The sequence below is a fragment of the Bombyx mandarina genome, chromosome 06, assembly GCF_030267445.1.
Source record: "Bombyx mandarina strain Sakado chromosome 06, ASM3026744v2".
In the NCBI taxonomy this organism is placed as follows: Eukaryota; Metazoa; Arthropoda; class Insecta; order Lepidoptera; family Bombycidae; genus Bombyx; species Bombyx mandarina.
Genome location: NC_143213.1, coordinates 1,534,784 through 1,599,117, shown reverse-complemented (window position 1 = coordinate 1,599,117; position 64,334 = coordinate 1,534,784). Strand labels below are relative to the sequence as shown.

The 64,334-nt window shown below is 39.6% G+C and overlaps 2 protein-coding genes across 4 annotated transcripts; one reads left to right on the top strand and one right to left on the bottom strand.

Annotated features, from left to right (window-relative positions):
* Positions 1–10,756: 10,756 nt before the first annotated feature.
* Positions 10,757–36,686, top strand: LOC114239940 (synaptic vesicle glycoprotein 2B). Of its 2 annotated transcripts, none has more exons than XM_028170380.2 (11): positions 10,757–10,937; positions 14,373–14,450; positions 19,687–19,848; positions 26,761–26,928; positions 27,319–27,435; positions 29,688–29,923; positions 30,383–30,555; positions 31,469–31,712; positions 32,392–32,672; positions 33,643–33,770; positions 34,492–36,686. In XM_028170380.2, exons 1-11 carry the CDS (start codon positions 10,904–10,906, stop codon positions 34,596–34,598), a joined length of 1,728 nt encoding a protein of 575 aa, XP_028026181.2. In that variant the 5' UTR covers positions 10,757–10,903; the 3' UTR covers positions 34,599–36,686. The 2 variants fall into 2 exon arrangements, with proteins under 2 accessions (XP_028026181.2, XP_089584113.1); XM_089727987.1 differs by having other exon boundaries at positions 10,796–10,817.
* Positions 36,687–37,154: 468 nt separating this feature from the next.
* On the bottom strand, positions 37,155–51,359 carry LOC114239956 (synaptic vesicle glycoprotein 2B). 2 transcript variants are annotated; one of them, XM_028170401.2, is made up of 10 exons: positions 51,218–51,359; positions 50,213–50,371; positions 47,805–47,967; positions 44,639–44,760; positions 43,764–44,008; positions 41,925–42,073; positions 40,920–41,055; positions 40,050–40,333; positions 38,976–39,103; positions 37,155–38,177 (listed from the first exon to the last, which is right to left on the bottom strand). In XM_028170401.2, exons 1-10 carry the CDS (start codon positions 51,279–51,281, stop codon positions 38,113–38,115), a joined length of 1,515 nt encoding a protein of 504 aa, XP_028026202.2. In that variant the 5' UTR covers positions 51,282–51,359; the 3' UTR covers positions 37,155–38,112. The 2 variants fall into 2 exon arrangements, with proteins under 2 accessions (XP_028026202.2, XP_089584114.1); XM_089727988.1 differs by lacking the exon at positions 50,213–50,371.
* Positions 51,360–64,334: the final 12,975 nt, after the last annotated feature.

The following is a 64,334-nucleotide window of genomic DNA, read 5'->3' as shown; positions in this document are numbered from 1 at the left end:
TATTATTTCATCGTTGAAGTCGCTCGTTTAACATTTGTTAAATATGTCTTTCATTAGAAAAAGAAAACTGGCACAGTCATATTGGTCGATACGAATCTACCGGGTTTCTTGTCCTTTAGGCCACAAAGACTTCTTCGATCTGGATAAAGCCGTTTATCTACTTCGTCTGTCACTTACAGCACAGATTACGTAAAGACATGATTATCATAACAAAATAATTACAAAATTACACAACTACAAAAAAGTTTCGTTAGATAAAACTTGACTTCATGAAAATGTTCGTGTAATCTAATTTCAATATTATTTCTGGTATGGCGTATGGTTATAACGCGCGGGCAGGTACTATTGTGGGTAATCACTCTCATATGAACCTTCGATCCTAATTTAAGCAAAGAAATAGTCGTGGCCTAAAGGATATGAGGCCCGGTGCATTCGTATCGTATTCAACTGGACCGGCGTTCGAATCCCGCAATAAGGTATACATTTTTCTTTTTAATTACGAACTTAACTTAAAGTACACGAATGAGTTCCGTTCTTAAGGAATAGCATCGTAATGAATCTCAAAAATCCCAATAACTATTTACGTATTTTCTGCTGGTAGGACATCTTGTGAGCTGCTGCCTATTTCCGTGGTAACGTGGTCAGGCCTTTCAATTTGAAATATAAGATAGACTCTACATTTACAATTGATACCTCAAAGGTCGAGAAGACCCGCTGGATGCAGGATGCGCAAGACTCGTCATGGTGGCGAACTCTGGAGGGGTATATGTTCAGGAATGGACGAGAGTAGACTGAAAAATACCACACTACTACAAGCTACTGCTGTGGGATTTGTACCTATTAAAGAAAGTAAATTCACCGAGGCATATATCCTCTTTGAGGATAAAGTCTGATTAGATCATTGTGCTTGGTGCGATTGGTTGCGAACCTGATATTTGCATGTAGCTGGAACAGTGCCCCTGGCGGGAAACATAGGCGAACGTTCTAACTCCATACAAATTTGAGTTAACTTTTACGCTATCGATAACGTTAAAAAACTCGCACTAAGCACACGGGACGGCTAAAGTTTTACTTAAATGCAAATTACAAATCATAACACAACTCTGTTTGATGGAAGGATGGCGAGGTCTCCGTCGACGTAATAGCAATCAGCCTTCCACATCGTCAAATGGCTGACATCGACTCTTCTTAAATTAAGGGGCATTAGATTGACAAGATAAAAGACGAAATAATGAGAATACTTTTGGAACCGTGATGAAGATACCTCATACCTCATACATATACCACATATCTCATAGCAACAACAATACTTTTGGAACCGTGATGAAGATACCTCATACATATACCACATATCTCATAGCAACAACAATTTTTTTTTTATTGTTTTTTTTTATTGCTTAGATGACGATGGACGAGCTCACAACGCACTTGCTGTTAAGTGGTTACTGGAGCCCATAGCCATCTACAACGTAAACGCCACCCACCTTGAGATGATATAAGTTCTAAGGTCTCAGTATAGTTAAAATGGCTGCCCTACCCTTCAAACCGAAACGCATTACTGCTTTACGGCAGAAATAGGTGGGGCGGTGGATCGTGCGGATTCACACTAGGGCCTACCACCAGTAAAATTGGTAGCTTAATAACTGCTGAGAGTTATGTTGTAATGTTGTTGTTTTCTTTTACAGTCTCATAAACACAGAGATACAAATATGACGGCGTTAACGATATTTATGTTATATAGCACGTGCAATAGGAGTGACTCACACAAGCCAGGTGCGCCGGCCGTGTCGTTCCACTCGTAAACAACAGCTGCAACAGAAGTGACTCATAAGCCAGCTGCGCCGGCTAGTATAAAAAGGCGGAACGTGCCTTGAAATGAACATTCGTTGGACTGCGTTTGCCCGGTGCACTTACTATATCGTTGTTACGTTATGTGATTCAGTAACTGTTGTACGTACTGGTTAAAGTTGGACAAGTGTTAAAGTGAATTGTTAAGATAACATATTGTTGATTAAATCAGGAATCCAAAAGTGACATCGTTTTACTTGGTGTTCAACAAGATAATATCTACCCTCAAGCTTACATCAGAAGTGAGATCAGGACTCTACTCTCACTGGCGTGACGTGTTTGAACATGTTCGAAGTACAGCAAAAAAACATGATGCAGATCAGAATACTAGTAGTGGTACGCCACAAGAGCGTGAATGCAGCATACGTAAGTCGTGTAATAACGTCTCTGTTACCTCGATGGAAGATCTGAGCCACGAAGAAATCGTCACATCTTACGTTCTGGCTCATGTTGCCCAGTTTGACTGTCGACTTCATCACATGGCATTTACTAACGGAAATACAACACGTAACAAGCTATTGCAAGAAATTAAGGCAAGTGCAAATCTCAAGTGAAACTTCGATCGCAATAATGGATCTGTCATGACGAGTGGGTAGTTCCGACACGAATCGTTTTTAAGCCAATGACTACTGCTAGAGTTACATGGCACTAGTACAGTAAACCAGGACATGAGACTGTGAATTGTCCCTGAAATTTTAGAATCTACTCGATTCAATATCAATAACACTACACGTTCGATGACTTCGGGCTCCAGCAAGCAAGCAAACAAGAAAGCAAGCAAGTTTCCGTGGGGAAGAAAAATTGACACATCTGAAGTCGTCGTGACCTGTAAGATAAGACGTCCGGTGCGTTCGTGTCTGGCGATGCGGCGGTGTTCGGGTTCCGCTGGCGGATGCAGGTTTTTCCGGTGAAGTGCGTGCTTGTGCGTGCTTGACATGTGTTCGCGGTTGGCTTCCTCAGTGTGGGAGTAACATCGTGTAAGAGAGGTGGAACCCGTAAAATTGTAGTTTGCGTGGTGGCTGGTAAGATTTGTTGCGGTAAGAAGTTTGCATGGTGGTAAAATGTCTTGTGAGTCTGCACAGGTAGCCGGAGGTGAGACTTCCGCGGTCGCGGCCCACCCAGTCCGCGAGAACCGGGCAGATCGCCTCGACGGTACGGAGGCCGGCCGACGGGTCCGCCAAACGACGAGACCACGCCTCCAGCACGGACTGCCGATATTGGAGCCCCCGCGCTCCGGCTGCACTTGCGCTAGGGCGCGCCGCCTCGTAGGAGACTGTGAGGTATCATTGAATAACTCTGACTGCGATCGCGCGCTGCCGGCGTCGCAGCGCGGCGACGTTCTCGTGGGTAAGGACGTGGCACCAGACGGGTGCTCCGTATAGTGCCATCGACCGCACGGGTACCATCACCCTGCCTATTTCTGCCGTGAAGCAGTGGTGTATTTCGGTTTGAAGGGTGGAGCAGCGGTTGTAACTATACTGAGACCTTAGAACTTCTATCTCAAGGTGTGTGGTGCTTTTACGCTGTGGATGTCTATGGGTTCCAGTAACCACTTAACACAAGGTGGGCTGTGAGCTCGTCCACTCATCTAAGCAATTGAAGTATTGGATGGTGTCGATTTAATTTTGACTCTCACACATTCGTTTAAGGCTCGAGCTGCTACTTGCCTCGCAAAAATACAGCCTGGTAAGATATCCTGGCCTACTATTAAAGAGATGCTGACAAAATTATCTAATGATGCAAGACCACTTCGACCTGGTTATTAAATTTGAAATGGAAAGCAAAAAGGGACCAGCTGAAGCCGGTATCCGGCTATGGCAACTTATAAAGAAGATTCCCGACGCTAATGTGCCAGAACAAATAGCCACCGGATTTGTTATATCAATACTGTCGCAGTGTGATGAAAGAATCCATCGGGAATTGAACTCTGTCGTTATTACCACAAAAAATCGTCTATTTCACACATTACGTGGCTTTACCCTCAAAAGAAAAAACGAAGATCCTGATAAAGAACCAAAACGCTCTCGAAGTTTTTTTCCGTGGAAGCTGCCATTTCTGCGGAAAACCTGGGCATCGTGCCGAAGGGTGTTGCGACAGATACTGCTCTCAAACTTTTTTCGATATTCCAGCAAAACCTGAACAACCTCCTCATCCGGGGGCACCCGGCTCTCGCCTGCAAGTCAGCTGTTACGTGTGCGGTGATGCGAGTCATGTAGCTTCTGGGTGTTCCATGCGCTACAAGAAAAACGACACTGCTCCAGGTGCTGTGGCAGGTGCAACCAGAGACGTCAACGTGTGTTCCAGAGCTTCAGTGTGTTACAGATAAGTGGTTTTGGCTTCCCCTTTATGTTCCATTCAGGGTCAGAATGTAGTCTTATAAAACAAAGTCATAGTAATTTATTCAATGGTAAGCGGTTTCATGAACAAGTCACTCTTTGATCTGAAAGTAACTTAGACCAATCATGATGGTAAGACCACTTAGGGGATATTCAACTCGCCCTTAATAGTGCACGTTGTCGAGTAACAGGGTTTACTCCAATAGAATAGACGTTTGCCGTTCAGGGTAGTTCACTTGAAATATCTTAAAGTTTCAACAGAGTGATAATCCCTCTAGATCAGATCTTGATTTAGCACGGTCGAAGACTGGCGAAAACATAAAAAAAGGGCACAAACAGAAGCTTGGTTTAGTCGAGGCAAAGCTAAAGTCAACCTCTTTTCCGCTGGGGATTTTGTTTTCGTAAGTTGACCGAAAATGTAAAGGTCCCTTCAACATTACTGCAGTTTTGGAAAACGATAGGTATAAATTGAGACATGTAAATAGTTCTAATAGAGTGTACAAATTTCCCCATGAAAACTTACGTGAAATACCTCGAGGCCCGTCAGGCCTACTAGAAATTTCTGAAAATTAAGTGACGATGACGTGACGGCGTACACAGATGGGTTAATTAATCTTGTTCATGAAACTGATCTTAATGATGACGACTCTATCACTGACAATAGAAGCGACATTTTTGTCCGCAAATAGCGATACAGCAAACATAGTCTGTGGGTAGTGATACAATGTCTGTAAGCTCAGGCACCTCAGGTGCAGGTGTTGGAAATGTAGAAAACGATGGTCGGTCTCGCACTATTTCTGAAGAAATTCCGTATAAATGTTCTGGTTTAAGAAATGCTTTAACAAACGCTGCCGTACACGCAGATAAAAAAAAAAAAAGAGAGAATTGTATGTGGCTAGAGAGATGTTAATCCGGACAAGCAAAAAAAAAAAGAGAAAAAAAAAAGTGTGAAGTCATTGAAGGGTCTGTCCGGTCCAATGGCTTGGCTATAGGGATTTTCATCCAGATTAGCCACAACAATTAGCTACAGGGATTGCGATTCGGTCTAGCGTTATCCGGTCCAGTTCGAAAAACTGAAGGGATAACAATTCCGGTCTAAGTTAAAAGGGACATACTTACATACCTGAAGAGTTTTAAATGAACTGGCCCAGGTATGTAAGCAGTCTGAAGGTTATTTATAGCCAGTATAGGATTTTCTGAAGAATTATGCGAACCGAACCATACTAGATTGTTAATATCATAGACCACGTTTTAAGTTGCATCCGTTAATGTCAGGATGAACGAACACGTTTGTTGTTCACAGACATACCATAAGAATGCGCGCACGAGGACGAGCGCACGTCAGTATGGCCGTGACGGCGTTAACGATATTTATGTTATATAGCACGTGCAATAGGAGTGACTCACACAAGCCAGGTGCGCCGGCCGTGTCGTTCCACTCGTAAACAACAGCTGCAACAGAAGTGACTCATAAGCCAGCTGCGCCGGCTAGTATAAAAAGGCGGAACGTGCCTTGAAATGAACATTCGTTGGACTGCGTTTGCCCGGTGCACTTACTATATCGTTGTTACGTTATGTGATTCAGTAACTGTTGTACGTACTGGTTAAAGTTGGACAAGTGTTAAAGTGAATTGTTAAGATAACATATTGTTGATTAAATCAGGAATCCAAAAGTGACATCGTTTTACTTGGTGTTCAACAAGATAATATCTACCCTCAAGCTTACAAATACATATTTTGGTAAAATTATATTGTACACCAATACACATGATACACAACTTATATATGAGTCGTCTATTATCAAAGGTGGCAATCTGTGCATTTGGACAAAAAAATGTTATTGATATGGCAATACAGATTGATTTGAATATCAATCGTCTCCTTCAAAGAATACGGTTCAAAACCTGCATTAAATAAAGTATTAACTTAACCTGTTATTTATCTAAGATGTCGTTCAGAAGAGTTTTGTGACTGCCAATGGAATACAAAGTCAATAATTCGTTTTTCTGATTTACCAATAATTGTCCAAAAGTCACATTGCCGGCTTTGATAATAGTCGACTCATATTAGACCATGGATTTGTAAGTCTTAGCTGATTTATGAACGAAATCAAAATCGGCTACAGTATTATTAAAATAAATGTTCCGAATTAATCCCCGTAATCTACACGTTTCTTTGTCCAAATTTAGCCATACAATTCAAGTATGCAATATTAATCCAATTTTTCTGTCACAATTCATTACACGTAGCTGAATTCGCTTCTCGTGTTTTGTTTTCGTAAATTGTAGACTTATCAATGATTTAGAAGTCACGTTTAACACATTTTATTGTCTAAACTTTCTTACTACTCAGATTAACCAAAGACTTTATTTGTTTATTTTATCTACTATTCATTTTATGATCAATAATAGTTGTTTTTCGTATTAGGGAGAATTTGTGAGCTAATAAGAATAGGTTTAAGAAAAAGAAAAAAAAAAGGGTGCGTGTACTTACGTACGCGCGTAAGAAGTTATACTTTATTTTTATTACTTTTTTTTTTTAATATTAAATAATTAATAATTAATATTTAACGTTAATAGTTTAATAATATTTACTATGAATTATATTAAATAATAGTTTTGTCATTTATATTACTAAAAAATTATTACTAATAACACTTTTTTTTACGAGTGTACATGCGCGAAAGTTCACCTGCGGCTATATTCAGACTCGCCAAGTTACGTCGGTCGTATTGTAATGAGCGACTTAGTGGGCAACTTCATTCTGTTAATAATGTGTCACGGTGCGCGCGCATCGTAAAATTTCACTCTCATCCATTTTTCATAACGCGCCTAAAGAAGTATAACTTCAAAAATTTCCAAAAAATAGAGCTATGTACTCGTACCTACTATTTTTTTACAAGCACAGACTAAAAACTATTCTATGTTAAATTAAGAGAAAAACATGATGTCGTCGAGTCCATGGGTGTCAATGGTACTAAAGGTTAGACTGAGTGCTGACCACAGATAGTTATGTTGATGCGATACCTACAATTAGGGCTCTGTCATAATCTAGTATTCTATTCATTTCGACGGAGGAAATACTCTTTATTAAGTGTGTGCTTATATTACTCGTATATAGACCGTGTGTGGTGATAATGTGCTGTTTAAGTTGATGATGACAAAGACTAAACTAAACCAAGCCCGCTACACTCTTTATTAGTATTGTTTGTGAAGTATTTCATATCCAGTATCCACCGGGAAGATGAACCCCGAATTATTAGCACGTTGATTTATGGACCATTTTTGAGAGACTTTTAGCCAGTGCGTATGAGATCCTTTAGAGGCAAAATTTGTCTTTTTCAGAGTGCGTATGAGACCTGATAGGCCTTACAAAAGTCCGTTTTCAATATACCCATATGATTGACATGTGGACATTGTCGCCTCCCACACCGAACGTAAGAATGCGGTTTTGACTCCCGCATCATAGTATAGGGCTTTTAAAACCGCATAAAGCAGTCAACGTGTAAACAAATTGCCAACGTTTAAGTCATTTTTAATTCAATTTTGGAGAGCAATGAAATTAAAACGTGTCCGATATCTATAAATGTAAATTTTAAACTAAATGATATAGTTAGCCCAATTCTACAGGGCCGAAAATGATATCTTAGCCATATGCGACCGCGAAAACAGCTAAGTAGTCAAATCTTTGAAAATATTAAGCGTAAGATTGTACCGTAAAATTGAATGCCTTGCGATGAGAGAAGTGGACGAAGCTGCTCTCTATCTTGAGACATGTGGTTCAAGTCATAATTTTAGTTCTACAACAGTTATCTCATTAATTCTTTACGTATCCAGAATTTATTAATTGTCATTCATTGCTATCCTACACAAACAGGCTTGGTTTTTATTTACCCTGAAATGTCAAAATTTTTTACATGACATACCCTTTGTAGTTTATTGTACAATATTAAAAAAAAAAAATCATATTTAATTTTCAAAATGCAACCACGCAACTAAACCTACACATTAAAAAATGACACAATAATTAAAGAAAACCGTACAGTTTCCAAGTACCGCGCTAACCTGAAGTGAATGCCCCAAGCCATACCTTTGTGCAACTATTTTCTCTATTTTACAGTGGTACTAAAAATAACTCTAAACATCTTCAAGTTAGGAACTAAAAGACTGGTTCAGGAGATAGATTGCGTCGGTTATTGCAGACTGGCGCCTCGAGTTACCCTTACTATTTGTTGTCACAATGTTTTCGAATCGACATGATTGCTTTAAAGATTTTGAATTCATGTCTCAAGTAGATTTCATTTAAAATAAAGGAAGCTGACTATACGCATACTTCAGAACTACTATAAAACTTGTATTCACTTCATGGGAGCTCAAATAATTTATTAAGGAACGAAGCCTTCGTCATATTCTACTCCGCTAACTATGAATTCTTGAATGAGCAGATCATTTACTCCAAGAAAAAGAGGTTAATTAATTTGAATTTATTTGAATTAAGTAAGTGAAATAAAATAGTTTCAAATGAACGAAATAAAGTTTTTAAAATATTTCGCCAAAGACTGTTTTTTTTTAAGTTAAAAACTTGACAAGCTGTCAATGTGACAAGTAACTGACAGGTGTCAAATTCAGTGATAAGCCAACGATGTGTCGGTAAAAGCTTTGTTATGATCTTCGTATAGTGGGTCAGCGTTCCAGTTTTAGAACTATCACTTTTACTGAGGATCCAGACTGCTTATTATATGGTAATTTAAGTTGTTATTTTTTTGTGGGTCTCCATTGATTGTAATTCGTATGATTGTTGTCTTAGGATTTGGTTTCTCCGTCGGTTATTGATGAGCGTTTTGAACTGAGCTTTCATTGAAATTTCAATTAGGTTAGCCTAAAAATACTTTCTTATGAATGCCAATGTATCGTTAGATTGCCTTTGCTACAAATGCTGATACTATAATTGTTTTTTTGCGAATCCAGAAAGCTTCCGTAGACTAAATCTATAATGCGTCCTATGTACTTATTGTATTTGATGCCCGTGACGCGATTGTGCTAGTATTTAATTCGTAAAAGCCTCCTCTAAATCTTCTAAGTATTCAATGATATTTACGTGCGGCACATTATAGCTTATATTTTTTTTCCCTGAGGATGCATTTAGATCGAGGATGCATTTAGATCTTAGGCCCGATTTGCTCCTGTTATTATTGTGTCAATGAAAATATATTTTTTTCTATGAAATAGTAAGGGCAAAGTTACAGGTAAAATACACTTGTTTAATTATAAGCAGCAATGATAGATGCTGTTTGAAGTGAAAAGCTACGTTAATTATCTGATCGGCGGCTTAGTGAAAGGCTGGTGATCACGCGGATAATTCTATAAAATTCTACAGAGTCGAAGTGCGTAATGCAAATTTGATCTTATGTTAGGTGTTTTTAATCACAATATTTAATACTACGGTGAGAAGTTTGGTGCAACAGTACTGAGGGGAATAAAGAAAGAAAATACGATTTAAAATTTATATTACAATCATTTTTAGAAACGAAAACTGTTAGTACTTCATAGAATGCGTTAGGAAAAAAAAATCTGTACTGTTTTTGCACACGCAATGCAATACAAATAATATTGCTCCACAAAAGAAAATATAATGTTAAGGTATATGTAGTATCTGCAGTTTAGTATATTGTTTTGGGCTATACTAGAGTGGTGGATAATTGGGGTTTTGCTTAGTAACTTTTACTGGTGGTGGTTTTGTTTAGTAACTTTTACTGGTGGTAGGACCTCTTGTGAGTCTGCACGGGTAAGTACCACCACCCTGCTTATTTCTGCCGTGAAGCAGTAATGCGTTTCGGTTTGAAGGGTGGGGCGGCCGTTGTAACTATAATTCAGACCTTAGAACTGATATCTCAAGGTGCGTGGCACATTTACGTTGTAGATGTCTATGGGCTCCAGTAAGCACTTAATACCAGGTGGGCTGTGAGTTCGTCCACCCATTTAAGCAGTAAAAAAATAGAAAAAAAAAGTAAAACACTTTTTTTATGTGTTCTTCGTGATTCAATGTTATTGCTATTATAGTTAGATCTGATATCAGACAGACATCATTGTGAAACATATCTGTGATCACGACGAAAAAATTACTGGTCAATTCTCTCTGTCCTATTTGTGTTACAACTGATAGACAGATAGATAGATAGATAGATAGTGAACATTCGTGAGCATCTGTGAGCACTCTTTAATACTCTACTTTTTAAGGTGCTATCAAACTAGCGGACCTGGTGAACAAACTAAAAAAATGTGGCTTTTAGTGTTGTACTACATGCTTTGACTAAATTTTGTTACCGTTATTTTAAATATAAGTTACTTAGGATGTAATTATATACATATAACTGTGCTCTTTTCATTTAGAAACACTATTGTCTGTGCCGCCATCGATGATACGTGACGTCACACAATAAATCCGTACCCAAGCATAAAGACTGTTCTGTTAAGCAAAACCTTCAATTTTTTTTCCACTTAAGGCAACTCCTTTTTCATTCCAAGAATACCCCACTCTTTTAATGGTTTTATTAAGCTGCCGTGTCTGAGCGTGCTGTGCTCTGTGAATTCGTACGTTGTCCGCGCAGTGCTGTAAGGTTCTCTGCTATGAGCGGTCAGTCGCGATATATTTTTGTTAGTGTAAATGTGCCTTAAGTTAATAGTAAAAAAATATTTTTTTTTTTTCGCTAACCCAAAATAATGGTTCAGAAAATCGCCCCGAAAATCGGAAGCCGTGAGTATTGAAAATAAAAAAAATATGTTATTAAGAATTAATTTTTAAAAAATTCGCTCGCACTTATTAGGCCCTTTTCGAAGTCAACAGAGAACTGAACCTATAAGATAATAATAAATTTAATATTGATATCTTTTCTAAAAAAAACAATCCCATTAAACTGGGTATAATAATTTATATAACACCCTTGATTTTGAAGGGACAGCAATGCACTTAATAAATTTGAAACATCATCTGAAGCGAAATAGAAAAAAATTAACGCTTTTCAAGTCAAAACTTCTTAGAAGCTGATTTAAAACTAGATGAAAACGTAAATGACACTATAAAAGCGACACTAAAAAGATAGTGTCAGTAAAGGATCTATTGATAGTACATAATTGTTTTTTTTTGTCTTGTGTCGATGTTTGTCTGTCTGTCAGGCAACCGAACTAACCTGTATTATGTAAACAAACTGAAAACATTGTTCGCGTGTTGTTATCAATCGATTACACGCTACACATTGTACTTAGGTGGAAAATTGTGGGCTGCTTAATACTAGGAACAATTTCTCTGATGATTTCTTTTGTTTTATGTAGCGAGAAAACACATGGCATTGTAAATAAGAATGATAATAACCGGGAACAAATCACGCATAGTCCTCCAACCCCAAGCTAGAATTCCAGAGACTGACATAAATTTGACTCTTACTGGTGGTAGGACCTCTTGTGAGTCCGCGCGGATAGGTACCACCACCCTGCTTATTTCTGCCGTGAAGCAGTAATGCGTTTCGGTTTGAAGAGTGGGGCAGCCGTTGTAATTGTACTGAGACCCTTAGAACTTATATCTCAAGGTGGGTGGCGCATTTACGTTGTAGATGTCTATGGGCTCCAGTAACCACTTAACACCAGGTGGGCTGTGAGCTCGTCCAACCATCTAAGCAATAAATAAAAAAACTATAAAAAGACAAAGAGCAAACAAACCTGTTCATCACAGGAATGTTGCCCGATGTGAGAATCGAACCCACGACCCTTGGCGCAAGAGTCAGATGCGATAACCACTGCATCACCGAGCCAGTCAATTGTAATTAAGTTTATTGTAAAAGAATAATATGTACACGGCGTGAAAAAAGCTTTGGACATTAAAATGAATTTTTCGAATTTCATATACGTCCTAATGTGATTTCACCAGTCTCGTCGAGACACGAAGTCGAAATTTCGATCCCGAATTTCAATTCACCGTTGATTTGTAATTATAAAAAAGGAACTAATTATCATATCACCTATGTCCATTAGGCATTTGCAATACAATGCGCCACGCTTGTAGGGATCGACTTGCATTCAAAAATATATTTTAATAACCTCAGCTGGTCAAGGAATTCGTTGGTCATAATATTAAATACTAGTAAAATAAAAAAATATTTTTTTTCACGCAACGGATTGAATGCCCATGTTACGCAAAATTATAAATAAAAATAAAAATAATTAAACATTTCCTTCTTATTATTGGTCCAAAATCATTAAAAGAAAATTCTCGAACAGAAAATCCGAAAAGTGCAGTGAGAAAGTGCCTGGCAGTCTTTTGTTTTATTCATTTTCTTAATTAGTACTTAAATTTATGTACGGCTTGCGTCTAAGATTTGAATAGAAAATTATCGTGAGTGATTCTGTGAACGTGAATACAAATTTAAGTGCTCGTGACCTAACGGATAAGTCACCCGACTTATCCATCTCGAGCGACCAAGCCGGTGTTCGGTTCTCGTAAGCAATTTTTTAAAAGCGGTCCCATCACTAGTGGCAACTAGTAGGCCGTGCCTATTGTAAACCTGCCTTGCCTTTTCCCGCTGCGAAATCGTCATTCATTCTAAGTTAAAAAGTGGGACATCCTCTACAAAATAACATATAAATGTCTAATTTTGTAGTAGAATTCAGCACATCTCCCAGGTCTTCAGATCGTAGGATCAATACCTATCGCTATCATACCCCGGGATTGCGGGCCCAGGGATGATATTTAGGGCACTAACCACTAAACGACTCCGCCGCACTCTCACCCAAGCTCCCGATCCCTCGAGGTTAGAATCCGGGCAGGATACCCCTGGTCGAAACTGCAACCAGATCGCGGCTGATGGAGCTTTCGAGATAAAACAAAAGCTCTAAAACGTCAGCCGTCTCGGTAAGGGGCCAGTCAGACCGCTCAGGCGGTGTTGATGGCGTCTTGGGATACTTGGCTGAGTTGGAACCAGCCTTCCGGATAGGGACGCGATATACCACTAACCTCCTCATCGCTCCTGATCGCCCCGTGCACTTTATCAGGGGGATCATCTTATCTCTTGCATGGGATTTACAATACTTTCTTAGCACCAATAAAATTGAAACGACAATGCCAAAAATTTTAGTTTCACAGTTTCACTTACACTAATATGACGCCTTCAAATATTTATTAAAAGTCGATAATAATTATGAAATTTTCCTACCTGTATAACGATGGAAATATCAAACAAGATTTCCTCATCGAAAAGAACTTCAGCAAGAAAACTTAAATAGGGGTTAACAAACCGACAACTGGATCATGATGCAACACCATGCATTTCTTGCGGTAATCACGATTCTGGACTTTGCCTTTCAAAGAATAAGGCACAAAGTAAAAGTCCGTGAGAATTACATCAGCATTCGTACGAAAGGGGAGATATGTTATAATTAAAATTCCCGACTTGTTTCTCGAATGGCAACGGTGCTCTCTCACGTACACGTTCGAATGAAAGTTTTGTTTTCAAATTTAATACATAGAAACTATTCGCTATTCATCGCTACCTTTATCGACTATCCTTGGCTCTGTGATGCGGCTAAGTCTTCATCTAAAGCAAATTATGTTCCACAGTCGAATATGATGATCTTTAAAAAAAAAAAACTAAGCGTGTAACATTGAAAGTCACAAAATTATCCTAGGTTATGGATACCAAGAATATAAGAAACAAGACCCTATTTTTTTCGGGCCGGGCCCTAATCTCGTACGAGGTCACGCGACTTGGGGGCGCGCGGGGTATGTGGGACTTGACGATCTGCTGATGTTGAGAGCAGACCACGGGCCCAAGGAGTTTTAGGGCCCTATCGCACTAAACGACTCCACTCTTACACCCGACCCGATTTCCGTCCGGGGTCAGAACCCGGATAGATTAGGGGATAGGAAGCGAGACCTGACCTAACCTAACGCGATTACCAAATATCTGACCATAAGTGACTCCGACTGGCAATTGAACTGGTTTTCGTGATGTAGTCTGGTAACTAACGTATATTAAGAGTATGTATGTCTTATCGTAATGTCAAATCAACAGGAATTTTCTGACACTAAAATACATTAAAAGGACAACAGAGAAAATCGTGAGCCTTAGCAGCGCTACTCACAGTGTGTTTACGTCCCATCACAACCAATAAATAAATAAAATACTATCTTCTGTTACAGCCATTCACAGAGGCATGGCAACCTCACTAGATGCCACCGAAGAGATGGCGGACTACGAAACCGCGCTGGATAAAGCAGGTATGCAATCAATAATATACATCTAAGTCGTCGCGGCCTAAAGGATAAGACGTCCGGTGCATTCGTGTTGAACGATGCACCGGTGTTCGAATCCCAGGAAAATCCCACCAAATCTAATGATATACGTACTCAACAAATGTTCACGATTGACTTCCGCGGTGAAGGAATAACACCGTGTAATAAAAATCAAACCCGCAAAATTATAATTTGCGTAAATACTGGTGGTAGGACCTTTTGTGAGTCCGCGCGGGTAGGTACCACCGCCCTGCTTATTTCTGTCGTGAAGCAGTAATGCGTTTCGGTTTGAAGGGTGAAGCCGTTGTAAGTATACTTGAGACCTTAGAACTTGTATCTCAAATTAGGTGGCGCATTTACATAGTAGATGTCTATGGGCTCCAGTAACCACTTAACAACAGTTGGGCTGTGAGCTCGTCCACCCAATTTGTATGAATTTGGGATTACTGGTGGCTTAGAGGCCTTTCCAGTTTAATATACATTTTCAGTCGCCAAACGCTTTGAACGCTATGAATGCTTTGACAGAATGCCTAATCCCGGAAGTAGTCTGGCCACTTGGAACCATTGTGCGTATCCAGGCTGCATTCGTAGAGATGTTTTTTGTCACGTACCGACAGACTCTGGACATTATTTACGCTATGATAGTATACTAATGCTACCATATCCTTCTTCAAGCGATTTAAAAAAAAGATGTGTGGTGTCGTGGGACACCGGATGGGAACGAAGTTCCTTATTATAAAAATACTAATTTTAAGTTCTAATCGAGGTATAAAGAAAATAAAACTGGAGGTTTCGCAACAACCTACGGTCATTCGGTAACGTGCGAACTTATTGTGGTACACTTCATTCACGGTTGTTTGCTTAAGAGTTAGTGTATTGCGCAAACGAACGCTCTGAGATCGTGGTCAATGAATGATAAAAAATATGTAATTTTTTATACATTATTACAAAGTTAAGTCGTATATTGCGTGCATTACTAATAAAAATTACGTTACGGACGTTTTTTGCCGGTTAGGGTACCCCTCCGCATCATCCCATAAGAAACTTCGTTCCAAAAGTCGTCTAAAAAGCAGACAACAGTGCAGCTATGCCTCTGACATATTGATGTCAATATCCAAGACTACTTGCAAATCGCGTGAATTGTACACCTGCCTATAAGCGCAATTTGAAAAACATCCTTCAAACATTGGTATCCAGTTTTTTATTGAGACAAAGGAACATTTTAGGATAGAAAACATTTTATATCATCGTGGGTATCCTACAAACAACATTTCTTTTTCAACGAAAGACTGGGTAGGTAAACTGTTCTAGTTGGCACCGATACAAATAAAAAGTCAGCACATTGAACTGATTAGATAAATAAAATAAGTTCAGCGAAACGTGCAATAATATACCCAAATATAGAAAAATCAAAAGGTGCCTCAATTCTGTTATCATATATTTATCAGGATATTCTGTCGAAATTGTTGTGGAATGTGCTAAATCAAAGATGGTATGGGACCCCGGTAACCGTACTCGTCGAACTCGACAAAGAGTTCGACGTGCAAGCTAACCTAAGCATCAGCACACTGAGTTTCTGGCCGAATCTTTTCGGCGGGTCGCGATTCCGATCTGGTAGTAGATTCATTCGCGAAGCAGCTACTCTTGAGTTGTTAGGTCTCCTTTGGAGGCGCTGGGGCAGCTGTTAGCAAATCCCACCCCTTAGGGCTGGGGCTTTGCTCGCCCGCCTGCCCTGGTAAAACTGGAAAGGCCTCCGGGCCACAAGTAATCCCTCAATCACAAAAAAAGATGGTACGATTTTTCAAAACGCAATTCCAATGACACTTCTATTTTTCAAAACACTTCGAATACCTTTGGCGTTTTCTGTCTGTTGTTTTAACTTTCACTGTTAGTCCCTCCTAGATATATCAATAGAATAAATAACTTCTTAAATAATAAATAAATAACTTATTATTATCTTTTAATATACCTTAACTAAAACTTTATAACTCTATAGTTATTATTATTATGTGTATTAAACACTGCCTCGCCTGAGAACACGGCAGGACACACTCCGGCGAGGTGGGCAACGATCGGCCGGAGCGTTAGGGACTATTGGGCGAGAAACCGGCGAACTATACTTACTATATTATTATTATTTAACGGCCGTCTGGTGTAGTGGTAAGTGACATGGTCACTACACAAGGGGGTCGCGGGTTCGAATCCCGCCAAGGGAAGGTATTAGTATGATAAATATACGTGTCTTTTCCAGGGCTTCCTTTTAAATATATGTATGTGTATAATAAAAATCTTACATTTATTTCCGTTATCTGGTACCTGTAACACAAGTTCTTTACGAACTTAGCACGGGAACAGTTAACGTGGCGTGATTGTTAGTAAATATTTATTTATTTATTATTTATTTATTATTATTATATTATCTAAATAGCTTATTAACTTAAATAGTGAAGAAAAAAGAAATATTAATTTTATTATTATTATATACTAATAACTGTCACTATTAAAATTTAAAATTTAAATTAGGGCATTCACGTTGGGTTGTTCTTTTCTTTTCTTTAGTTTACATAATTTAGAGTTTGGAGTATTTATTTGATCAATGGATTTAAATAGATAAAAATCATCATCTACTCCATCAAATTTTTTAAAATTTATTATTAAAAGTGCTTTTACGAATTAATCTTACGTATATTTTTGTTGTATTATTTTCGACTTTTCCAATACTATACAGTTTTCGAAAGGTAAAATTACCTATGAGTAGTTTTAATGAGGTAATAATTTAAAAAACGTAAAACTAGTTTAAAAGCAGTGCTCAGAACTGACCAGTACTACTTTACTTATAGTATCAATAAGCCTTGATTTATTTAAGTAATTTATTTAGCTATTTAAGTTCTTCATTTATTTGAATTCAGTTTTATTGATAAATTTGATTTTTTTTTATTGCTTATATGGGTGAACGAGCTCACAGCCCACCTGGTATTAAGTGGTTACTGGAGCCCATAGACATCTACAACGTAAACGCGCCACCCATCTCGAGATATAAGTTCTAAGGTCTCAGTATAGTTACAACGGCTACCCCACCCTTCGAACCGAAACGCATTACTGCTTCACGGCGGAAATAGGCGGAGTGGTGGTACCTACCCGTGCGGACTCACAAGAGGTCCTACCACCAGTGATTACGCAAATTATAATTTTGCGGGTTTGATTTTTATTACACGATGTTATTCCTTCACCGTGGAAGTCAATCGTGAACATTTGTTCAGTACGTATTTCATTAGAAAAATTGGTACCCGCCTGCGGGATTCGAACACCGGTGCATCGCTACACACGAATGCACCGGACGTCTTATCCTTTAGGCCACGACGACTACTTGATGAAATGTTTCCAACAATTACATAACTTTTTACGACCCATACGGTTTCAATTCAGTCTTTTTGTACAATTTATACTCAATCAAATTGAATTAACGATTATTCAATTGAACAATTGCATTCAAAATTGCTTTCCGTTTAACGTTTTGTAATTTGGTCTTAATTTTGTGGCCTTTGAAAGCAGACGAATTAACTGCCCTCTTGACTGAAAATTGTCCCTGTCGCTATATTTTCAAACCTCGTTTGCAGATGGAAATGTCTTAGCGTATAGCTAACAGCGGCTCTTTCCACTGTCGGATGGTACGCGGCTAAAAATATCTCTAGAAGCGCAGTTTAGGTGAACAGAGTGGTTTGTGGTAGTACGGATGATGAAATTTCACTTGTGATCAAACGGATTGTAACTTCAAATTCAACTATGTATTGAATTAATCATGGCCTAAAGGATAAGACACCCGGTGCATTCGTATCGGGCGATGCGTCTGTGCCGGGTACTAATTTTTTAAAAGAAATACGTATTTAACAAATGTTCACGAATTGCTTCCAGACTAACATCGTGTAATAAAAAGTGACCCCGAAAAAATTTTAGTTTGCATAATTATTTATTGGTGGTATAAGTACCACCATAGGTGGGTAGGTATCACCACCCTGCCTATTTTTGCAGTGAAACAGCAATGTGCTTCGGTGTGAAGGGTGGGGCAGCCGTTGTATTGTAAAAACTGAGAATTAGAACTCATGTCTCAAGATGACCGGCCGCATTAACCTGGTTGATGTCGACGGGCCTCAGTGACCTCAGTCAATTAAAAAAAATATACGTTGACAGCACCGCGCCTTTTGGATACGGCGATTTGATCCAATGGTCACTAAGATTGACTACCTCCAGTTTTCAGTTCTGAAAATAAGAGATGTATCGTAACTTAAACCCGTCTCTTCTACCAGAACTTAAGCTGTGAAGTCGATGCGAGATTAAGTAAAAGCAATTATGATTAAACTCCGAATTCGGTTTCCGGATTCCGTGATACGGAAACCCGACATGTGATGCTTTAGGTTAAATTTCGTTGGATTGTTGAATGGATAATACAGTTCGTCACCGCTACAATAACATTCATTCCACGACCAATGTTTATGTTAAAACCATTGTCTGCCGCCATTTTAGATCGTATCTAAAACACGATCTCTTTTGCGTTGACAACATGTCTATGTGATGATGATGGTAATTACTGAATGGAAAACTTCCAAATTGCTCTTTTTTTTACTTCATGCAAAAAAATAAGTTCTTATAGGTTTGAGTCGTTGGGTCTTTCTATGACACTCTAAAATAGTTCTACAGATAAAACGATTTTAGTGCCGTCATCAATTTGGAGCTTGGTTTTATGAGAATTAGATCTTGTGCGATGTTTCTCAAAGCTATATTCAATCGATTGAAGATTATCTAGAAGGTTCATTTATTATGTGAACCACACAATAAGATTGAAGAAAATTTTATCTATATTTTTTATTTATTATGAAGTGTATTAAGGATTCAAAAATTCGAATTAACATTTATAGGAAATGAAAGGACGTTCAGTGTGGCGAACGCGTGATAGCAGAGACCTATGTCCTGGGCATTGGGTATTCCAAGCCCTATCGGCTAGATATTTGGGAAACTTATGGTGTTTTCTTTTCAAATAAAATAAAACTTATATAGGCACCAGAAAGAAGGCACACCGTGAATACAAGCTCTAATAAGCCTCGCAAATTGCCAGAAATTTCACGTTTTCTTCGCCTTTTTCTCACGCTCGTCTTAGTTTAGAGAATAATCCCACATTTGTCCCGTACAATATACGTCCGAGTTTAATTTCTTATCTCTTTCTCAGGGTATGGCCGCTTCAGCCGGAGTGCTTTAGGAGCGTGCGTGTGCGCTTTCTTCGCATCAGGAGTGCAGAACTGCATTATGTCTTACGTCCTGCCGGCGGCCAGATGTGAACTACAACTGACGACATACCAAGCAGGGTTGATCAACATGGCTTTTATGAGCGGTGAGTTATTTGAGGCTTAATTTTATTTTATTTATTGAAGTGAAAACTTCTTTAGAATCGTTGTGATTTCAAACCGGATGCAACGGAAAAAACGACAGGTAAGAGACACAAATACAAAAATGTGTAGGATGAAGCCAGCAAAGAATGAGACAGAAATATACATACTATTTAATACAGCGCCATCTGTGAGATTTTTTAATACTAACGTGTGTATGAAAACTCTTGTAGTGAATTTTAATTTAGGATTATACGTGAAATTAAAATATCAATTCACAGAGGGCGCTACCTTACAATTATTTACTAATGACAAAATTTTACATATACTTAAGACGTTTAGGATAATTGTATTTTAATTTTGGAAGGTTTCACTTCTACCACGTATGAATTGCACACATTTTGTTTTTTTTTTTTTTATTGCTTTGGTGCGTGGACGAGCTCGCAGCCCACCTGGTGTTAAGTGGTTACTGGAGCCCATAGACATCCACAACGTAAATGCGCTAATCGGCTCGATCGAAGATCTTTCGTTTGTTGGTTCCTGTAATGACCCCGTCGATATTGAGCTTAAAGCTTCTGAGCTTAGAATATTGCACAAAGTGGGAATGAGTTGCTCGCTCCAGACCTTTCAATATTTGAATAATTGTTACGTTATAATACCTCTTGTAATAATGAATATAAAAAAAATCTAATATTTAAAAAAAAAGACATGCCTGCTGAGTTTCTTGCCAGTTCTTCTCACGACGGAGGCTACTTTTTTGAATTGGTGGTAGTTCTTTTTGACGTTCAACAAGTATCTACTTTTATTTATGTTTAATGTGTAATAGATATAAAAATGAATAGCTGTTCGTTAGTCTCGCTAAAACTTGAGAACGGCTGGACCGATTTGGCTAATTTTGTTCTTGAATTATTGGTAAAAGTTCAGAGAAGGTTCAAAAGGTAGATAATTAAGAAAATGCTCGGAATTAAATAAAAATAACAATTTTGTTATCCCTTTGATGTGGCCCCTGTCGGATGGATTCCTTTTGTTTGTTTTAAGCTTATTGTAGACAAACGTTTAGGTATTTTATTTATCGATTGAGGTACTACGAAGTCTGCCGGGTCAGCTAGTGTTGAATAATTTTTTTTGATTTGATTTGAAAGACGACCGTGTCATGAATAGTCCATATAATGCTGAGCCTCCTCGCCGGAGATATGCAAACGGAGCTATTAACAAAGGGGTTTTCAATCATATATACATATATGAATATTACAACACATCACACCATAAGCATATGGATGAAAAATGTTCTCGAATTTTCAGTGAAAACCCATTACCCTATGGGAAAATTTACTACAGTCAACAAGCTAAGAGGAAACCAAATAAATCGTACTACCAAAGCCTTAACCGAGTTAAATACACAAATTAGCACGCAGTTGTGAAAACAAACATTATTAAATTTATTAATGCTATGTTCAAAATTTCTCAGATTTACGTAATTGGCGTTTTCGGTTGATTCACACGTCACCGACAGTTCGGGCAATTGTGATTTTTTATGTTTTTTCTTCCTGGTACAAAAAAACCAAGATACCTAATCTATTACGGGATTCCGTAGACAAGACAACGTGAATGCCACATCTTGAAGTGTGCGGTCTAAATTGTATTGTATAATAACGCCTTACCACAAAAGCTATTACCGGTATTTGATTTTTATTACACGATGATATTATTCCTTCATCGTTGAAGCTATGCGTAAAGTCGTATTGAATACGTAATTACTGTGGAATAGGGATCGCAGCGCATAAAATAAAACTTCCACTATTTCAAAATCTTCTTTTATAATAATAATTAATACTTTTATTACGTCTTGCTCATTTTTAAACCGTCTTCGCCATCTTCTCTCTTCCCTTTCTCATTCTCTTTTCCCTTTCTTACTGTATTCTCTCACTCACATCTTAGCGCTCTGTTCCACACTCTTTTCATACATTGTTCCGTTCTTGCCAATCCTACAATACTTAAAAAAAAAAAGAGGTGCTTCTGGGATTCGAATACAGGTAAAGCCGCACGAGTATACCTGACATCTTATCCTTCAGGCCACGACGAATCGCAACGAATTACCAGTTAATGTGTAATTAATTGCGACCGAAAACATTATTCCTACGGAGTGACGCGGTCGCTAATCACGAACTGTGAATTTGATCGGTTTTTGGGCATCGCGTTCAATGTGATAATGGTATAATTGCTTGGGTATATATTGAAACTGAAAACAGACATAATACGTTGCCTGTTTGGTGAATATTGTAATCTTTGGCTGCGTAGTGGTCTAGAATAGCATCTCATCTCTTCCCGTGGCTTCTTTGACTTCACTGAACAATAGGAGGTTGGGAATTCAAATAGTACATTGCGATCACGAGTGCGCTTAGTGCGAGATGTTCAACGTTCTCGATAGCGTAAAAGTTAACTCAAATTTGTACGGAGTTGGAACGTTTGCTTACGTTTGCCGCTAGGGGCGCTGTTCCAACTGCATACAAATATGATTTAACTTTTACGCTATCGAGAACGTTAAAAAGCTCGCTCTAAGCACAGAGCCCGTATTTATTGTATGCGTTGAACCCGAGCTGTTACCTGTCTCAAAGTGGATAGCGAGATCCACTGCTTCGAGAAAAACCGGAGTCTTCGACAACTACTTCCACATGCCATTGCCCGTTGACTAGTCATTCGCGGTCCTGTGGACAGAATGGAAAGCAGTCGACGTCGCCCCAAACACGTCATTTCTGGTCCTCCCGATCCACTAACGATGCTTTTAGGTACCTCAAGCACCGGTCATCGTTCTTGTCGAACCCGTCGCTTGCGACGAAGGGCTCGACGAGTAAATTACCCCTCCGACACAGCCCACTGAGTTTCTCGTCGGATCTTCTCAGTGGGTCGCGTTTCCGATCCAGCGGTAGATTCTGCGAAGCACGGTTCTTGCTAGGGTTCGTGTTAGCAACGTCGTCATGGTTGAGCCCCGTGAGCTCATCTACTAGTTAAGGTTACGCTGAAATAGCCTCTCAAAGCTCTCAGCTAGTTAGGAAAAAAAAAAGTTGACAAGTAAATTAACTTATCAAAATAACAACTATTTATCTCCTGCTAAATATATATTGTTTCCCATTTGCGTCCTTTCGCCATGTTTACGGCTTGTTGAAGTTTCGACTTTGGACCACTTACCGAGGAAGTGAGTAAAACGGTCGATGATGGCATAAAACCGTGCAAACAGATCTAACAGAAGACTGAATCCATAAATGGATCTATCAGTTAACGCTCTCGTTGTGAAATTAGCGTCGGTTCGAGTGGCGCCATTTTATTTGTTCTTTTTTTTAAACAATGCATGATTGCCGAAAAATATCCATCTGTAAATTTACAGTTTAAAAAAATTTCAAGAACTCGTTAAAAATAATTTAATTCACATGCCATTTAATTAAACCGTTATCAAAAAGGAATGGGGATGATTGAAATTATTTTACTGGTGGTAGGACCACGCTGCCTATTTCTGCCGTGAAGCTGTAATGCGTTCGGTTTGAAGGGTCTGGCTGAGACTGGTACTGAGACTTTAGAATTCATATCTCAAGGTGGGTGGCGGCATTTACGTTGTAGATGTCTATGGGCTCCGGTAACCACTTAACAGGTGGGCCGTAAGCTCGTGCACCCAACTATGCAAAAAAAAACCGACAGTCGAAATGTTATAAGTCCGGAACTTGTATTTATGCAAACATATCTTGAAAATGGCGTTAGCGAATTCAGGCATCTCTCAAATATCTTGTATATGAACATAGAAGAAAATAAAATCCATTTTTTTGGCTACGGTACTGAGTTAAAGGTACTCCGACTGCGAAAGTCAGGGTTTCGAACGACCAGACTAACTTCTAGCAAATTAATTTAGTGGTAACAATCAAAAGCTATCTGCGATTTTCTGTGAGCTATCGCTGGGATACTGGTGTGGCGAAACCTTTGGTCCCGTCACGCGCATGCGCGGCTAGAAAATTTAGGGAGGCCATGATCCCCGCAATTAGAAAAGCAGATTGTACATTTCTACATTAAAATAAACTTTTTATTATTTTACTAGCTGACACGGCAGACTTCGTAGTGCCTCAATCGATAAGTGAAACACCTAAAATTTTGTATAAAATAAACTTAAAACAAATAAAAGTAATTCGTCCGATGGGGGACACATCAAAGGAAAAACAAAATTGTTATCTAAATTTAATTTCGAGCATTTTTGTATTTATTATCTACCTTTTAAACCTTCTCTGGACTTTCACAAATAATTCAAGACCAAAATTAGCCAAATCGGTCGAGCCGTTCTCGAGTTTTAGCGAGACTAACGAACAGCAATTCATTTTTATATACCTAGTCAGGTCATAAATTCTGTCACATGTTTAATGTAAAATAATTGAAACAAGTTTATTCATTATGTAACCATTCATATACCAAAATGAATTTAACAAAACATAGATTCTTATGACACTAAAGTTTATTCAAAATGACCTCCGTGATTTTGAATACAGGCCTTCAATCTGCGCGGCCAGTCGTTTATCGCAGCACGAACGAGGTCCATGTCAATATCGGCGGCTGCCTTAATCAAGGATGTCTTGAGTGACTGCAAATTGGGATGAGACTTTGAGCACGCCTTTTCCTCCAAGTGTTGCCATATCTAGTAATCTAACGGATTCAAATCTGGACTGGAGAAGGGCCAGTCTTCGCGCCGGATGAAGTCGATTTCACGCGCAGCCAGCCAGTCTTGCGTGCTCTTCGCTCTATGAGCTGGCGCCGAATCTTGTTGGAATACCCAGTGCCTGTTATTGAATATGGTATGAGAAACAGGTTCCACAAGGTTCGTCAGAACTGTATTTTGATACACAACTGCATTCGTTTTTACACCTTTCTCACAAAAATGTACCTCTGTTAAGCCCCAATAAGAAACTCCAACCATACTATGAGCGAGGATGGAAAATGACCTCGTTGGACACGCGGAATACGGTTGCTCGCTTCTTCACTACTGTGTGCGTACACCTTATCATTTTGTTTGTTGTAGCTCTCTTCTACGGTAAAAATTTTTTCATCCGAAAAAAGAATTTCCCGATATTTTTTTCCCTGCGTACCGCTTCATCAAAGCGCGGCATCTCTTCAGTCTCAGGTCCATTAGACGAGCATTCAAACGATGTCCTGTTTTTCTTCGATATGCCCGAAGCCCTAAGTCTTCATTTAACACCCTTTTCACCGTGGTTCTGCTTACCCCATCTGAAGGGCCAACAGTTTCTGCTTACGTTTGGGATTTCTTTGAATTCGCGCCTTCACAGCTTTTATCACTGCTGGAGTCCTAACAGACCGAGGGCGACGACTTCTTGACCTGTCATCTACACTAGAGTCTTTATTGTATCGTTTGATGGTACGATAAACGAATCTTTTGGTTATATTAAAATTTTTCAGTATGTTAAAAATTTGAATTGGCGCGTAACCGCAACGATGCAACGCAATAACTGCAACACGGTCTTCTTTAAGCGTCCACTCCATATTTAAAAATGAGTAAAATTCTAAAAGTATACATTTTTATTTTCATGAACAATTCGAAATTCGAATTCAATAAACCTTTTTGTGTCCAGCATTCTAAAAGAAAAGTTTTTACTGTGTGACAATACTTAAGTATGACCTGACTAGTTATTTAGAGCCGCTTTTATTTAAGCGTCCTAAACTTGTTTGAAGCCGTCTCGCATGTTTCATCTACAACGTATCCGTTTGCAACTGTAATTTACGCATTGCTCGGTTCCTGATTGAAGGAATCCTGTGTGTAAATCAGATTAGCGAGTAATGGATCCATTTAATAATCACGCGAACATCTTACGAATTCGCTCGATACGAGAGATAGAGTGATGATGGAACCAGGCCAGGGGTAAATTTAAGTGAATCGGAATTGCTCTACTGGTGGTAGGACCTCTTGTGAGTCCGTCCGGGTAAGTACCACCGCCCTGCCTATTTCTGCCCTGAAGCAGTAATGCGTTTCGGTTTGAAGGGTGGGACAGCCGTTGTAATTATAATCGAGACCTTAGAACTTATATCTTAAGGTGGGTGGCGCATTTACTTTGTAGATGTCTATGGGCTCCAGTAACCACTTCACACCAGGTGGGCTGTGAGCTCGTCCACCCAGCTAAGCAACAAAAAAAGAGTAATTGTTGCCCTGTCTAATTCAAAAGTCCCGGTCACCGTTCTCGTCGAAATCGTCGCTTGCGACTAAGGGCTCGGCGAGTAAACTAACCCATAGACACAGCCCACTGAGTTTCTCACCGGTTCTTCTCAGTGGGTCGCGTTTCCGATCCGGTAGTAGATTCAGCGAAGCATTGTTCTTGCTAGGGCTAGTGCTAGCAACGTCACCAGGTTAGAACCCCGTGAGCTCATCTACTCGCCCGGCTAATTTAATATAGCCCGTCGACCTTACTAGAATAGGTAAAAAAAAGTCAATCAACTGTTGAGACAATTGAGCTTTTGACCGTCTCAATGTAGATAGCACCATTGACAAGATTATGTCCATAGGCTTCGGTAACCAAACAATTAGCAGGTAAATAGGAATAAAAACCGTTATCAAGTCGTCGTGACCTAAAGGATAAGACGTCCGGTGCATTCGTATGTAGCGATGCACCGGTGTTCGAATCCCGCAGGCGGGTACCGATTTTTCTAATGAAATACGTACTTAACAAATGATCACGAATTACTTCCACGATAAATCTTCCACGAAGAATTTTGGAATAAAAGTCAAAGCCGCAAAAAATATATTTGCGTAATTTATCTATTCTTAAGGTGGGTACCGGCATCCACTTTGTCATATCTACTTAACACCAGTTAGGGTCGTGAACACGTTCTCCTTCAAACGTCGCCCAAAAAGTCCTGACAAAGCTTTTAATCTCCAGGTGGTGTTGCCAGTGCATTCTTCTGGGGTATAGTGGGCGATGTCTTCGGCAGGAAGAGCACACTAAGCTTGACGTTGCTCCTGGATGCAGCGATAACTTTAGCCCAGAGCACCGTTCCAGACTACAGACTTCTGCTGGCAGCTAGAACCATCAATGGGTTCATTATAGGTATTAATACTAATTCCTTTGATGGTTATTTTGAAGGCAAGGTAGGTAAGGTGGATGCTACCATCACGCTTTTAATTTTTTAGTTAAATTTTCTATAAAAGCGCATTTTTAAAACTATTAAGTACTTTAATATCAATTCCTGCCTTATTGATTATATATAAAAATTATATAAATTGGCAAAAATCTTATTTTGAAAATTGAATAATGGCATAATCTTATCAAATTAGTGTATTGTCATCGGTCCTCGATAGATCTACAAAGTTTGAATGAAATCTGGCCGTTTGAAGTGGATCAAAATCGCGTCTAAAGGAGTCAGTTACAAACATACAAACATACATACAAGTGAAGTTAATATAAAGCGTGTAAAAATAATCTTTATTTACCACGCAGGAGGTCCAGCTACACTGGTCTTTACGTATTTATCAGACCTAGTTGGAGTTAAGAAGAGACAATTCTATCTTAGCATGGTGGGAATGAGTTTTGTTGCGGCCTGGTTACTTTTGCCTGGTAAGTGGACTGGGTAACGTTTTTCGGTTTTAACAATTTAATACAGCCTTTCCCAAAGTGGGCGATAACGCCCCCTTGTAGACACTGCAGGTCCAAAGGGGGGCGGTAAGAGAGAAAAAATAGGGACGCTGTGTAGAGACTTGTGAGGTGATTTGTAATTTCATCTAGGTCTACATTTAGACACCGGCTGAGCTCTCACTATAGTGGTTTTTAAATAGGTAGGTGAAAAAATGAGGGCGCTAAAAAGAAATTTATTCTCAAAGTGGGCAATAGACAAAATAAGTTTGGGAACCCCTGATTTAATAGAATGACGCCTAATAGGTCTCACTGAAAATTAAAGGAAATCGGCTGTCCTATATTTCGCGTATGCGTAATGGCTTCACAGCGGAAACATGCAACTTGATGGATCAACAACAACTTGGTAACGAGTCCTAACAGAGCTAAAAGCAAGTTGTAATGCCTACAGGTTCTAGTAATCACCAAATATTAGGTAGGCCATAAATCATATGCCTCCTCACTTTAATATATAAATAAAACAGTGCGGACGAAAGAATTGTTGGTTGGTTCTACTGGTGGTAGGACCTACTGTGAGTTACTGGTGATAGGACCTCTTGTGAGTCCGCACGGATAGCTACCATCACCCCGCATATTTCTGCCATGAAGTAGTAATGCGTTTCGGTTTGAAGGGTGGAGCTGCCGTTGTTTTTTTATATATTAATTATACTTGAGACCTTAGAACTTATAACTCAAGGTGGGTGGCGCATTTACGTTGTAAATGTCTATGGACTCCAGTAACCACTTAACACCAGGCGGGCTGTGAGCTAGTCCACACATCTAAGCAATAAAAATAAATAAAAAAGTTGTATCTTCTATTGAATTGTCTGGCTATAATTAATGTCAGATTTGACCGTTGACCGTATTGATCCCAATCTCTTCGTACAAATCGCAGTACACTTCCGGAGAAAGCATCACTTAATATTAGACTAACAAATTGGCGACACTGACCCCGAGCGAACGAAATGTCAAGTGCTCAAGTTTAAGTGACAGTTAAGCAGTTCTATCACTTAGTAGGGCTGTGCAACGTTTGAATATAATTTCTACACATAAATGGTTTCTATATTTTTTCTTTCGGAAAGAACATTTAGGGAAATTCATTTTGACTTTTGTTGCTGGGGAAAGTTAGATGAGAAAATAATTGTATTTATTTTATTTTTTATTTATTTTATTGCTTAGGTGGGTGGCCGAGCTCACAGTCTTAAAAGTTAGCTCAAATTTGTATGCAGTTGGAACAGCGCCCCTAGCGGCAAACGTAGGCAAACGTTCCAACTCCATACAAATTTGAGTTAACTTTTACGCTATCGACAACATTCAAAAACTCGCCCTAAGGACACTAGTGCGATAGTAAAAATCAATATAAACTTAATTAGAATATTATTGCAAACTACCATCCCTAACTAAGTACTGGTGACCTACTGATCCGCTTAACACACTTTACAATTGAAATAGTCAAAATACATGCCAATTATACAGTGTATTTGTCAATGCAAATTTACTGTTGTGCAAATTTAATATATTATTTAACGAAAAACTGTTTACATATTTTTATTCAAACGAAAAAGTAGGTACCTAGTCGGTGAGTCATATAATAGTATTTGTGTGACCCAGTCTTTTATTCAATAGGTCACGTAGATCATGACTCAGTACCGTTCAGACGATAATTCCTGATTGCTGTGTCTAAGAAGGTTGGATTATGGCACCAGCCCACGCAGACTCTCGGGGCTTTGAAACTGTGATACTTTAAGACAAATATTTTTTTTGTACGGAAACTATCGACATCTTGTAGCGGATGCCCCTAAACTTATATGTTGTTAAAGTTAAGGCATTTAATTATTATTTTTATTATTGTATAACTAAACACAGAACATAAAAAAAAAAAAAATGTATACAAGTATTTATTTGTGATAGACAAATTGATAAAATTTTATCAATTTGTGGTTTCTGAAAATTTACAAAATCCTTCATTAAAAATAAAATATAGGATAATTGATATGTTACTGCCATCTACAAGAGGAATGAGAAAATAATCGAAGCGAAGCCATCTAGTGGCCGACGCCCGTAAACATGTTTTTTGAGTGCTTGAGTTGCTTATCTATAACTAGTTTATGTGTATTATCTATGCAGACTCCTATTGTTTCTGAATTCCTATACGAAGGTACGGATTGATATAAATAATCACCTATCTTCATTTCCAGCACTCGCCTGGATGGTGATTCCATTTAAAATCCCGGACTATCCAACGCTCTTGCCAATTTACTCGTGGAGATTGTTCCTTGCCCTGGGCAGTCTACCGGGCTTCATCGCGGGAATCTGGGTACTGTATTTACCTGAAAGTCCTAGATTGCTTCTGGACACAAACCGAGGCGAGAAAGCGTTGAAGTTAATAGCTAATATTCATAAAGCTAATAATGGCAAGAATTCGGATTTCAAGGTTTGTTCAAAGATTATTAGTCTTTAAATTTTTAGATAATATGGGGTAAGCTTTACTTTTGCAGAATGGTAGAAATGGTGGTTACTAGCCGCGAGGGGCTCAGAAATACCAGTATTCGAAAATAATTTGACTGATACCATAAGATATAAACGTATTTCGTTTTAAAAAAGTACATTTCCACTTTTATTTTGTTTTTGTTTTTAAAAAAAAATCCCTAAAGGGCTTTTTTTAAAAACTTTTGGGACCACTTAAACTTGAGCATATGTACCTAATTAGGTACTAAAGAAAATTAAAATAAATAAAAGAAAATTGGTTCACAAATAGGTCAACCAGAAAGTGTTTCTTATCTGTTTTGTTTTTAATTAGGAAACATATAGGTACGTATAAATAAGAAAAGTTTAGAAGGCGAGTTTTTTAGACGACCAATAAAACAGATGCATTATTTGAAATCTTTTACAGATCAAAAAGCTGATAGCCGACAATATATTCGTGGCTAAAACTCTAAATGGTGATGAAAATAAAACGATTACTTTGCTGATGGGAGTTTTGAAGGATTTGAAGATATTTGTGTCGAAGAGCTACGCTATGAAATCCAGTCTCATACTTTTCGTGTTCTTCGCTAATATGGCGGCGTAAGTTATTATTGTATACAAGCCGTGCCCTGCGGTTTCGCTCATGCAAAATTTTGTAATTTAAAAAGTTACCTGTACAAGCAAAGTCCCGAAATAAAATGTCGTATAATATCATTCACCATGATGAAATGTGTTAACACTGATTTTAGGTTAACTAAAACTTATTTTTATACAAAACTAGCTGTACCGTTCCGCTTCGCTGGGCATTAAAATTAACGTTATTCTTTTTCATCCCCACAAAGATTCTTATCATTAACGCCCCCGCAACTGGTGTAGGGAGTCGAACACTCATATAAATATTAGCCTATTCATTAAGTACATGTATTTTCTACATGGGTACCAAGTTTCAAATCAATCGGATGCATGGTTCAGTAGTTATAACGGAGCATCCGTAAAAACCACTGTAGATTTATATATTAGTACTAGCTGACCCGGCAAACGTTGTTTTGCCATATATAAGATTTCTAGGGAATTTCTAGTGTAGAAAAAAAAAAACTAGCTTATTGTAAGTGTGTAAGGATGTGGTAGATGAGTGAAAGAGGCATGTAGCGCTGTGAACGATGAAGGAATATAAAAATAACAATACCTCATTCAACCACATAATGTCCCATTATAACAAAAAAAAAAATTCCAAAAAATAAAAAATAAATCTTAGGGGTGGACAACCCTTATCACTTAAGGGTATAAAAAATAGATAGAAGCCGATTCTCAGGCTTACTGAATATGCATAAAAAAATTCATGAGAATCAGTCAAGCGGTTTCGGAGGAGTATGGGAACGAACATTGTAACACGAGAATTTTATATATTAGATAGATTTCATCGATGAACGAATTTAACGAATCAAAACCTGTTGGACTATTAAAATATAATCTAACATGGAACTACCCTCTATCGTTTCCATATGTTTTGCAGAGGCTTTGGCCTAAACATGTGGATCCCAGAACTGCTACTCAGGATGCAAGGAAGAGAATGCAAGAACGCCGCGTTGAATCAGACCGCCTCAGCTCTCCACAATGGAACGCACGTGGCTTGGAAGGAACTCACCAAACTATATGACTCATATGCTAAGCCAGAACTGGTGGCCAATTATAACAGCACTAGTTTTGAAGGTCACGGATGGCGCGAAGAAAAATGCGATGCCACTATGGATGACGAGGTGATTGATAAAATTTTATACTAGTATTTATCTTGTGATCTGTGATGGCTACCGCCACACGTCGTTTTTTTTAAAAATAAATACTGAATAAATCCATATCTATACTAATCTATACTAATATTATAAAGAGGAAAGATTTGTTTGTTTGTTTGTTTCGAATAGGCTCCGAAACTACTGGACCGATTTGAAAAATTCTTTTTCCATTAGAAGCCGACATTGTCCCTGATGAACATAGGCTACTTTTTTTTTTTTTTTTTATTTTTTTTTTTGGTTTCATGTGTGTTTTAATGTTTCCGAAGCGAAGCGAGGGCGGGTCGCTAGTATTATATAAAAATGAATTGCTGTTCGTTAGTCTCGCTAAAACTCGAGAACGGCTGGACCGATTTGGCTAATTTTGGTCTTGAATTATTTGCGGAAGTCCAGAGAAGTTTTAAAAGGTGAATACATATAAAAATGCTCGGAATATATAAAAACAAACAATTTTGTTTTTCCTTTGATGTGTCCCCCATCGAACGGATTCCTTTTGTTTATTTTAAGTTTATTTTATACAACAGTTTAGGTCTTTTATTCATCGATTGAGGCACTACAAAGTCTGCCGGGTCAGCTAGTACTGAATATTTTTCAAAACCTTAGTAAAGTTTTAAACTACTTTGGTTGACGTTACTATTTTAAATTCCAGATCTTCACGTCAGGCCTAATCGTTGGGGCTTGCTGCGTGCTCGGTAATGCTGCATGCGCAATCCTCTGTGCCAAGGGTGGGGCTCGAGGAGTCAAGAACTCAGCGGCCGCGTGCGCTGGGGCCTGTGCCCTGGCTTCCGCCTGTCTGGCAGCAAGCGCATGTTCCTGCTCCAACTCCAACAAGATAGCTGTAGCGGCTGCAGCAGCTTTGAATGCTGCTTCGCTGAATGGAAACGTGCTGTTGATCAGACTGTTGTTGAATGCTTTACCAGCTAAATTGAGGTAAGCCTCCTAAATGGCTTTGGAATGAGCTCCCCTCCACGATGTTTTCCGAGCGCTATTACTTATCCTTCTTCAAACCAGGCTTGTGGAGAGTACTTAACGGTAGGCAGCGGCTTGGCTCTGCCCCTGGCATTGTTGAAGTCCATGGGCGACGGTAACCACTCACCATCAGGTGGGTTGTGTGCTCGTCTGCCTACAAGGGCAATAAAAAAAGCATACAATGGACAGAGGCTACCCCAGAAGTTTTATAATCCATTAGCTGATCGTACTTGCGGTAGAGCGTCTTATGTCTGCCTATATCTGCCGCGAAGCAGTAATTATTTTCAATTTGGGTGGGACAGCTTTGGTCGTACATAGCTTTGGTCGTACATACTGTGACTTAGAGCTCATGTTTGTACGTGGAGAGTGATATTTAGCGTTGTTGATGTTTATGGGCACTGGTAACAAACTTACGCCGTGGGTGGGCTGTGGTCTTGTCCACCTATCTAAGCAATTAATAAAAAAAAAGAACTTCTGCTCATAATTTAATGACGCAGCTGTGTCTACTATCATCAACAAATGACAATGGAACAGACCGCTGAGCACTCACTGATGGAAGTGTTCCACCCTATATAATATATACTTATAATTTTCAGAAATACTCAATCGCACTAAATTAATGTAGAAAATCTGTATTAAAATTATTTTGAATTTGATTTTAAATTTTTTATTATACGTTTTAAATTATACTTAATGTATTTTGATAACAATTTCATAGAGATCTCTTCCTAAAACCTATCATTTATGTTTCTTAAGTGAACAAATCATTTTTTTATTTTAAAACTTATGTATGGGGGGCATAAATATTTTAGAAATGTTACAGTGGGGCATAGCGCAAAAATTGGGAGGCACTGATCTAACCCCTAAGTTACGAGCGCCTTAAAGCTTTGCAGAGTCATTGAATTATCCAAATTCTTATTCTTATTTGCAGTGGCCTTGGGGTTTGCTGGGGCGCATGGTGGGGCAGAGCAGGTGGTGTGGCTTCCAATCTAGCAGTAGGAGCATTGCTAGACCTCTCCTGTCCAGCCCCTTTTATTGCCGTAGCAGCTTTATTAGCTTGTAAGTATATTAAATTGAATTCAAGATGGGTAGACGAGAATGGCTAGCGAATCCAGGTTGAGAGGTGAACCTTAAGTTTCAATGGTATTATGATATAAAAGAGATGACAAAGATGAATCAGGTAGATATAATCTATATATTAATACGTGAAGCAAAAATTTGTATCCCTTTTTACGAAAATTGCGCGGACGGAGGAGTATGAAATTTTCCACACTTATAGAGAATATAGAGAAGAAGGGCACAAAGCTAATATTTTCTTAAAATAATGCATAAAAGATACATTAAATCAATAAAGGAAACATTACACACACTACGTACCATGTATTTGACGCACACACGCATGCATACTATTTATTGTCAAAATTTTGTTCTTGACGTCTGTTGTCAAATTGAGAATAGATTAAATATTGTTTGTCTTTATTAATATTTTTTATAGTGTTGTCTTGGTGAAATTTGTGATTATAGAAGTATAAAATACCATCATAATAGTGTACAAGCTTACAATTCCAATTAATTATAGTCGAATTTTAACTACTGCGGGACCTCTAGTTCATTAGAATTAGCTTAACTATGTGGTCACCATGATTTGGCTTGTGCTTGAATTAGTAGAAAAATAAATTTAAGAGTGAATTAAGAGAATTAAGGTGAAGTTTACTAGGAATTAATACTGATATGGACCGACTAATGGAAAATGCACTACAAAAAGAAAATTTGTTCACAGTATCAATAGGCTGCATAATGGTGATCAAGATAGATGAATCACAAGACGAAACGCGAAAAGAAGAAGACAATTCGAATATAGAAAGATACATATCAACTTACATGTAGATAGAAAAATATGGTTAATCGCTAACTGAATTAGAAGTATAATGCCTTGAAACGCATTAAGAATTTAAGACTTTAAGTGCGAGAATAAATCGATTAATTTTGAATAGTCCCTGTTTTTGAAACATCATTTTTGCAACGACCATGTTTGGGACCTCTACTCCTAGGCCCTTATAAAAACGTTATAGCAACTGTATGTTGTATCTAAAGATACACAATAAGTATGTTATATCATTGGACTTGGTCAAACAGAATGATAGATTTCTTTATGTAATAAAAATCTTAACTGCAATAGTTGTATAATGATATGCAGTTAATGCTATTTCAACAATCCCGATTCTGCAGGATAGCCGTCGGAGCACCATGGTTCCTGAGGAACGTGGATCTCCACGATGACCTGGAGCTCGACTCTGTCAGTAAGTATCTACAGTCAGCATCATTGCGCCATTTCGAGAAGGCGGCACGACATGAGAACCCTCTTGTCGTGGCCGCTGGAAACTACATACCCGATCCTGTAGATCGAATGGTAAACAGTCGACGTCGCCCAAAGCACGTCATTACGGATCCTCCCGATCCATTAACGGTGCTTTTAGGCACCACAAGCACCGGTCACCGTCCTCGTCGAACCCGTCGCTTGCGACGAAGGGCTCGACGAGCGAATTAACCCCTAGACACAGCCCACTGAGTTTCTCGCCGGATCTTCTCAGTGGGTCGCGTTTCCGATCCGGTGGTAGATTCTGCGAAGCACTGCTCTTGCTAGGGTCAGTGTTAGCAACTCTCCGGTTTGAGCCCCGTGAGCTCACCTACACACGTTAGGGTGAAGCTGAAATAGCCTCTCAAGGCTATCAGCATAGGTAGGAAAAAAAAAAAAAAAAACAAAAAAGCTATTTCAAGATGGCGTCATAAGGAATTGCGTTCGTCCTTGTTTCCTTCGTAGATTGACTCGATGGCGCAGTAGTTAATACCAATGACTGCTGGAACGAGGGTCACAGATTCCATTCCCACATGGAGCGAACATTCGTGTGAATTGTTTGTTTTTTGTCTTACTGTTTTATAATTGTGTGTGTGGATGTCTAAGCGTATGCTTAAAGTATGTCAATGGTCTCTGGTTCTTACAGTTTAGCGAATTCTAGTTTGAAGTGAGTGATGGTGTGTGATTGGTCTTAGATTATTTATTTATTTACTTGAATTGATGCCGGACGGGTGTTTGTAGAAGTGAAACAAAAGCTTAGCTTAACTTATATTTCGAATTATAAACGCGGATCAAAAATAGACTTTTGATATTATAGACTGTGATCTTAAATTTTTTATTAATAATTGATTAAATCAAATTAAATGTTTGTTGATGACTGTTCGCACTTACCTTGGTGGAGTTTAGTTAAATTTTTATAGTAAAAAAAATTGTATATTTAAAAACAAAATGTAATCATACGTTTCACTGGTGGTAGGACCTCTTGTGATACTGGTGGTAGGACCTCTTGTGAGTCCGCGCGGGTAGGTACCACCGCCCTGCCTATTTCTGCCGTGAAGCAGTAATGCGTTTCGGTTTGAAGGGTGGGGCAGCCGTTGTAAAACTATACTGAGACCTTAGAACTTATATCTCAAGGTGGGTGGCGCATTTACGTTGTGGATGTCTATGGGCTCCAGTAACCACTTAACACCAGGTGGGCTGTGAGCTCGTCCACCCATCTAAGCAATAAAAAAAAACCTATTGATATTAAGGTAACAATTTGTAGATCCATTTTTTTCAACTGACAATTAATGTCATTTGGTACTGTAATAAAATTTGTAAATTAAAATCTTACCTTTCGTAATTTTTTACGTAGGTACCTTTAAATTTTTTAATATTTTAGTGGTTTAATGATCTATTTATTTTGTTATTATTTTCTCTTGTAATTAGAGATTAATTCGTTAAAAGCGTTTAATATCTTAACTTAAAAAAACCCATGCCTACATTATAAGTAGTTATTAAGATCTCGTTAGTAAAATTTAAAAGCGACGTATCTTTGTAATATTTTTAATATTATGTATGAATTTCGCGCCACAAAATGGAAAAATAATATTTGTGTACAGAAAATGAAGTAAAACTTTTATCTGTTTTTTATTTATGTCAAACGTCCACTTTTAATATCATTTGCAGGTTTTTAGTTTTTACTTTTCGTGGATTAGCCAGGTGTGTGATTCCGTCATCGTAGCCAAAGACTTTCATGAATATGTGTTAGCCTAGTGGGTTTCTCGCTGAATCTCCTCTGTGGGTCGCGATTCCGATCCGGTGGTAGAGGTGGGTGGCGCATTTACGTTGTAGATGTCTATGGGCTCCAGTAACCACTTAACACCAGGTGGGCTGTGAACTAGACCATCCATCTAAGCAATGAAAAAAAAGAGTTTGCGAAGCACTGCTCTTCCTAGCGCTAGTGTTAGAAAATTCTCTCAGGTTGAGCCCGTGCGCTCAACTACCCGTCAAGGCGAATCTGGAATAGCCTCAGGCTACCAGCGAATAGGTAGGGGAAAAAAAACGTATCGAATACGAATTTCACGTTAATAATCACGGTCCTTATAAACGTTAATGTATATTTATCTAGAAATGCTTTATTGAAGTGAAACTTCTATAGAATCGTTGTGATTTCAAACTCGATGAAACGAAAAAATAAGTCCATAGAGACACAAACACATAAATGTATAGGATTCGGCCGGCGGGAGAATGAGATAGAACACATTAGACGTTGTCAGTGTAGTGTTTTTTTAATACAGCGCCATCTAGCACCTATCTATCTCTTGTAGTGAATTTTAATTTAGGATTATACGTGAAGTTAATAGTACATTAATAGTACATACTTTAATAGTTAATAGTAGATCCCGCGTGTTTGCCAATTTTACACGCGGGAGGAAATGTCCTACTTTTCTCCCTTGGTGCACATTTTTCTCCTACCAGGCCGTGTAGTACCGACCCGGGGTCCAGGGGCGAAGCCTTGGCCGGGTGTAGGGGGGTGGAGCCCCCCCGTACTCATAAAAAAACAATTTAAGTGTTTTTTTTTAAATAAACTACTAGTAGTTGAATAAGAACTGTCTGATGAACTCATCTTTGTTTAATACTTCACTATAAAAATTTATTTTTTATTGCCTTGTGTTCATTTCACTTTTACACTAAACACAATATTGCAAATTACCCGAGCACAACAATGGCGGAGAATTTTAAGTGCGTGAGAGCAGACGTAGGCATTAACGCGCATGCGCACTTGTACGCAGGAAGAAAAAGTTACACTTTCTTCCCTGTACAGCGGGAGGAAAACCGAACTTTCGGCGTAGGTAGGAGAAAAAAAATATTAATTCACAGAGGGCGCTACCTCTTACTATAAAAGATGATTTACAATTATTTACTAATGACAAAATTTTACATATACTTAGACACTTAAGATAGTTGTATTTTAATTTTTGAAGGTTTCACTTCTATCACGTGTGAATTGCATACACGTTTTTTTCTTTTTTGTTTAATCAAAAGCTTTCGCTTTCTAGTAGTTCAGTTAGACGTTTTCAGCTTCTCATGTCGATCTGGGGGAAGAAACCATGCTGCCACGACACTGGCTGCAAATGAAATTTAAATTTTAAGGTACATACTCACATTGGTAAAATATATACGTAGCTCATGAATAACTATGGTTAACTATGGATGAATAAGTAAAATAACTTACTGGTGGTAGGACCTCTTGTGAGTCCGCACGGGTAGGTACCACCACCCCGCCTATTTCTGCCGTGAAGCAGTAATGTCCAATCTCCTACCACTAGTAACAATTGTGTCCCGTGCGCGAGTTAAGATCGCTACGCCACTAGGTATAGACCACACCATCTCCTCCCATGGATGTTGTAAGACTAAAGGATTTATTCTAGAAGTTCTAGAGTTTTTTGAATGAGGACTGGATTTTTATTATATGCAATATACTATATGCTTGGAGCTTGAATCTGATGTATCAGGGTCACTTTAAACCAGTTGACTTTTTTTTTATTGCTCTTGTAGGCAGACGAGCATACGGCCCACCTGATGGTGAGTGGTTACCGTCGCCCGTGGACTTCAGCAATGCCAGAGGCAGAGCCAAGCCGCTGCCTGCTGACTACTACCAATGGAACTACTCCCGCCATCTAGTGCAATATTTTACTAAATACTTAAAAGGTTTTTAAAAACACTCGCTAGATGTCGCTATAACATATTTTGAAATCGAAGATATAATTTTAAAATGTTTTCGAGATTTTCTGTTTTAAAGAGGCAACGAAAACATTTTTAGAGTTATTCCAAGGTGCACACTAAGAGATCGGAGAAGAATAAAAAATATTTGGACGACGAACATAATATGTTTAAAAAATGAAATTAAGAAAATAAATACTTACTTAAAACCAACAGAGACCAGAGATAAAATGTTAACTGACAGTAGTTGAATATGAGGTGTCCAACTAAATTGATGCCCATGAATGCCGAACTCCTGCCCACCATGATACTTAGGCACGTCACCATTCCCCTGAATGAGATAAAAGCAATCTAAAATGGGTATATTACCTAAGTAGTCATATTTATAGAGAGCGGATTTTAAATATGTATATACGAGATTAGCGTTTTTTTTGGTCTTCATCACAATTTCTAATTAATAATCACATAAAATATTTCAAAAAAACCTATTCATATCATGACGATCCATTTAGCAAACACTCAATATGCTCATAACAAAAGCAATTATAATTGAAAATGAGTGCAAGAGCTCACGAACCAGAGTCCATAGACATCAACAACATAACCCCATCCACTTTGAGACATGATATTTTTTCCTACCTATGCTAATAAGCCTTGAGAGGCTTGAGAAAATCAGCAGGGTGGTGGTACGTACCCGTTGCGACGCACAAGAGGTCCTACCACCAGTAATTACGAAAATTATAATTTAATAGGTTTGACTTTGACTTATTACACGATGTTGTGCCTTCATTGTGGAAGTCAGTCGTGAACATTTGTTAAGTACGTATTTCATTAGAAAAATTAGTACCCGCCGGCGGGATTCGAACATAGGCACAGTCTCATCGCTCAATACGAATGCACGTGACGTCTTATCTATTAGGCCACGACGATTTCAGTATGACGGTATTCGTGTTGTCCTTTCTTTGTCTACCACAACTACCAGGAGAATCGAAATGCTTTTGACGTGATAACGTGTTATAAATCGATGAAAACCGGCTGCATGCACGAAAAAGTGTCACGTTCCGCCTGAACCCGAGCGTGCAAGCGAGAGCGCGGAACAACCGATAGAAGTACGATCGACCCAAGCGCTGGCTTGTGACACATTTAACTTTCTTCTCGCGTGACGTCACACCTAGCAGTTCGAATAGTTCTGCTACTGATGTTATCACATAAGACTGTCGTCCGTAAACCGATTTTACAGACAACCAATTATTATTATTTTTTTGTTTGGAACTCACCTGTGAGATGTTGGATACAGGTCCACAAAATAGGACGCCATGATCCCCATACCCAAGCAAGTGCAAGTGAACATCATGAAGAATATCACACTGGATATTGTCTCCGGTGTCAAGTTGATCAGGACCCCGCTCAAGGCCGAGACGGACAGAACTGTGAGGAGCACCGGCCTTCGGTGGTTGGGTAGATAAGATAATACAAAGTTTAAAAGGGAAAATATGGTCTGGGATATTATGAGAGTGAATACCACGTTATCTTCCACGGTTCCCAAGCAGTTCTCCGAGGACTGGAATAAAAAGAAAATCCACTACATTTTGCTGCAGAGTCTTTAGAGGTGCCCCACCGAATTCCCCACCCCTCAAAATGGACCGCCTGACTGCGTTGAAACCGAAATATACAGTATACTAATAGTATCCTATCCCTCTATTAAGCGCAACCGTGGCTATATCTAAATGTATGAGATATGTGGATTTGTTGATTCTACTTGCGCGCCATCTGATAGGTGACAAAGCTCGCAGTTCATCTGGTATTCAGTTACCGGAGCTTTACGGTAGAAATAGGCGGAGCAAGTGTCCGCGTGGGCTTATAAGCTCCTCTGCCACCAGCCAGTGCCAGTAATAGCTGTAAAGTCTCAATTGGCTATGTTTTTCACCACAATAACTGGTCCTGGATCCAGCGGATTCCCGTGACTTTTAGCAGCTCATCTCGGGACTAACATTTCCTATATTAATCATAGGTAAATGTCGTGATTGTGGTAGAGGGCCAGCGATGGAGTTCCGATATTTGATATTAAATAGTGGTCTAATGCGGGCTCTCAGTTTATATATTCCCTCATGCTCTTTATCTCTGTTTGTTATCCCCTATTGACTTACGTCGCTTGAGGAATGATTTCGTGTTGCTTCCGTGTGAATCAGTTCACAGACGTTACCGGTTCTAGTGCCGTTAGCTTGTAAGGATTTCCTAACTTGCTCCATGATGTGCGGGAGCCAGATCAAGAAGCTGTTATTTCTGAAAGAAAAAGAAAAAAAATAGCACGTAAACTTTTTCATTCTGGTGATGAAGGTTTTATTCGATTTTATTAGATCCGGTGAATCCTTTTAGGCGGGCTGGGGTTCTTTAAGGTCGACATAATATAGTCTATTCTATAAATAAGAAAAATATTTCTGCTTTCTGTTGATATAAGCATGCACAAGATCACAATCGACCTTACGTCAGACGTATAATGGGGCTCACCGACATGAGACAAACCTACATATGACGCATAAAGTCCTGGTCTCAATCGCATTAAATTGTGCATGACTGCTATATATTTTATGCTCTATATTTACTGGTGGTAGGACCTCTTGGGAGTCCGCGCGGGTAGGTACCACAACCCTGCCTATTTCTGCCGTGAAGCAGTAATGCATTTCGGTTTGAAGGGTGGGGCAGCATTTGTAACTATACTTGAGACCTTAGAACTTATATCTCAAGGTGGGTGACGCATTATGGGCTCCAGTAACCAATTAACACCAGGTGGGCTGTGAGCTCGTCAACCCATCTAAGCAATAAAAAATAAATAAATAAATACGGCCAAAATACTCTCAGACTAATGACACCTAGTCGTTGGGGTTCACAGTTTTTTTTGGGCGATACTGGACATCTTTTATTATTTGATGTCATTTTCTATACTATTATAAAATTATTTACTGGTGCTAGGACCTCTTGAGAGCCCGCGCGGCTAGATACCTCCACCCTGTCTATTTCTGCCGTGAAGCAGTAATGCGTTTCGGTTTGAAGGGTGGAGCGGCCGTTGTAACTATACTTGAGACCTTAGAACTTATATCTCAAGGTGGGTGGCGCATTTACGTTGTAAATGTGAAGTAAAACCTGCATCTCACGTGATGTACGCCACGGAAACAATGTAGAACAGCTGCAGGCTTCTCAGGAGATACGGCTCGCGAAATAGGGGAGCGCTCTGTTCGTAAACGGCGCGCCAGATTGATGCCGATTTCGTTTCTGTTTTTCTTTCTATTTTCATTAACCGAATCTGAGGATGTAATGCGTGGGCTTAGTATAGTTGTGTCCGTGAAATCGAGGGTAAGGTTCTGGTGAAGAGGAATGCAGGAAGCAGCCGCACAATCTGAAGATCTTGTTCATCAAAACATCGATAGTTAATGTTAGGTTTTTTTTCCAAAGGGTGAGCCCCCCTTTATGTATGTACATTGATATTGTTCGATTTGAGTTACGACATGATAGAATGATGAGTAATCGGTTTTTTAAAGTAACTGAGATATCGACCTCACGTCTCAAAGGTTCTGGTAGCTTTCGTTAAATGGACGGTGTGCCCGTCCAGCGAAGTAGCGCATAAAGAATACTATGCACTAAATTTCTTTCAGTGCTAATTTATACAATAGTAATAAGGTAGTCGAAGTTAGAAGGTCACCTAGAGAAATTTCTCATTTTAAGTTCTTACTCTTCATTCAAAATTTATTTATTTTATTTACTTATTAGGCACACAATATTCATTACAATCTAAAAGATACACATTAAATGATAACAAGTAGAAAATCTGACTTGTAACATAAGCCATATGTGCACGACTAAACAAGACAAAAATGTCTTGAGTACAGAATGCTCCTTACAACTAACTATAAGACAAAACAGCACGATAACGAAAACTAATCTAATTTATAATATAAAGAAATAATTAATTAAACAATTACACTCCTACTTAATAAAATAATTCTGCTTACAATTACACTATTTAATTTATTATTAGCATGGAGGACGCCCTTGAAAACTTTTATAAACATCATTAATTGACAAGTAAAAATATTCAACTCAGTTGACGACTTTGCCAGTTAGGTGTGAGAATTGGGGTAATTGGATTATATAGTAATATATATTGTTTTTGTAAATTGCAAAGGTATTATTTTGGTTGAACCTACGAGCACTAAATTTGTTGTTTAATAAAATGCGTGATAGCAATTCAGGTGAATCTATTATAGTTTTTTTTTATGATTGAAGGATTACTGGTGGCCCTGAGGACTTTTCAGTTTCAATAGGACAGGTGGGCGAGCAAAGGCTCAGCCAGGAGGGGTGTGATTTGCTAACAGCTGCCCGAGCGCGTCCGAAGGAGACCTAACAACTCAAGAGTAGCTGCTTCGCGAATGAATCTACTACCGGATCGGAATGGCGACACACTGAGAAGATCCAGCGAGAAACTCCGTGGACTGATGTATGGGTTAGGTTACACGTAGACCTCTTTGCCGAGTTCGACGAGTACGGTTACCGGGGTACCTAAGCCTTTTTTTTATTGCCCTTGTAGGCAGACGAGCATACGGCCCACCTGATGGTGAGTGGTTACCGTCGCCCATGAACTTCAGCAATGCCAGGGGCAGAGCCAAGCTGCCTTCCGCTAAAATAGGTAGAAATAGGAAGGGTGGTGGTTCCCACACGTGCGGACTCACAAGACACCCTACCACCAGTAAAATTCGAGGATTATTAAAAAATTTTGATGATCTCAAACCCTAATTATTTATTAATTATAAGGTCATTTGTTGATAGTCTTCCCTAAATGAAAGTTTTTCATTGAAGTAGATATCCAAATCATTAACTGTGAATAATCTTTTTAATATCTCGCCCTCGATGGAATATTGGAACATATAACAACAGAGATAATTACTGTGTTCCCGTTGAGTCTGAAGGTTCCAAGAGTATCTGAAGCTTTAACTTACCTTGTAGTTATTTTTCGAGGTTCTATGATTGATAGCGTAAATTCCCTTCAGCACCTCCATAGCTTCGTCTTTTCTTCCACAGTTGAAAAGGAATTTTGGAGATTCGTAAAAGAAAAACATGGCTAATGCACCCATTCCTAGTGGAAGAGCCAGTACGATGATGAGCAGCCTCCAAGGTTTGTAGACGACTCCTATAGTTGAGAGGTCCGTGGCGAAGTCTAACTTCAACGTGGGATAGGTTAAAACTGGAAAATTATTAGCATAGGCCATCACTCCACCATTAAAAGAACTGTGTTTTTTTTTATTGCTTGGATGGGCGGACGAGCTTACGGTCCACCTGGTGTTAAGTAGTTACCGGAGCCCATAGACATCTACAACGTAAGTGCCGCTCACCTCAAGACACGAGTTCTTAGGTCTCAGTTTTTACAGTACAACGGCCGCCTTTAAATCGAAACGCATTACTGCTTCACGGCAGAAATAGGCAGGGTGTTGGTACCTACCCGTGCGGACTCACAAGATGTCCTACGACCAGTGAGTGAGTGAGATATGTTAGAACTCCATGTTAGAACTCCAGTCTAGAATATTAATTATTAATCCAGTACAGAACAAAAGTATCTCTCTCTATCACACAACTCTGCGGTGGTAGGAACTCTTGTGACGGGTAGGTACCACCGCCCTGCCTATTTCTGCCGTGAAGCAGTAATGCATTTCGGTTTGAAGGGTGGGGCAGCCGTTGTAACTATACTGAGACCTTAGAACTTATCTCAAGGTGGGTAGCGCATTTACGATGTAGATGGTATCCAGTAACCACTTAACACCAGGTGGGCTGTGAGCTCTTCCACCCATCTATGGAATAAAAAAAATAAAAAACTCACCTCCAGAAACAGCTGGCGCTAATAACAATAGGCAGGTCATTAGTAACATGTATTTATTTCGCACGCGTTGCACACATGTCTCTCCTACGATCGTGTAGGTGACTGAATTCGCTGCACACGAACTGAAAAAGCGATAAAGCAGATCTTACAACGTGCAGTCAGCCTTTTTCTGAATTACAATACGACAAAAATTATTGAATTTTGCCAACACTTTATACCGGTTTGCGATAACTTAATAGTGATAATTATTAATACACTTTTCTTAGCTTCAGATGTTAGTATGTAACGGAATCTTTGAACATGATTTTGACTCCCTTCAAAACGTCGGATTAACTCGAAATTTGGTATACTTATAAAGGACCGATGACAATTCAATATTAAAAAAAATAAAAAAATATTATGAAAAAATTTAAATTCAACTAAAAAGTGAAAAATAAATAATAGCTTAAAAAAACAAAAAAAAATACGCTTTTCTGGAAAGTCCCACAAAAAAATTGAAAATAAATCTTAATAAATTTGAATTAAAAGTATTTTAAAAGAAAAAGAAAAAAGATTTTATTGTAAAAAAAAGCAACAGGTTTACTTAACAACAGGTAATCGTTTTCAAAAATTTAAAGAATAATACTATCGGCATCTACTACACATAACTAAATTACATAACATAACATACTACATAACTAGTCAGGTCATAAGTATTGTCACACAGTAAAAACTTTTCTTTTAGAATGCTGGCCACAAAAAAGTTTATTGAATTCGAATTTCGAATTGTTCATGAAAATAAAAATGTATACTTTTAGAATTTTACTCATTTAATAAATATGGAGTGGACGCTTAAAAAAGACCGTGTTGCAGTTATTGCGTTGCATCGTTGCGGTTACGCGCCAATTCAAATTTTTAACATACTGAAAATTTTGAATATAACCAAAATATTCGTTTATCGTACCATCAAACGATACAATGAAGACTCTAGTGTAGATGACAGGTTAAGAAGTGGTCGCCCTCGGTCTGCTAGGACTCCAGCAGTGATAAAAGCTGTGAAGGCGCGAATGCAAAGAAATCCCAAACGTAAGCAGAAACTGTTGGCCCTTCAGATGGGGTTAAACAGAACCACGGTGAAAAGGGTGTTAAATGAAGACTTAGGGCTTCGGGCATATCGAAGAAAAACAGGACATCGTTTGAATGCTCGTCTAATGGACCTGAGACTGAAGAGATGCCGCGCTTTGTTGAAGCGGTACGCGGGAAAAAAATATCGGGAAATTCTTTTTTCGGATGAAAAAATTTTTACCGTAGAAGAGAGCTACAACAAACAAAATGATAAGGTGTACGCACACAGTAGTGAAGAAGCGAGCAACCGTATTCCGCGTGTCCAACGAGGTCATTTTCCATCCTCGCTCATGGTATGGTTGGGAGTTTCTTATTGGGGCTTAACAGAGGTACATTTTTGTGAGAAAGGTGTAAAAACGAATGCAGTTGTGTATCAAAATACAGTCCTGACGAACCTTGTGGAACCTGTTTCTCATACCATGTTCAATAACAGGCACTGGGTATTCCAACAAGATTCGGCGCCAGCTCATAGAGCGAAGAGCACACAAGACTGGCTGGCGGCGCGTGAAATCGACTTCATCCGGCACGAAGACTGGCCCTCCTCCAGTCCAGATTTGAATCCGTTAGATTACAAGATATGGCAACACTTGGAGGAAAAGGCGTGCTCAAAGCCTCATCCCAATTTGGAGTCACTCAAGACATCCTTGATTAAGGCAGCCGCCGATATTGACATGGACCTCGTTCGTACTGCGATAGACGACTGGCCGCGCAGATTGAAGGCCTGTATTCAAAATCACGGAGGTCATTTTGAATAAACATTAGTGTCATAAGAATCTATGTTTTGTTAAGTTCATTTTGGTATATGAATGGTTACATAATGAATAAACTTGTTTCAATTATTTTACATTAAACATGTGACAGAATTTATGACCTGACTAGGTACAATAGTAATATCTATATATTATGGCCAAAGTCACTCGTGGCCAATATCAATTTCAGAGACACAAGAAGAACTTTCCATACATTGAATTGACCTGCAGAATCGACTACTTAATAAAGTCAATCAAACCTCGCTACCGGCAACAACGATCTTAATAGCTGGATGTCAAACAAGTCAACAATTAATGTTGAGAACATTATATGACGGTCTTGTTTACTTACATATAAACATTGCCACGATTCTATTTGACTTCTGTTCGTTCAATAAATCTATATCTATACTAATATTATAAAGAGGAAAGATTTGTTTGTTTGTTTGTTTCGAATAGGCTCCGAAACTACTGGACCGATTTGAAAAATTCTTTTTCCATTAGAAGCCGACATTGTCCCTGATGAACATAGGCTACTTTTTTTTTATTTATTTTATCTTATTTTTTTGGTTTCATGTGTGTTTTAATGTTTCCGAAGCGAAGCGAGGGCGGGTCGCTAGTAATATTATAAAGAGAAAAAGATTTGTTTGTTTGTTTGTATTGAATAGGCTCCAAAGCTACTGAACCGATTTGAAAAATTCTTTCTCTGTTTGGAAGCTACACTATTCCCGAGTGACATAGGCTATAATCTTTTTTGAAAAAAAATAGGAATTCTTACTAAAACTCCAGTAATTTAACCCAAGGTGTAAAAAAATTACCAAAAATATTCTTTACATTGCGTGCCCTGCGAAAACTATTGATGATAGAATAAAATAATGTACCACGACTTTGTAGAGCACATTATTATTTACAAAAAGTGTCGCGACTGCATATCTTTAACTATTATATTTATATCGCAATAAGTATTCTTTTATTTAAAAAAAAATAAAAAAAAGTCAATTATCGTTGAAATTTTTGTTAAAGACCCGAGCGGAGCCGGAGCGGGCCGCTTGTTATAAAATAAACCTCATCCACTTCACCATATTGTACCTTGATGGTAGATACATTTTTTTCTAACCAGAAAGAAGCAGGTATTTTAAATTTTGTGCTTATTACTTTGACGGAGGGTTTAAATAGACGGATTTCCATACTTCTTCGGTGGTTTTCGGCATCAACTGCCGCAATTCCATTTTTATAGATTCAGGCGTCTTAGACTCTAAATCGACGAAGCTGCCAGTCAATACCAATAACTACGCACGTATTGATTTACTCACAAGCAAACGGAGAGAAACTTCAGCAGTCCCAAGACCAGCCAGTGGTTGGCCAAGCTGCTAATACAATTCAGCGCGAACGAGATGAGGAGAGGAATAACTAAGGTGAACCTTCGGCCCTTCGTATCTGATACGTAGCCCCACACGTAAGAAGCAAGGATGATACCTAAAGTACAAAAATTTAGAGTTTATCACTACATAGTATAAAACAAAGTCGCTTTCTCTGTCCCTATATCTGTCTGTCCCTATGTATGCTTAAATCTTTAAAACTACGCAACGGATTTTGATGCGGTTTTTTTAATAGATAGAGTGATTAAAGAACAAGGTTTATATGTATAATAACATCCATTAAATAGTGGAGAAATCAATAATAAATTACAGTTTCCGAAGCGAAGCGAGGGTGGGTCGCTAATTAGCGATATTTAATGAATGGCACGTTGCAATGGATATACTATTGAAGATATAGACCCAGGAGGGTTGATGTTAGGTATGTGGTCTGTGCTAAAACTCATTCTATTTTAAGTCCCTATGCAGCATCATTAGAAAAATAAGCTGTGTCGGCCCTAAATAATGTCGGATAAGTAGAAGATCCAATTCGAATGAACTTTTTTTTAAATCTAAACGGACTAATGGGATTAGTGTCTGGTCAGGGCCTGATGTTAAGTGCTTGTAGACATCACAATCGCCACCCAACCCGAGACATAAGGGCGAAATTTCGACCCTTGTCACTGGAACTGACTGCAGAAATAGTCAGGGTGGTGGAGCCTCGTCTGAGCTTACAACACATCTTACTACTGGTTTAACGAAGGCGTATCCAATTAAGCTTTGACTTCATGTCATAAGGTACGCATTCTGCCTCAAGCATATGAATCTAAATCAAAACACACAAACTTTTGAATCTATTATACTCGACGTATCGAATTTTGATTTCGTTCCAATATGTTTACAGCTTTCTTCGATCACATTTGAATATTGTGCTGATTATCATTAAAAAACGCGAAATTAAAAGCGGCGAGAGGACTTTTAATCATAAGAGAGCATTTGGATTCGTCTAGTGAATGTTAAGACGTCAAGATCCTGACCCAGACAAAAAGGTCACAAGCAATGATAATTACTACTTAAAATAATACTTTTAAAAGGCTGTCCTGGTAATGCGACATATTGGTTTTGCAACGACTTTTTGTCATGTTATTTGCGCAGCTGATAATCTTCAGATGCAGTGAGTTACAACAATGACAAATTTACCCTAATACCGCGGTTACTAACTGTTTAACGTAAATTATTTTTAATTATAAATTGTACTTTTGTTTTAAATTATAAATAGTAGATTCTGCTCTGAGGATTTTTTTAATTTTTTTAATTGGTTAGATGGGTAGACGAGCTCACGGTCTACCTGGTGTAAGGTTCACATGAGTTCTAAGGTCCCAGTTTTTACAGTACAACGGCTACTCTACTCTTCACACCGAAAAGCAATACTGCTTCACGGCAGAAGGCAGAATGGTGGTACCTACCCGTGCGGACTCACAAGACGTCCTCCCACCACTAATTACGAAAATGTTAATTTTGTGGGTTAATTTTTATTACACGATGTTATTCCTTCATCGTGGTTCAGTTAATCTTGTGTATTTATTGAGAGCGTATAATATTTTATTAGATTTTTTTTTTTTTTATTATTGCATTGGTGTGTGGAACTAGCTCACGACCCACTTGATGTCAAGGAGTTGCCGGAGCCCATAGAAATCTACAACGCAAATCCCGCCAACCGCCTTGACATGTGAGTTCTAAGGTCTCAGTATAATTACGACGGCTGCCCCACCCTTCAAACCGAAACGCATTACTGCTTCACGGCAGAAATAGGCAGGGTAGTGGCATCTACTCGTGCGGACTCACAAGACGACGTCCCACCACCAGTAATGAAGTTGGTGCCTGCCTGCGCGATTCGAACACCGTTGGATCACTTGATTCATTAATGCACCGGACGTCTTAACATTTAGGCCCCTACGACTTCAAAACCACTAATAAGTCTTATTAGTTTTTTTTTGTTTAATCAATTTTCAAACTGCTATCTCAAATCAAACATTTCAATTGATTGGAGAGGAAGAATAGGACATACTTATTCTTTAGTTACCGACCGACACTGTGATGATTGCAACTAATATATCCAAGCGTTTATAATGTTAAGCTATTCTGATAACCACAAAATTCAAATGTCGACGAGTAACAACACAGTTAGTCCATCCTTCCGTGACCACGAAAACTGTAAACCATTCGGAACGTCCGAAATATAATAAGTGCAATTAAAAATAAACCTATAGCTTTAATTATGTCGAAAACCAAAGATGATCTATGATCCATAAAGACTAAAGAAATGTTCTCCAGTCTTATTAGAAACACGTTTCAATGCTACTTGCCAACAAAAGGTAGAGAAGTGAGAATGCCCTTTTGGGCGACAGTCAAGTGGAGGTCGCAGGCCGCTGTCACTACCAAGGTGAATCCAAAAAGATCCATGCCGATCCCCAGGAGTATCAGCGAGCTCGTCATCACCAGGAGCACGTTGTAAGTGCCGTTACCTGAGGATATCGGATTAATTTACTAGTGGCAGGACCTCTTGTGAGTCCGCGCTGGTAGGTACCACCGCCCTGCCTATTTCTGCCGTGAAGCAGCAATGCGTTTCGGCTTGAAGGGTGGGGCAGCCGTTGTAACTATACTGAAATCTTAGAACTTATATCTCAAAGTGGGTGGCACATTAACGTTGTAGATGTCTATGGGCTCCAGTAACCACTTAGCACCAGGTGGGCTGTGAGCTCGTACACCCATCTAAGAAATAAAAAAAAAGTCATTGGGCTTCGCTAAACGACTCAGCATGAAGATATCGAACGCCGTAAAATTATCTGAGGATTTCGTGTGTCACTTATATGGAAGTGGTATATAAACTTTTTAGAAAACATTTTAATAACTCGATTCTAGATAATGATTTTTTTGCAAATTATTTGCACACGTCAAGAACCGATGACAAATCATTACTTTAATCGCTTTGTTCTATTCATATGCTGACTATTCATATGTTAACTAGAATAAAAAAAAAGCTTACTTTAATTTCTAGTTCGGTTTACTATTAAAGTATTTTATTGTAGCTTTTAAAGTAATCTTTATAAGTGACATTATTGATTTTATGTTCGAATAGACAAATCAAGTTAAGCTTTCAAGTCTATCCAATTACGCAAAAAACTTGCTAAAGTCTTCTCCAGCGTCATCATTTAAGTGAGCGACGGCAATAGCTTTGGCTCCTTCTCTCCATTTCCCTTAATTTGCAAAAGCCTTTCTTGTTTCGGGAAGGACATGCTTCTAAAATAAACCCTCGAAAGTACACCGAGACCAAATACAAATTCGACGAATATAAACTAAAAAAACAATACCAGTTTTGTTAAGAGCTTCTTCGAATGCCACTGACCCATCGTCAGCGGCTGAACTTTCAGACATTTTCACTAACAATTTCAATGGAACACGCGATACGTCTGACTACAACATTCCCGCACGAAAATTTAAATCAATGCGCAGAACTATTGTATTCGAAGTTAAATGAAACGCGCCGCGCGTTCATTGAGCGGCGAAAACGCGGCGTTTTAAAGACGCGCGTTTTTACACTTAGATGACTATGACTAGATGGCAACGGCTTGGATAACTATAGGCAGCGGCTTGGCTAACGGTAGGCAGCGGCTTGGCTAACGGTAGGCAGCGGCTTGGCTAATGGTGCTTCTCTGCTTCCGAAGCAGTCGAACGTGGGGCACTACTGGTTCGCGAAGATAAGGATGCATCACGCGGACTACAAACATGCGTTGAATGTGATCAATTAATTGCTTAACACTTCATTTGCGGCACGAGATTTAATACGCCTCGTGCGTATTTCCCTTGCGGTGGAGTAAGAAAGTACTAGACTTTTCGGTCATATGGCCGTGACTTAAATTGGATTTAGAGTAGGAACGAGTAAATTAAATATATAGGAATTTAACACGTTCGCGTGAGCAACCTCATTTCTGAATATGTACTAGTACCATGACGCACCTTTTTCCCATACAAAGTTTAGCAACGTCTAAAAACGTCCCGCCGTAATATGTACATTTTATGATGATTTTTTTTACGGAACGCGGCGGTGTAGCCTATGAAAATCGAATGTGTTGCGGCGCTATGTAGATGTGCCATAAGAATTTGCCCATAAAAGAGATGTCCAAAGACGTTCCGACGCTGAGTCGGAACGATACTTCGATAAGGCTATGCGTCACGATAATCGCCTTATCGTTGCCGCCGCTGACTACTCCCCGAATCCTGATCATGCAGGAGCCAGTCACCGTCGACGCCCTAGACACGTCCTTACGGATCCATCAGATCCAATAACCTTTGCATTAGATGCCTTCAGCTCTAATACTAGGGGCAGGCTTAGGGATCCCGGTAACCGTACTCGTCGAACTCGACAAAGAGGTCGACGTGCAACCTAACCTATGCATCAGCCCGCTGAGTTTCTCGCCGGATCTTCTCAGCGGGTCGCGATTCCGATCCGGTAGTAGATTCATTCGCGAAACAATTGCTCTTGAGTTATTAGGTCTCCTTCGGAGGCGCTCGGGCAGTTGTTAGCAAATCCCACCCCTCTTGGCTGAGCCTTTGCTCGCCCACCTGTCCTGGTGAAACTGGAAAGGCCTTCGGGCCACCAGTAAACTTTCAATCATAAAAAAAAAAAAAAAAAAACGTTCCGACAAAATAAATATGATAATCTAGTGGCCGTCATATGACGTTGCGCCCTTTTATAATTTAAAAACATGACGTTGTAAGACGTTGCTCACGCGAATATGTTAAGATTTTTTGTTAAAATATTGCCCGCTGTGGACGTGTTAAAAAAATCCCACAATATGTTCAGAACCTACATATACATAGGTTTAAGAAGACTATTAAAGAACATCTGTGCAATAAAGCTTACTATAAAGTAAATTTTTATCTAGAAGATTGCACAAAGTGGGAATGAGTTGCTCGCTCCGGGCATTTCAATATTGCATTAATTGTTACGTTATAATACTCATTGTAAAAATAAATATTAAAAAAAAAACTAATATTTAAAAGAAAAAAGACATGCCCGCTGAGTTTCTTGCCAGTTCTTCTCAAGACGGAGGCTAGTTTTTGTGAATTGGCGGTAGTTCTATTTGACGTTCAACAAGTATGTACTTTCATTTATGTTGAACAAACATTTTTTGATTTGATTTGATTTAAAATACGATGGTACTTTAATAGCTACCAGTCGTCAAGTTACAGGATATTGAGAGATTGCGGTAAACCAATAAAATGAGGAGAATACTCTGACGGATTGATGATGGCAGGACCCGCGTTTCACTCGTAATCGTTTTTCAAAAGCCGCGTCTAAAAACGTCTCGTTGTGCGTTGAACTTTACACTATTCAGTCGTCAGAGAAAATTATTTCTGTATTAACGTTTACGCATTCAGTACGTTGTCCATTGAAGACATACTCGTAACAGATGCTTCCAAACCGGCAATGGATTGTGAACTTCGCCAAAATAACTTTGGCCAAATACCAAGTACGTAAATGTACTAAATGTAACGTTTTTTACTGGTGGTAGGACCTCTTATGAGTCCGCGCGGGTAGGTACCACCACCTCACCTATTTCAGCCGTGAAGCAGTAATGCGTTTCGCTTTGAAGGTTGGGGCAGCCGTTATAACTATACTGAGACCTTAGAACTTACACCTCAAGGTGGGTGGCGGCATTTACATTGTAGATGTCTATGGGTTCCGGTAACCACTGAGCATCAGGTGGGCCGTGAGCTCGTCCAACAATCCAAGCAACAAAAAAAAAATTACATGAAAATCTTATTTTGGTCGTTATAATAATTTTGCGTGTTTTGAAGAGAGCCCCCCTAACAGTTCGTCTCCAAGAACGCGTGAACGCAATGGCGGAATATCTCACGGCTCTCATGACTATACATTATAATATGTTTGTATATTATACTTCCCAGGAGAGCCAAGTTTAAAATTAGGAAAAAATATTATAAAACAAAGTCGCTTTCTCTGTCCCTATATCTGTCTGTCCCTATGTATGCTTAAATGTTTAAAACTACGCAACGGATTTTGATGCAGTTTTTTTTAATAGATAGAGTGATTGAAGAGGAAGGTTTATAAGTGTAATAACATCCATTAAATAGTGGAGAAATCAATAATAAATTACAGTTTCCGAAGCGAAGCGAGGGCGGGTCGCTAGTACCAAATAAAACGGACCTTTAGTTTACAAAGATAAATGTCGTGTATTAAACCAAATGTCACTTAAAACAAATAGCCTTTCACGCCTCTATTTAGATAAATTATTAAATACATATTATTATAATCATTATTACTATTAAATTGGGTAATAAGCAATAAGTGCAAGTGTGTGTATGCAAGTATGGGTTCTCATAATCAAATTTCATTAATTAGCTGTGGTCCCTCAGTAGTTGAAATTCGATTATAATTAATTGAAATGATAAGTTTGAACATTATTATAGTTCTATTCTCAAATACGTATATTTCTATAATCACAGATTTAGCCAAGACTAAACTATATATTATACAAATAATAATATTAAAGGCAAACAATATCAATCTATTCTCAATTTGACCACAGACTTTAAACAATAACATAAGTTTGGCATTAAAAAGAGTATATACCTACATATACTTATATATGTGTTGTGTCAAATGTATACACGGTAGTGTGTGTAGCGTTATTTTTATTGTTTAGATGTATTTTTTATGCATAATTAAAAAAAAGCTACATTCTGCACTCCTCATTGTTCTCTATAAGTGTGGAAAATTTCATACTCCTCCGTCCGCGCAATTTTCGTAAAAAGGGGTACAAAAATTTTGCTTTACGTTTTGCTTATGTTTTTCTCTCACTAATTAAAACGTATTGTTGAAGCAATATCTACTTAATTAACTCAATAATTGTAAATTCATTCAATGTGACTGCCAGCGTGAACAAAGAATGGGAACTGGCTGGGGATTATAATTGAACGTGGGAAATATTTTAATAAATTGCTTTGATAAATTAAGTAAAATACGAGCATTTTTTCTAGAAGATCTATTTCGGAAGATCTGGAAGTTCTATTTCGGCAAGAAAGCCTAATTCTTTGGTGGCTCATAAATAGACGACCCACCCTTTCAACCAGGCATTGAAACTCGTCTACCTACTCATCGGAAACTATAAAGGTTAAAATTCAAGATATTCTCGAGGACGTTCGAGGCTATCCTGTGTGCCTTCTAGAAATAATAGAGCAAATAACAGTAATTCAACATTGCGATAACAAACCTGACAGAAATTAATCCAAAATTTCCTTGTGCTAATATTAGGGGCCCACAACGTTTCCTATATTACGTATTTCTATATTACGTATATTATCGTTACGCCGGTAAAAGCAACGCCATCTATCGTCGAATATCAGAAACGAACATTAAAAGAACTTGTAAAATCCATATGTCTCGAAAAGTGCAACGCCATCTTATAGCACTACACTTATAACACTTACAGAGCACCTTACATTTCGTAATTCGCTTCTTCCGCTTTGCTTCAGCGGATTCGTCCGATCCGTGTTTCGCTTCGAATAGTTCCGATTACTAACTTTTTTTTTTCGGGTAGAGGGCCGAACCTCCTACGAGGTCCCCGCGCAAGAGGGGCGCGCGGGGTATGTGAGACTCAACGATCTGCATGGTGTTGTGAGCAGACCGCGGGCCCAAGGATTTTAGAGCCCACCCACTAAACGACTCCCCTGCACTCTTACACCCGACGTCCGATCCCCTCCGAGGTCAGAACCCGGATGAGGTAGGGGGGCTACCGCGGTCAACACTACAACCAGACGGCGCGGCTCACCCCAAGGACGCCCAGCCGACGGAGCCTTCGAGGCGAATCGAAGGCTCTGAAACGTCGGCCGTCTCGGTACGGCAGCCCCTCGGGCCGCCCAGACGGTGCCGCTGGTGTCCCGGAATACCCCGCTGGACCAGAACCAGCCTGCCGGGTCGGGACGAGATACACCGTCGACCGGTCGCTCTATTCACTCCACGGCAGCGCGCTAGAGTGCTAGATGTCCGTGACCACTCGTTAAGGATTTTATCTTACCATAATACCGCTACTTTGCGTAGGCAGTACGGCTTAGGTATGTTACACCGGTAAGAGTAACGTCATCTATTGCCGAATAGCCGAACGTACATCGAAGGATCTAATAGCACCTAGAACGCTCGAGAAGTACAACGCCATCTTTTGTCAGATAGCGGAAACACAAAATGCTCGACTTATGTGGAATATTTTCGATAATTCTAGGGATGTGGTATCGGATATAAAAGCGTTGCAGAGATGGCACGCAGTTAGTAATCGGAACTACTCGAAGCGAAACAGCGAACGCATCACCTGAAGCGAATCGGAAGAAGCGAATTGAGAATTTTAAATTGAATTCAGAATTAGCAGGACTCTTATGAAATGATTGGGAGGACATAGCACTTAGGATAGGATGATAGACTAAAATAATAATTTTTCATGAGAAGAAACTAAGGCTTAAGTTTCTAGGTTCGTGAAAAATTATCCTATTTTACAATCGATAATAACCGATTACTGGTTCGTTGTAGGAACTAGGAAATCCTACTGACCTTAGGGTTTGTCCTCTAGCTCTCTGAGTAGAGTGGAAAATGCTGTAGGTACTTATTATTAATTGAGCAACAGCAAACCTTAAAGTACAATTTTACAAAAAAGCATATAGCTGTAAGTATTGTGTAAATTTAGATAATGATTATCTAAATTTCTACATCTAACTGTGATGTGCGTAATTGCTTAAATGTTTCAAAATGTTTATATAACTTAAAAATGAGTTCAAGTGTCTAGAATTTACTATCACGTTTGAGACCTGCGGATTGAGTTATCTGTTAAATCAATTATCGCCTAATCACTTCTTATCATTAACGCAGTTTTGAATTGGGACTCTAAACGCTTGTGACGCAATCGTTTTGGGATCCAACGAATTTTCCTGGAAGGCGTAGGAATTTAAAAAGTGCCACAGTAAAGAAAGGGTTAGTATTTTAAATTTCGAACTCATATACGTCTCAAATTAAAAAATGGCGGATGAAAGGCGATTGCATGCAGCAGAGATGCGAATGTTGCGATGGATGTGTGGAGTAACGAGAATGGGGAGAATACGAAATGAATATGTTAAAAGAAGTCTGAAAGTGGCACCTGTGACAGAAAAGTTGAGAAGTGCGAGTTTGGGATGGTATGGACGTGTGGTGTGACGAAATGAAAATGAGGTTGGTAAGAGAGTGTTAACTATGAATGTGGAAGGATATAGAGGAAGAAGTACACCTAAGAAGAAATGGATGCGTGAAAGTAAGAGGGGAGTGAGTGAAGAAATGGTATATGATAGAGGAGTATGGAAGGAGAAAACATGTTGCGCCGATCCCACGTGACTGGGAGAAGGGCAGGAGAATTATGAAACGTCTCAAATTAAAATATTATAATCTACTAGCAGACCCGACAGACGTCCTGTGAATGCATCCACAAAAATACATTCAAATCGGTCCAGCTGTTTAAGAGGAGTTCAATGACATACACACGTACAGTAGAATTATATATTATATAAAGAAGATATTAAATCCAGTTCTTTCCACCGCTTTCGCGTCATACCGAAACTTTTAATTAACAATGAGAAATTCTCAACTCCTGTTAACGTTTCCAGAGAACTTATTTGTCACGTACCATCCGGCTTTGGAATGAGCTTCCCCTCCACGGTGTTTCCCGAGCGCTATGACATGTCCTTCTTCAAACAAGGCTTGTGGAGAGTATTAAAACGGTAGGCCGCGGCTTGGATCTGCCCCTGGCATTGCCGACGTCTATTAGCGACGGTAACCACTTACCATCAGGTGGACCGGATGCTCGTCTGCCTATACGGCAAACTTCTGAAAAACCGTTAAAGAATCATACCGCTGGAGAGGGCGATGACCTGGAGAACATCAGATGAGTCAACGGTTTTCCATTCCCTTTTTTTTTTTTTTTTCGGGTAGAGGGTCGAACCTCCTACGAGGTCCCCGCGCAAAAGGGGCGCGCGGGGTATGTGAGACTCAACGATCTACATGGTGTTGTGAGCAGACCGCGGGCGCAAGGATTTTAGGACCCACCCACTAAACGACTCCCCTGCACTCCGATACCCGACGTCCGATCCCCTCCGAGGTCAGAACCCGGATGAGGTAGGGGGGTTACCGCGGTCAACACTACAACCAGACGGCGCGGCTCACCCCAAGGACGCCCAGCCGACGGAGCCTTCGAGGTGAATCGAAGGCTCTGAAACGTCGGCCGTCTCGGTACGGCAGCCCGTCGGGCCGCCCAGACGGTGCCGCTGGTGTCCCGGAATACCCCGCTGGACCAGAACCAGCCTGCCGGGTCGGGACGCGATACACCGTCGACCGGTCGCTCTATTCACTCCACGGCAGTGCGCTAGAGTGCTGGTAGCGCGCCGCGCGGCCTCACCCTCTCAGGTCGCCCCTTGACCGTCACCGGGGGGAGGCCGCTACCTACAGGGGCCTGAACGTACGGGCGTATTCCCGCCTCCGGCCCCCGGCTCGACGGCGACGGATCGGTGCGGGAAGGGAAGAGCTCTCCCTCTCTCGCTCCGCCGCCTCCTTCTGCGAGATGGTGGACTCGCAGAAGTCGAGCATTGCCTTCCAGGACGCGTCGCTGCCGAGCATCGTAGCCACGACGCGCGGCAGCGAGAGGTCCTCTCCTATGACCGCGACGAGGACGGCGCGTTGCTCGTCGAATCCAGAGCAACGCGCCAGTGTGTGTTCCGCTCTGTCTTTCTCGTCGCGGTCCGCGCAGTGGTGGCACTGCGCCGTCGGTTCCCTTCCGGCTATTTTGAAAAGGTACCGGCTAAAACAACCATGACCGGTCAACATCTGTGTCAGCCGGAAGGTGAGGCATCCGCGGTCGCGGCCCACCCAGTCCGCGAGAACCGGGCGGACCGCCTCGACGGTACGGATGCCGGCCGACGGGTCCGCCAAGCGGCGAGACTACGCCTCCAGCACGGACCGCCGAGATTGGAGCCTCCACGCTCGAATCACTCCTTCGCCAGGGCGCCCTTCCCCCCTAGAGCGGAGGTCGCTACGCCACCTGTAATCGGCAGCGAGCGCCTCCGCTTCCAGGTCCCAGGGTGGCGCCCCGGCGAGCAGGCACGCCGCCTCGAAAGAGACGGTGCGGTGTCCTCGGATGGCCCTGACCGCGATCGCGCGCTGCGGACGTCGCAGCGCGGCGATGTTCTGGCGGGTCAGGGCCTGGCACCATACGGGCGCGCCGTATAGTGCCATCGACCGCACCACTCCCATGTAGAGGCGGCGCGCCACGTGATCGGGACCCCCGACGTTTGGAAGAAGCCGGCTCAAGGAGCCGGCCGTCGCCATCAGCCGAGGGCCCAATTTTTCGAAGTGAGCGCGGAAGCTCCACCGACCGTCCAGTTCGAGGCCGAGGTACCGAAGACCGGTCACCCCGACCCCGACGCGGACGCCTCCGATCACGAGGTGGGCACCCAGAGGTGGCGCTCGTCCCGGCCCGTGAAAAAGCAGGGCCTGGGTTTTGTCGAGCGCCACCTCGAGTCCCAACCGTCGGATCCTTGTGACGACGTGTGCCACGCCTGCGCACGCCAGACGGGCAGACTCCCGGTAGTCCCTCCCCGGAGCCACGACCAGAGTGTCGTCAGCGTAACAAATTACGCTCAGCCCGGGGAGGGGACCCCGTACGACGCCCCGCAGGACCCAGTCGTAGCCGATATTCCACAGCAGGGGGCCCAGGACAGACCCCTGCGGAACACCGCGCTCGACGGGGAAGCGGTACATCGCCCCACCGTGTCCGATGCACTGGATCGACCTGCCCTCGAGGTAGGAGCCGATCAGTCGGCGGAGGTATGCGGGGACGCTGTGATACCCCAGCGCCCCCGCGATCACCGACCAGGGCAGGGTGTTGAAGGCGTTCCTTACATCTAAGGATAACGCCATCGCCACCCGGCCCCGGGATACGGCTTCGTCGGAGAGGGCACCCACGCGCAGAATTGCGTCTATCGTCGAGCGGCCCTCTCTGAAGCCGTGGTTTTCCATTCCCTGACTTAGCCTCTGTTTTCTGATAACACTCCAAAAATGTTCCTATCGTCTCAGCACCGCTTCGCATCAGTCCGTATCGTTTTCCAAACGCATACATTGTGTTTCTACTTACACGCAAAACTAGTGCTATTAGTATTTTGAAGACATAATTATAATGAGTTCACTGTAACAACGAGAATCATGTATACGGGACCCTCCGCCATCTATTGCCGAATAACCGAAATAAACATCAAAGGATCTAGTAACATCTGAACGCTCGAGAAGTACAACGCCATCTATTGTCAGATAGCGGAAACACACGTCGAAAATACTCGACTTGTGAGGAATGTTCTCGATAATTCTAGGGATGTCGTATCGACTTGAAAAGTGTTGCAGAGATGGCGCGAAGCAGTTAGTAATCAGAACAGCGAACGGATCACCTGAAGCAAAGCGGAAGAAGTGGATTAAGAATTTTAAAGTGTTCTGTAAGTGTTCTAAGTGCTAATACATTTTTAATTTGTACGTCGGTACGTACGTTAGAAATTTTTATTTATCCCGAAGCCCAGCGCGTAACAGTACAAATAGATAACTTCTATGATTTATTTTAATAGCCTTTGAAAGAGCTAAAGTCTGTGCTCAAAGACCTGTATTACTGATCTCCAGGCTCCCTCCTTCTTAGGATAGGTTAGGTTAGGGAAAGTCTTGAGCAGATATCGCAGACTACTATCATCACGATGATGTTTTAATAAGAAAAGAATAATTAAATTTAGTGATCTTACGGGGCTTTCTTGCACGGGGGTCAAAGAATTAATCGAAAACCTATCCGTCACATAAAACTGGTAGGTTACTGGTACTATACCTGAAACATTAAAAATTGCCGAAAAACAAGTTAGAGAAGAATTATGCAATAGGTCAGAGAACAGTTTTACAGTTTTTATAAATGAATTTACCGAAAAATTATGTAACGAAAACGTATAATAAAACAGTAGAATCCTTTGTTTATATGTAAATTAAAATTAACTTAAAATAAAATAATTTATTTCAAAGAAAAAAAAATCGTATGTGTGCATAGAAAGAATATCATTAAAATTACCATTTAAATATCATCAGTTAAAACGATTAAAAATAATGATAAACAAACACATATCTATGATAATATTATAAAGCTGAAGAGTTTGTTTGTTTATTTGATTGAACGTGCTAATCTCAGCCACTACTGGTCCGATTTGAAAAAATCTTTCAGTGTTAAATAGCCCATTTATTGAGGAAGGCTATAGTCCTATATAACATCACACTAAAATTTGTAAAGGTGTTTTTATAAAGATGATATTGATCCATATCCAAATAAATTATTCATTACAGGTATTTAATTTAAAAGAAATTTGCCCTTTACATAATTTTATTACAATGAGTATCTTAGAAGATATGGCAGTTTTAAAATAATACCGCAGCAAAATAATGATCAAGCGCGTAATCTTGAAGTGGCGCCGGCCGGCCGGTGCGCTGTAGCACAGAATAAGAAGCATAACAAGAAACACCCACATCACTTCAAGATAGGCTTTGAAAATTGTAGATTTTCTCGATTTCTTCAGGATCCCATATCAGATCCTGATGATAACAGGACCATTCGGGAAGTCTCTCCTTTTAAGCAAAAAAATAAAAAATAAATATCAGAATCGCTTCAAGCATTCTCGAGAAATTGGTGAACACACATAGATAAGGAATTGTTTGAGATAATCCCATCATCTCGTTTTTATCATCGCACCGCCCGCCGACGGAGTAAAGTTCATCCATTCTACCTGGAGCCACTGCGTTCAGCCACAGTGCGTTTCTCTTTCTGCGTAGAGATCTTTTTTCCACGTATCATCCGGTTTTGAAATGAACCCCCACGGTGTTTCCTGATGGCTATGACATGTCCTTCTTCAAACGAGGCTTGTGGAGAGTACTTAACGGTAGGCAACGGCTTGACTCTGCCGCTAGCATTGCTGAAGTCAATAGGCGACGATGATCTCTCACCATCAAGTGGGCCGAACGCTCGTCTACCTACTACGGCTATAAATAAATAAAAAGATAAAAAAACAATGTGGTCGACTTGATATCTTCCTCTTTTGAAGTTGGTTAAAAAGCATGATTTTGGTATCTTAAATAGGTCCTTAACATTCCATTACTCAAAAATATTTTCACCTACAACGTAAATAAAGTCGCGGGTAAAATTTAACGTTATTCCAAAGTAATTATTCCACGCAGACGAAGTCGCGGGCAAAAGCTAGTACGCCTATAAGTTTATATAACTATCGTAGTTTTTTGCTTTGGATGTGGAGTGCTCAACGCGTAGTCGGTCCGGTCCGGTGGCTGCATTAGCCGGCATTCCGGAACCTTCCTTCAGGCGAAAAGCTGAAGGTTGGAGCCGCCAAGTATGTGTCGTATCAGGGATTCCTGTCACCTGCATGCATTGAGGAAAAGTAACATGTTAAATCAGACATTTCATAGTATTATTATTTTGTAAAGGCTTTACTGGTGGCTCGGAGGCCTTTCCAGTTTTAGCCGTTGTGACTATACTGAGACCTTAGAACTATATATATCTCAAGGTGTGTAGCGCATTTACGTTGTAGATGTCTATGGACTCCAGTAACCACTAAACACCAGGTGGGCTGTGAGCTCGTCCACACATCTAAGCAATAAGAAGAAAAAAAACCAGGACAAATGGGCGAGCACGAGCTTAGCGAGGAGGGGTGGGACTTGCTAACAGCTACCCGAGCGCCTCGAATGGAGACCTAACAACTCAAGAGCAGCTGCTTCGGGAATGAATCTTATTTCATAATTATTCGCTGGGTGGTTTTTTTTTTGTGCACATTTCCTGATATACCTTCTAAGCGGATTTTCATATAGTTTTCATAAGTACATAAAGAAAAATAACTAGCAGAACATAGGGTTTGTTTCACAGAAAAATGGGTGTTGCAAAATAATTATAGTCACTTGAAAATTTTTGGAATTTCCTTTTAGATGTAAGAAATAATATTATATAAACAGTTACAAAAGTATCTTTAGCTCTGTTACGTTTTCGGGATATAGGTCAAGCTAATAGGGTGTGTATGCGTCAACGGTCTCTTGGCCTACCTGATGTTAAGTGGTAAACTGAAGCCCATAGACATCTACAACGTATATACCGCCGCCCACCTTGAGATATAAGTTCTAAGGTCTCAGTATAGTTTTCTAGTGACTTGAATGTCAAATACACCTACGTCTGTTTTTCAACATCGATAATTCTCTTTCTTTCACCTTTCATATGAGTCGTCTATTATCAAAGGTGGCAATCTGTGCATTTGGACAAAAATTTTTTATTGATATGTCAATACAGATTTATTTGAATATAATCGTCTCCTTCAAAGAATACGGTTCAAAACCTGCATTAAATAAAGGTTAATAGTTAACCTGTTATTTATCTAAGATGTCGTTCCGAAGAGTTTTGTGACTGCCAATGGAATACAAAGTCAATAATTCGTTTTTCTGATTTACCAATCATTGTCCAAAAGTCAGATTGCCGCCTTTGATAATAGTCGACTCATATATACTTTTCTTATATCTTAACCCTGGAGATAAACAGCAATTCTATCACTAAATATAATCATGTCGCACGACAATGTATTTACGTTTTTATTCCAGTGATTTTAACGGTAATTATTGACTGTTGCCATTAAATAATGATGACTTCCTTGATTCTGATTAAATAACTAGCCTGACCCAGTAAACGGTTCTTTTGAGGTTAAGAAAGAAATTAGGGCGCGTTACGCAGACCACCATGGTTGGATTAGATTATGTTATACTTGTTTCGCTGGGCAGCACGTGGGATGTTAGGCAAAAACGAATTCCCAAAAAGAGGGTAATGTTTTAATTTTAAAAATTAATTGAAATTGGATTTAAATGTAATTTTATTTCATTTACTAGCTTTTTCCCGCGACTTCGTCCGCGTGGAATAGCTACTTTGGCATAACGCTAAATTTTACCCGCCTCTTCATTTACATAGAAAGTGAAAATATTTATGAATAATATATTGTGTTAAGGAGTTATTTAAGCTACCAAAATCACGCTTTTTAACCGACTTGCATTGGGTCTTAGCGTTATGTTATATAGCCTATAGCCTTTCTCAATAAATGAGCTATCTAAGAATGAAATAATTTTTCAAATCGGACCAGTACTTCCTGAGATTGGCGCGTTCAAACAAACAAACTCTTCAGCTTTATAATATTAGTATAGATTAAAATGATTTTAATTTAAAATATGTACAAATTGCTCGTCGCTTTCATTTATAAGTTGAAATAAGTCGTAACAAAGTAGAGGTACTGGAAAGTGTTTCTAGAAAGAATACAATTTATAGCTTGAATAAGTATTTCATTAAATTA

Bases quoted from the DNA above. Each gene is read 5' to 3' on its own strand.
- LOC114239940 (XM_028170380.2), top strand. From the start codon at position 10,904: ATGGTTCAGAAAATCGCCCCGAAAATCGGAAGCC. The intron at 10,938-14,372 runs GTGAGTATTGAA...CTTCTGTTACAG, and splicing joins CGCCCCGAAAATCGGAAGCC to CCATTCACAGAGGCATGGCA. The intron at 29,924-30,382 runs GTTTGTTCAAAG...AATCTTTTACAG, and splicing joins GCAAGAATTCGGATTTCAAG to ATCAAAAAGCTGATAGCCGA.
- LOC114239956 (XM_028170401.2), bottom strand. From the start codon at position 51,281: ATGTCTGAAAGTTCAGCCGCTGACGATGGGTCAGTGGCATTCGAAGAA. The intron at 47,968-50,212 runs GCAAGTAGCATT...TTTGTACTTTAG, and splicing joins CACTTCTCTACCTTTTGTTG to GTATCATCCTTGCTTCTTAC. The intron at 44,009-44,638 runs GTGAGTTTTTTA...ATAATTTTCCAG, and splicing joins AGCGCCAGCTGTTTCTGGAG to TTTTAACCTATCCCACGTTG.